At 36.6% G+C, this 72,089-nt stretch overlaps 6 protein-coding genes and 1 pseudogene across 6 annotated transcripts in view; 2 read left to right on the forward strand and 5 right to left on the reverse strand.

The window, feature by feature from the left end:
• LOC109949466 (G-type lectin S-receptor-like serine/threonine-protein kinase RLK1) lies at window positions 5,919-8,611 on the reverse strand. Its single transcript, XM_020565094.1, has one exon. It carries the CDS (start codon window positions 8,606-8,608, stop codon window positions 6,152-6,154), a length of 2,457 nt encoding a protein of 818 aa, XP_020420683.1. The 5' UTR covers window positions 8,609-8,611; the 3' UTR covers window positions 5,919-6,151.
• On the reverse strand, window positions 13,931-19,415 carry LOC109950011 (annotated as a pseudogene).
• On the forward strand, window positions 24,143-26,243 carry LOC109950012. The gene is made up of 4 exons (XM_020567436.1): window positions 24,143-24,785; window positions 24,938-25,377; window positions 25,491-25,707; window positions 25,819-26,243. Exons 1-4 carry the CDS (start codon window positions 24,143-24,145, stop codon window positions 26,241-26,243), a joined length of 1,725 nt encoding a protein of 574 aa, XP_020423025.1.
• LOC109950014 lies at window positions 42,857-51,543 on the reverse strand (the record flags this gene model as incomplete). The annotated part of the gene is given in 3 exon segments (XM_020567437.1): window positions 42,857-45,656; window positions 49,174-50,151; window positions 50,154-51,543. Coding segments are annotated over 3 exon segments (4,947 nt in total), but the record flags the coding sequence as incomplete, so codon positions are not given.
• LOC18775208 (octanoyltransferase) lies at window positions 56,150-58,124 on the reverse strand. The gene is made up of 2 exons (XM_007205755.2): window positions 57,902-58,124; window positions 56,150-57,028 (listed from the first exon to the last, which is right to left on the reverse strand). The coding sequence occupies exon 2, from the start codon at window positions 57,023-57,025 to the stop codon at window positions 56,318-56,320; it is 708 nt and encodes a 235-aa protein (XP_007205817.1). The 5' UTR covers window positions 57,026-57,028; window positions 57,902-58,124; the 3' UTR covers window positions 56,150-56,317.
• LOC18773855 (UPF0061 protein azo1574) lies at window positions 58,833-63,708 on the reverse strand. The gene is made up of 8 exons (XM_007208264.2): window positions 63,249-63,708; window positions 62,751-62,860; window positions 62,107-62,163; window positions 61,715-62,014; window positions 61,075-61,322; window positions 59,848-60,154; window positions 59,485-59,758; window positions 58,833-59,318 (listed from the first exon to the last, which is right to left on the reverse strand). Exons 1-8 carry the CDS (start codon window positions 63,669-63,671, stop codon window positions 59,064-59,066), a joined length of 1,974 nt encoding a protein of 657 aa, XP_007208326.1. The 5' UTR covers window positions 63,672-63,708; the 3' UTR covers window positions 58,833-59,063.
• Window positions 71,643-72,089, forward strand: part of LOC18774145 (protein EMSY-LIKE 3) — a 7,099-nt gene continuing 6,652 nt past the window's right edge. Inside the window, 1 exon segment of the mRNA XM_007207175.2 lies at window positions 71,643-72,089. This exon segment is cut by the window's right edge and continues 226 nt beyond it. The gene's annotated coding sequence lies outside the window, so the exon portion shown is untranslated.

Consider the following 72,089-nt stretch of genomic DNA (forward strand, 5'->3'; position numbering starts at 1 on the left):
CTACTGCACAATCTATTTGGCTGAGGTTTGTATTATCAGACTTTGGGGAGCAGCAAGTAGAACCAACTAAATTGCTATGTGATAATACTTCAGCTATTGCTATATCGAAGAATCCAGTTCATCATCATAAAACCAGACATATCAATCGAAGGTTTCATTTCATTCGAGATGCACTTCAAGATGGTGAGATTGATCTACTATATTGCAAAACTGAAGAGCAACTTGCTGACATTTTCACCAAGCCTTTGGCAAGAGATCGATTTGTATATCTGAGGAAAGCTCTAGGAGTCATTTCAGCACAACACTTAGAAGGTAGTGTTGGTTTATAAGTGTGATTTCTGAAATGTAATTAGAACAAAAGAAGTTTCTATTCTTAGTTTAAAAGGCAGCTTTGGATCACAGTCCAAGTATGCAGCAGAAAAAATGTAATAGTCTTGTGCCACTTGTCTTTATCTCATAGGGTAGTTAAATGAGTGGCTAGGATTGAATGATGTAATAAGGAATATTCCATTCCTAACGGTTTTGTCAGAGCACAATATATGCATGTCATATTGGAGTTGAGCTAATACAATCTTAGCTAGCTTTCTTCTCCAATCTCTCTCTCTCTGAAATTCTCTCCTCTTTCATCTAGCCTATCTCTCTGCATTTCTATAAGCCTTATTACACTGATGATTGAATAAATATACAAGATAATGGTCTGTATATGTTAACATCTGCAACTTGGCCTTCTATCTTCTTTAAGTGTACAAACACTATTATAACCGCATGGCCCTGTTCCGAGTTCTCCAGCTATTTTCACACAAATATTATCTGGTTCAGTGTGGATGACACTCCAGCTTTCACTGGTTGTAGAATTCTTCGGTTGGTAACTTATGATGAAAACCCCATCAAAATGGAGAGTTGCTCTGACATAATACCTCGTATGTGAGAGTGCTTGTCCCGGTGTTGTAATAAAAAATCTCTCTCCACTTCTTCGCAATATGTACAAGTAGCCTGACTGATCAAAGATGACCTTGTAACAGGAATTTGTATCATTTGCTTCGTCACGACTGCTGCTGATATAATACGCGTCATAAGCATATTTACCTGGAACATTTATGGGGTTGAGCACAGCATCACCATTACCAAGCATCTAAAACTGGTATCTTCCCCTTGAGAAGTTAGTTTCTGTTTGTCTAGAATAAAGCAAGCCACCTATCTCCATTGTCTGAGTAGGTAATGATAGGATTTTTAGTACTTGTGCAAACAGTGTTAAAAATCACATAAAATACTTGCAAGAATACAAGGCTATTGTAGTATAGATGCTCATGCAAGGTCGTTTTCCTCAAGGACTAATTAGCAATTTATGTAAAAACAAATTCCAATTACTACTTAAAATAAAAAGTCAAGAAAGATGATTATAAATTTGGTGGATTCTAAAAAACAAATATTAAACAAAACCAAATACGATTGAGAGAAAGAGTTTTGAATATCAATTTATAAAAACACTAGGGTTTCACCATCACCTAGCAATCCTATGAACTTTTACCAATTACTTATGATTTGCACATGCCACTTTGAAGGTTAGGTTTTCCTAATGTATATTCTACTTGGAACCTCCAACACAGAACGTATATCCAACATGCAACCCGTCCGGACGTTCGGATCAAATCTGAACATGAAAGACTCATTAAGTTTTGTGAAAACCCTTTGAAAAACCATGCAACCTTTAAGACGTGGTGTTCATCTTAAGTGAAATTACAATTATTAATCACAAGAAGCTAGCATCAATTTCAGGGAACCTTCCGACCAAAATTGCATCCAATTACTTTTCTAAAGATCCTAATGGTGATCAGGCATTAAGACAATTAGATAGTTTAAAACAGTGATTAACAATTCAAGTAGGCATGCACTCATCATAAGCAATTAAATAAAAATCACATATTCATGCTAAGGTTCAAGGCTTCACCCTAGCAAAAGAAATTTAGTTACGCATACTCATAATTGAAATCCAAGAAAATATCATTAAGAAGAAAAGAACGAAAACACCTGAAAGTTGTGAAAACCCAAAACCCTAGCAATTGCTCTCCACAATGCAAAGTTCAAAAGTGAAAAAAGAAGTCCTTGATTCCTTGTGAGAAAGAGCTTAAATACCCCTTAAAACCTAGCTGCCAATGTACAGCTTTTCTATCCCCACAAGGAAACTAATTAAAGTAAAATAATACTAGGAAATAAAGTCCAAATTGGAATAGGAGAATTTGCCTAAAATCTGCCCAGCCACGTTTTGGCCACAAATCTCCTCCAAATCTGGCCCAAGATAGCTTGTTTTAAAGATAAAAATGTTCTGAACACTTCTCTAGAAGGCCACGAACCCATCCGAGGTCATCTTGGGCTCCAAAAACGCAATAAAAGCCCAACACATCACTATTCCAGCACCGCGCACTGCTCCTTCATTTTGTTGCCAGAAAATAACCGCTTGGAAGAAAAATCTGAAATTTTGATACGATCAAGCTAAGTGACTCAAGAACGTCCTCCAACTGGAATTACTCCAAAATTCCTCAATTTGATTATGTTTTGCTCCAGAGAGAGTCGAAAGTCCTATATTGGAAATATAATTCAAAGTATCAAAATTCTTCCAAAATATTAACCAAAATATACTAAGAATGAGGTTAAATATATAATATAAAATATGTCCATCAGGTAACAAGGTATCAGTTGGATGATTGAAGGTCTCCCAAATGACTCTAAAACTTGTATCAACAATCATAAAGTTTCCCATGTCGTTCATTACACCGTAGGCTATTGCAGCAGCTGGAAATTCTGTCAATAGTTGTTGATCTCCTTGTGGGGGTCTCAGCAGAAGGCCTTGGTCGGTTAGCTCTACTTCTGATTTTCTCAGAGAAGGGTTGCCTTCATTTGCATACCAAACTATGGTTTTCTGAGGTATCTTGTGACACCATATGGCAAGCAAGAAGTGATCATTGTCAAGTTTTTGAAACCCCAATGCAAAATCATTGGAAGGTGAAAGCCACCAAGCAGACTCTTCACCTGCAGTGAGAGTACTACCCACACTAATGTTACCATTAGTTTGAGCAATGACAGAGAAGGGCAGGAGCAGGAAGAGAAGGAAGAGAAGGAAGAGCAGATGAGGGAGAACAAAAGCCATTGCTTTCATTTGTACTTTGGATCTGTCCACTCACAAATACAAATTTATAGAAGAAACAAAATTATTACAATTGGAGATTTTAGAAAAGTAAGGTCCAAGAAGACTAAGTAAAAGCTTATGCAACATAAGAGCATTTCCACCAGTTAGCTCCTTGCCTTGGCAAGGGTAGTCCTAGGGCAGCTACTATTCACGTGAATAGTGGCTGCCCTATCCCCCCTCAGCAAAGTGTGTTTCCAGCAGTTTAGGCTTGCCATGGCAAATACTATTCATTTTTTTGTTTTTTTTCACAACTTTGTTTACTTAAACAATTAATTTGGATAATATTTTCGGATAAGATTTTTGGGTTCCTACGTGTCAATACTATTCATATCGGATAAGATTTTTGGTTTCAAATTTCAGATAAATTTCAAATTTCAGATATATTTCAAAATTCAAATTTCAGATAAATTCAAAATATCAAATTTCAGATACATTTCAAATTTCAAATTTCAGATAAGATTTTCATCCTCTAAGATTGCGCAACGTGTCATATCTATCGGTCTAAATTTTTCTATAAAACCAGAGGTTCAGCTCATACCTCCCACACCAGTTCTTCTCTACATTTCCATTTCTCATATTTTAGATTTCATTCTCCATTCTCAATGGTAGACATGCAAGAGGTTTTGGAGAGGCAAGAGCTAGAAACTAGAGAAATGGAGTGGCGTCTCGTTCAACACTACCGTCAGACCCGTTGGAATAATTTGGAATCTCTTACAATTCTTCACCACCTCCCAACAATGGGTATGGTTGAAACTTTTTTTGCCTTGCCCAGTAGCACCAAACCACATTTGTGCTTGCATAATCTATAAAAAAAATTAAGTGGAAATGCAAGAAACTTTAAAAAATATTGGCAATGCAACATGTAAAAAAAAACTAATGCAAATGCAATAAATTTTAAAAAAATGCAACATGTATAAAAAAAATACAATAAATATTAACAAAATATATAAATTGCAAGAAACATTTAAATAAAAATTAATATGACATAGAAATTAATAGAACGAAAATGACAAATAATTTACCTCACTGCTAAGGTTTTCCCCGCTTCTATGGTTGTCCATCACTTTTGCCAAGGCATTTCTCCATTTTGCCAACTCTTTATTAAGAATTTTCCACCTACTAGATAATGCTATTTCTGTACGTGTCGAACCAATTGCCCTTTCACAAAATGCCTGATGAATTTTTTTTCCACATATGAGAAAATTTAATCTCATTGCTCGTTACGGGACAATGACTAACTTGGACCCAAGCCTCACACACGCTAACATCTTCCATCATGCTCCATGCCCCTCCATTTTCACTAGAAGAACCCATAATATGATAGAGAAAAATACAACTTGAAAGTGAAAAAAATATTGAGTAGAAAGTGAATAATAGTAGAAGGAGAAAAAAATGTAAGAGGATTTGGTGTTAAAAGTGAAGAGTATTGGTTGGTATTTATACAAAAAAAAAAAATTGCAGTAATTTTTGTGTATTTTTAAAAATATTTTTCAATATTTTTTATTTTTTTATTGCAGAAAAATTGGTTGCCGTTGGATTGAAGGAAAAAATCGAATCGGAGAGCCGCCAGGGCGACACGTGTAAGGTAGTCGTTGGCGGCTATTGTAGCGTGTTGTTTCAAATTTTTTTTAATGTTGGCAAGTGCAATGCACGCGCCAACGATAAAAAAAAAAAAAAATGAAAGCTGAAGGGCTGACGCCAGCCTAGCGTCATCCATGACGTCACCGCCCTCGGGCTCTTTCTCGGGCTAAACTCCACCTCGGGCCAGCCCAGTCTCATGGCCCAGACCTCTTGCCCGGGCTGCCTTTTGTTGCTGAAAACCCATTTTTCTGCCAAACCCCTCTCTCCCTCCCCCCGCCAGCCCGAGTCCAGCCTTAGCTGCTGGACTTGCTCTTTAGAAAGCATGGTCATTGTTTTCATAAAGAAAGCAGTGAGGACAAAAAAGACATGACCATTGTTGTCATAGGAAAAAAAAAAGCAATGAAATGAAATTATGAGAGAAATATAGCTGCAATTTCATTTGATAAGACTGCAAGTGTCCAATTTCAATTTGAAATTTTCTTATTGGGACCACTACGAAGAAAAAGACTGCATGAATTAACTGGTTGAATTTTGCAGTGGGAATGGGTCAAGAAAGAGACCTATATATTGACCCAAAAAATCAGAGAGAAATAGAAGAGGTAATGTGGACTAATCTTAAACTATACTGATTAATCTGCAGGTATCTTTCTTGTTCTTTTTCACATCCCCAAATAACATAGGATTTTTCAGGTATAGATATCATTAAGAGAATTTTTTTATACAAGCGATATTTGACTTTAATCTAATCTAAACTACAGGAAAGGTGATTTGAACTCATGTGCAGAGTGGGGAGTACATCCGCTTTAGCCAACTTGGCTAGGCCCATGTCTGCATCATTAAGAGACTTTTGAATGCATCTGCTTGCAGAGCCACAGGTTCTAACCAAAAATATGTGGGAGTTGTGTGCACAACACACAGACTCCATAAACTTAAACGACAAAGTTATCATCTTCATACCAAACTGAGATTTAATTTTGGAAACTAAAAAGAAGGATCTTATAAACAATAATTACAAGCGGAAACGACATCAGAAGGCTGATTTAATACCTTAGGAGTCCTTGACTTGATGTTAATGGAATTTGTGAACAAGTACTTACCAATAGAAAGGACCACAATCCACAACCAATAATGGCCTTGGTTTTTCAGAAACCAGTAAAAATAAATAGGCCACAAACTTCATACTTAGATTAAGCAAACACATAGTTGCACTACGTTTTCTTAACAGAATTTGTCCTTCACAACAAGAACATTACTTACACAAAAATTTACATACACAAAGCCTTCTTTCTTATCAGTATGGCCAAATTAAAGCGATGCAAAACTACAAATAAGTCCACTAAAAACGATTGATAAACAGAAAATAAGCAACTTAGTACCGAAAATGATTTAAACCTGCGATACAAATGCGGATGGGCATGGTGGAACTTTTACTTCCACCACTCCTTCAAGCATCTGAACAACCTTCTTCATATTCGGTCTAACAGAAGGGTCTTCTTGAATACACCAAATAGCAACCATCACAAACTTTTCCAGTGTCGTTTTATCACCCAAGGCCTGAACTTCATAATCTACAACAGCATCTAATTCTCCTTCAAGGTAGCAATCGTAGACCCAGTCCGTTAATATTACTTTCTCTTCGCAGTTATTTTCCACATCAACGCTTCTCCTACAACAAATGATCTCAAGCAGCACAACACCAAAGCTGTACACATCAACTTTGGTAGTGATTGGCATGTTCCTAAACCACTCAGGTGCAACATACCCTTTTGTTCCTCTAATGGCAGTATGAGTCTTGCTCTGATTCATCATCAAAAGCTTTGCCAATCCAAAGTCAGAGATTCGAGCAGTGTAATAATCGTCAAGCAGTATGTTCTGAGGCTTTATATCACAATGGATAATTTGAGTACCGCAGTCTTCATGCGAGTACAGAAGTCCTCTGGAAACTCCATAAGCAATTTCAATTCGTTGTCTCCAACTCGGTTTGATATCAGTAAAAAGGAAGCTTGCTAATGTGCCCTTGCTTAAGAACTCGTATACTAGCAATCGATGTTGCCCTTCGTCACAATACCCAACCAGGCAAACTAGATTCTTGTGATGTGTCTTACCAATTACTCGCAGTTCTGTCTTGAATTCCTTCTCACCATCTTGTATCACACCGTTTAGCTTCTTCACTGCCACTTGGACACCAGAACCAATTTGTATTGTCCCTTTGTAAACAACTCCGAAGGTACCTCTTCCTAATTCTTCTGTGAATCCATTTGTAGCTTCTTGAAGCTCTTGGTAACTAAAAGAATGCAAATTTGAGTCCAAAATATTTTCGACAGACCTTACATGTTTCTTCCGGAAAACAAAGAAAAATCCCCGACAAGCAGCAGCACTAAACATAAAACTAACAAAGATAGAGGCAGCCAGAATTATAGACTCCACGCATATCACAGTGTTACTGCTCTTCTTCTTCGTCTTCTTGTCATCTGGATTTGGCATTGGAGGAAATTGTAGAGTTGAATTGTCCTTTCTGACTTTGATGAAGGCTTGTGAATTAAGATTTACATCCACTCTCCCATTTGAGAGAGGTAACTTCTTTTTCCAACAGGTTTCAGACCGGAAAATAGCAACAGCACACAAACAATCTTGAAAGCAAGATTCATTGCACCTCTCTGCAGTAAAAGGATATACCTTTACATAATCTGAGGTTGGCCAATCTGTATTTGTTAGCACCTCAACATCATATAAATATTTTGTGCCACTAAGCTCATCTTCTTCACAGCCTTGTATGAAATCCGGTTTGCATCCCCGGTATGGATCATTTGGATCAAGTAAAGAGAACCCTTTTGGGCATCCACAGGTTGGCCTCTTATCTTTGAGAGTGCAGATACTGTTGTACCCACAAACACCAACACCTGAATCTTCTCTATTTCTTTGGCAAATATCATCTGGCTCTGACCACCGAAGAGTCCAGCTCACATTTCCAGTGAAATTCTTGGGGTGATAATATTGAGCAAAAATCCCATCAAAGTTGAGAGTTGCTCTAATATAGTTGTCCCTTGCTGAGACTACCTCTTCCCCTGCAAGATTGTACTTTCCACCATTCTCTCTCAGAACATACAAGTAGCCTGAGACATTGAAAACCAATTCTTTACCTTCACTACCTGCCACAGTCCCTGAGGTAGTGTCGGTTGAATAGTAAGGTTCATTGGCAAATTCTGTTGGCAAGTTTATGGTGCTGATTACAAGGTTCCCATCTCCTTGCAGAAGCAGCTGGAACCGTCCTTTCAAATAGTTAGTCTCCGATTGTCGAGACGAAAGCGTCCCACTTCTTTCAATTTTCTGTCCAGGCAACAAGGTATCTGTAGGATTGTTGAAGGTCTCCCATAAGCTTTCTGAATTTCTATCTTGAAGAACAAAGTTGCCTGTATCATTCATGACCCCATTAGCAACAACACCAACACTGATTTCAGATTTCCATAGCTCTTCACCTTGAGGACTTTTAAGCACTAGACCGCTGTTGGCAGTCAAGTTCACAGTTGACCCCTTGGGTGCAACTGCAGCCTCATTATCCCGATCTGCATACCAAACTATGGTTCTGTCTGGTATTTTGGCATACCATATTGAGAGCAGGAAAAGACCATTGCTTCCAAGTGGAAAAAATCCAAAGGCAAAATCACCAGATGGAGAAAGCCATGGTGAGGAGTTAGCTGCAGTTGCAGTTAGGGAATCCCCCACTGCTATGCTGCCGTTAGTTTGAGCAAACACAGAAACTGGTAGCAGAAACAGACAGGAAAACAGAAGCAGCCGTACAGTAAAAGCCATTGCTAATTTTCTAGCACCAATGTGGTTAGGCATACTACAATATCGTAGCCTAGCTATTTTATAATGAAGAATGGGACCATGGCCCTTGCTTCCTTGAAATTTCTTGCTATAAATGCGCGTGCCACATCTTAATGAAGCATGAGACGTGCTCATTTCTAGTTTGTGTATACTAATCTATATTAACCATACACTACGACACGAACTTAAAGACCCTCGCTACCGGTCACACACAAAAATTTCTCAAATGACACATTTTCTCCTTCTAACAGCTTAGTTTGAAAGGCAAATATGTCATTCAATAGCAAGAATTTCTCACAAAATATTCTCTTGTTATTTTATTCTCAAAATTTGTGTTCATGAACCGTTTTATAATTCTACTAATTATGTTCGTATGTGTACTTGGTATGATGTTACGTTGACCTTTCTGTTATATATATATACACACACACACACAAAAAAAAAGCTTCAGTGGAGAATTCCTCAAATAATATTTGAGGGGCACATTTGTAGGACACACCACATATTGTATTTCAATAATCCAAAACTGTCTAGTTTTTAGATATTCTCTTTCAAATATCATCTCCAAAAAATATTTTTTTTTTTCTGCTAAAATTTTGCTTCTTGTCTTTGTTGTTGTACCTTTATGAATATTTCTCTGTTGTGGTGGTAGAAAACATTTAGGCCATGTTTGGTATGCTTCACTATGCCTCACTGGACTGGATTGGATTAAACAATACTTGAAACCCATGTTTGGTAAGGGAGGGGATTATCTTAAATGAGATTATATAGTCCAATAGTTAAAAAAAGCCCGGACTCACACAGCTAATATAGTGAGCCCAAAATTGGGTTCGCAAAATAGGACGCTCGCTATTTTGAACACGCGAGTCCGACTTCCTTATCGCTTGAATCAAAACCCCACCACAGATCCAATCAATGAAACCCAACGCTCATCGCTCTACCCTGGATTTCTTCTCAGAACGATCTCTCTTTGCACCCCAGCAACTAGCAGAACCCAAAACCATCTCTTTTCGCCATCTGAGTCCAATTCGTAGTAGTTCCAAAGAAAAAAAGAAAAGCAAAAAATAATGAAACCAGAAACAGAGAGAAGAAAGAAGGAAAAAGGAAGAAAAGAAAAGAAGAAAAAAATATGGGTCTGTGTAATTATGATACTGCTCCTATTTGGGTAGCTTCCTTACTTACTGATGATGTTTTGGGGATGTCTAGAATCCGCTTGATTTGTGTTGAGTCGGCTTAGATCGTTTTCATTCGAACGCACCATCCATTGAGCGCAGACAATGAAGACGGCAATGCTGGAAAAAATGGAGCCATCTTGCTGTTGTTGCCAAATTGCTCATCTTGGATTACAGGTTTTGATGCGCTGCTTGGTGGAGACCACAAAAAAATGAGGACGGGCTGGGAAGAGAACAGGAGAACAAGAAGAAAGGAAAGGGAAAAAAAAAAAAAGGACGGGCTGGGAAGGAAAGGTAGAAGAAAAGGAGAAAAAAGGAAAAAATGAAGAAAGGATAAGATAGTTTGGCTTTTAAAAAATATTAAAATTTATTTGTTTTATTATTATTTATTTTAAGGTCATCCTTAATTAAAAGTAAATATTAGAATTTTATTTATTTATAATTAAAATTAATTATTAAAATAATTATTTTTTACTCCGACACAACTCCAAACATAGGTCTTCACTATTTTCACAATCCAGCTTCTTAGTCCGACGCAGCACCAAACATAGGTCAGTACTTAATCCAGCTTAGTCCAGTCCGAGCTAATCCAAAACAGTTCCAGGATTTAGTCCAGTCCATGACAGTCCGCCGTACCAAACGACCCCTTACCTCTACTTCTCATCTTTGTTGTAAATTTTCCTTCTTTCCTCCCTTCTAGCTAAAAATATGGAAAGTTGTATAGATAGAAAGAAAAAAAAAAAAAGACGGATACAGCTGGAAAGGAGTCATAAAAGGGGTGCTGTCAAATCTGAGCTTAGAGTTTGTGAGGGTAGGGGGGAAGTAGGACAGAATTGGAAAAAGATGGAAGAAAGACCCCATCAAGTGAAGACTACAAAGTCTTCAAGTGGATGAGATTTTGAATGTGAGATATTTAGGCTCATTTGGTAATGTTTTAAGGGGTTGTTTTTATTTTTAGATAACAAAAATGAGGCAAAAACACGTTCGGTAGCCAAAAAACAGAAAACACGGAAAATGATGTGTACTTGTAGAAAACAGAAAAAAATTGTTTTCATTCTCATGGGAAACGTTGTCATAAAATAAATAAAAGTAAAAAATATCTTCTGCGTCCGTGTCTCTATATTCTTAGTCATATGTTCTTTGCCCCAGCTTACCTCTAACTAAAGTTTCTAGTCTCTGATCTATTATGGTCATGCCCATAAAGTAATCCAAGTTGGGCACGACAAAGAACACGACCCACGGACACGAATTTTCCACCATGGTTCCAAGGGCAGAACAGAGAATACGACCTGCTAACACGAATTTGCCACCCTAGCTCCAAGGACATAAACAAAGAACAAGACCCGCTAACACGAATTTACCACCCTAGCTCCAAGGACACAAACAAAGAACATGATCCACTGCCGCTGACACGAATTTTCCACCATGGTTCCAAGGGCACGACAAAGAACACGACCCGCTAACACGAATTTGCCACCCTAGCTCCAAGGACACGACAAAGAACATGACCCACTGACACGAATTTTCCACCCTTCCAAGCCAAAATATGTAATAAATATGAGCTTGTTAACCATTTAAGTGTAGCAGTCAAAATTCAATAGTAATAAATATGAGCGTTGCTACGTAACTCTAATTTGATTATTTGAAGTTGAAGCCAATTGCCAATGAAATCTACGACGCAATGTTTCTTAACAAAAATTTATCATTTCCATTACATAAATAGAGCATTCTTTCTTAACCCTCAACCCTATCACCTTTGGTACTTTATATTTTTTTTCTTCTAACATTATTGGTCCTTTGTATTTTTTAAAAATAGTTTAACATTTAAAATCTTTTAGAAAAAATTTAATTGAAAAAGATAATTTTTTCAAAAAATAATTTTTTTTTAAATTCAAATCCACTTGGCATGTTATAATTGGACATATAGGCTCTATATACATGTTATGTCAAATTCGTTATGTTATGTTACAATTTCTATTAAATTGATGAAAATTTCAACAGAACCTAACAGATTTGACGTGACATGTATGTAGAGCCTACATGTCCAATAATAACATGCCAAGTGGATTTGAATTATAAAAAAAATATTTTTGGAATGTCTCTCTTTTTAAAAAAAATTTAAAAAAAAATTTAAAATGTTAAACTATTTTTTAAAGGGTTTAGAGTTTTTCAACAAAACATAATGGATTTGACGCGACATGTATATGGAGCCTACATATCCATTAATAACATGCCAAGTGGATTTGAATAAAAAATGTATGTTTTGAAAATTTTCTCTTGTTTAAAAAAAATTTAAAAAAGATTTTAAATGTTAAACTATTTAAATGCTGCTATTTTCACCCCCTTGTCCTATTTTCCCATCCACCTTATTTTCTCACCCACTATATGAATTTGGAAAAACACAATCCTATCTTCCACCAACCATTATCCTTATGCTAGAGAGACCATCTTTTTTGTACCACAATTATATACCATCAGACGTGGCATGCCAAATCATTTAATATAGTTATATATATTTTAAATTTTTATTCTCCCCTAATTAAAGCACAAAAGTCATTAAATATAGCTAAATCTATTTTATTATCCCCTAATGACAGCACAATTACCGATACCGATAGGAGTCTTTCTATCTTCACTCTGTCTTCTTCCTTCTCCCTACACTGTTTTCTCCACAACAATTTTATGATTGCCGGATTTTTCATGGGTGTTAAACACAGAATCAACCCCTTTCCTCATGTTGGCTGCCATTTTTGGTTCTTTGTCTCTTATGGCCTGCAACTAGTGGTCAATTTCGCAGTAAAAAAAAAAAAAAAAAACTAGTTGCTAAAATGTGGTGGAAAAAGCAATTAATCTGATAAAAACTTGGGAGATTCACTATAATACCCAATATATGAGCCCAAATTATAAAAAAACCTATATGAAATGGACTTTAGAAACACACCCAAAGTCCATTTACAACATAACAAAAAGGTTTTTAACTTCTTTTAAATTACAAAATTGTCATTGATTTCTTAAAACAAACCCAACCCAAAAACCTCAAAAAAAAAAAAAAAAAAACCCAAAACACTTAATGGGGCATCAAAGTAATTTAATAATTAAAATTAAATTCAATAGGGCCAGCTGTTATTTTTTGGGTATGTTTATAGAAATTAAATAGTGTAGGGTTTATTTATAGTTTTAGTGCTAAGAATGGATATTTGACTAAATATTTCTAAAAACTTTATATCTTCATGGACTCTCCCTCAAAAATCTAACTATACTGTTCTTGTAAATCTGAAATAATATAATATTTAGAATCAAAACCCAACCACCTTTCCTTGGTGTATGAAATGGGTGAGAGGGAGGAGGAAGACGAGGAAAGATTAAAAATAAATAAATAAATAAATCTTATGGGATCAGTGCATCAATTAGGAGAGAATGAAAATTTAAAATATATGTAATTGTATTAAATGATTTAGCATGCCACATCATCTTCCACATCATATGGTATACAATTGTGGTACAAAAAGATGGTCTCCCTAGCATTACCCTTCTCTTTAACCTTCTCCTTTGAACTTTCTCCCTTCTCCTTATATCATGTGTCACTTTCTTTATACTAAAATAATATCATTAATGCATAGCTTTTGTTTTTCAAAATTACCCTTATTAAATATATTGACTTTCATATTACATTTAATTTATCTAAAATTTTTTATAAATGGAAAAAATAAAAATAGAAATTATTAAAATAATATTTTGTTTTACCCACCAACCCCAGCCATAGACGGGAGCAGATCCGCTGTCCCCAAATTGGTGTCCCCTTCATGTCCTCTCTCTAATTTGCTGACACGTGTCAATTAACATAACGGAGAGTTAACTCCGTTAATTTTTTTATTTGACAATTTTAAAAATTAAAAAAATTATAAACTGCCCAAAATAACCCACCAGCCAGCGAGCGTCCTTTCTTGCTAAACCCAGAGCGTCGTCTTCCTTGGGGTCTTTTATGTGTTTGGCTATCTTTGAAGAATTTGTGAATTAAATGGTTAATTGGAGTTGAATCTACTGCTGTTATGACATAGAGATTTAGTTATTTGGAGTTTAACGATATTCACGAGGTGATGGTTGCTCTGTCGCCAACAACCTTCAAGAGGCAGAGGAGAGGACCCATCACCTTGGATGGTTTTGCTCATGCTCTTCCACGGCTTCCCATACCAACAAGCTTTGATGCCGTCAAAAGCACCAGTTTAATGACTCTGCCTCTTCTTCCGTACCCTCCTCCTCCTCCTCCTCCATCATTAGTTTCTGTTGTGACCAACCAAGCAATGGTGCCAATTGAGTTTGAGTTAATTAAACCTTGTGAAGGAGAAGAGAAGCTGATGGATTTGAAAATTGCGGCTGCAATTCCAAAAGAAAAAGATCTGCTCCAGCAACTACAAGGAAGTGCCCCTACCCCTACACCAATCAATGTCATAGGGTCTGAAGAAGTTGAATGCACAATGTGTTTGACAAAATGTTGCAGCGAGATGTATGCATTTTGCCAGTTTATTGACTTACTGAAGATAAATCTTTTTTCCCCTCATGAGGGAAAGAATGAAATATGCTTAATTTAGGTCCTACCACTTAACAACGAGCAATATTCAGTTATAATTGATTCCACATAGTCGCTGGGTTTAGCAAGGAAGATGACGTTCGCTGGGTTTAGCAAGGAAGACGACGTTTGCAGGGTTTTGCAAGGAAGACGACGCTGGGTTTGGGCAGTTTTTTATTTTTTTAATTTTTAAAATTGTCAAATAAAAAAATTAACGGAGTTAACTTCCCGTTATGTTAGTTGACACGTGTCATCAAATTAGAGAGGGGACATGGAGGGGACACCAATTTGGGGACAGCAGATCCGCTCCCGCCATGGACCCCATTTCCATCTCCCAAAATATATTGCTTCTCTTGCCAGCCATACCACTGTGTAACATCTTCCTTCCGCCCTTGTGGCTGGGTTGTTTTTTCAATGTTTTCATATTTCCTTCTTAATGTTTTAATTATTAATATCCTAAAACTGATTTTTAAAATTTTTTAAATTGCACTTTGTATTTTTTTTAAGAACTGAGGGGGTATTTTATATCAATCAAAATTTGATATGCTACCAAACGACAAAAGGCTTATCCATTAATGTTTCGGAATTTCAGATTCTCAAAATTTTGTGTTTGTTAAATTATTAGATTTTTTTTATTATTATTTTAAATAACATTTATAATTATTTTTTAATAGTAATTCAAAAGAAAGTTAATTCATTCAATAAGGGTAACTTTGGAAAACAAAGGCTATGCATTAATGACATTGTTTTAAGAGCATGTTTACGTATCAGTAATGGAGAAAATAAGGAATCAGAGAATTTAGGAATAGGGGAACTACTGAATCGGTATGGGAAGAATCATTCACATTAAGCTGTTTACTAAATATCTAGAATTAGCAAAGGAATGGGGTTGATTCCCATTGTTATTGTTTACTAATTTTCATGAATTAGAATCGAAATTAATTTGATTACTGAAATGCCCTGCACATTTTCACCACAGCACATATATAATTCTCAAACTGGCTAAAGAAACCAAACTAATCCCGCAGCAAACTAGTAAGGCGGTGTAAGCATGAGGACTCAATATGCTGAACAAGATGAACAGTAAGAGCCCAGTTCAATGATAATGTTAATAACACCTTTGTCTAGAGTCAATTTCTAACGAAAAAATAAACTCCAATAAATATATATATTTCACCTACATAACTAGTAAACAATCAAATAATAATAACCTGCATAATCTTCATATGATTAAATACATAATCTTCATACTACCTAAAAAAAAGAAAGATATAATCTCCATAAAAGTCTTTATCCATGATTGTATTTTGTTTTGTGATGAATGTGAAGACAGAAGATAGAAGAAGAAGAAGAAGAAGATAGATAGATAGATAGATAGAATGGCTTACATAGCACAAGGCATTGTTGCTGCTTCTGGGAGGTTGTGTCTGCAACGCTAACGTGAAAAAGAAGTTGGAGCGTCTTGGAACTTCTTGGTGTGAGTTTTTATTTTTTTTAAAGGTTTAGGGTGTTTTGGAAGTATGGTAAAGTGGTAAGAGTATTTTTGGAAGTTATTAAGAGTAAACAGGAATGAGAATCATATCGACTACTCCCCCCTAGTTGATCTGATACCTAGTTTTGAGGGGATGTGATTACGCATTTTGAGGTGGGGCCTACTTATTTTTTCATTCCTGATTGCAAGTAAACGCAGGCGAAGTCAAGAATGGAAATCATTCACTTTCCTCCCATACCCATTACTGATACGTAAACATGCCTTAAGAGGAAAATAAAAAATATAAAAAGGGGAACTAATGTCGTTAAAATTATTTCTTGAGCATGAAATTGAATGCGCTAGATAAATGGAAAAGCCATGCCACCACTAGACTTGGACTAGGATGGTTTAGAGGATAAGAAAAATGCATACAAGGATGTGAAGAAAATTATAAACATGTAAGTGAATAAATTTTTCTTGATCCAGAAGGATGTAACAGAGCACACGCCATTAAAGCTGTGTACAATGTTTGCAGGATAGCTCCAACCCAATGACATATATCGTTGGCAACATGATCTTGTTCGAAAAAGTCTTATGTGAATTTTTTACGGCTATTTTTTCTTCTTCAAGAAACTAAAGATTAACCATCTCAGGGTGATTTTATAGTTTAGACATGCTCTGGTGGGTTAGAAAGTTCTTCTCTTTCAGTTTTTGAGTTAGAGAAGATAACAAGAGAGTGGAGAGAGAAAGTGCGATTTTAGGGGAGACCAATTTATTTTCCAGAAAAAAGTCAAACAATAGACAAAAATAACATTAATTATTATTTTATAAGTCGATAATATAAACCGTTGATAGTAGATGAATCTAATGGTGTTAAAAGTGTGTTTTATTGGTTGTGAAAATAGAGCATTCTTTCTTATTATCCCCAGTATATTATGGCCAAATAAAAGAGATGCATATATCTAAGAAGCGAAAACAGTGCAGAACCACAAACTAGTGTGATCATAGAATCAAATCCAAAAAAAAAGAACAAGAACAAGATTGAAAAGCAGGAAATAAGCTAGTACTGGCAGTAAAACCTTAGCTGCAATGCAATGCAATACAAACAAAGTTGGTTTCAGCTTGTTCTGGGGGTATATGGAGATGGACATGGAGGAACATGCACTTCCACCACGCCTTCAAGCATCTGCACAACTTTCCTCATAGTTGGTCTAAGAGACGGGTCATCTTGAATACACCAAATAGCAATCATCACAAGCTTTTCCGGCTTCATTCTATCATCTAAGGCCTGAACTTCATTATCTAGAACTAGAACAGCATCTAACATTCCTCCGCGGTAGCAATCATAGACCCAATCCGTTAAAATTGCTCTCTCCTCACGGCTATTGTCCGCATCAACGCTTCTCCTACAGCAAATGATCTCAAGCAGCACAACACCAAAGCTATACACATCAACTTTGGCAGTGATTGGCATGTTCCTGAACCACTCAGGGGCAACATACCCTTTTGTTCCTCTAATGGCAGTATGAGTGTGGCTCTGATTCATCATCAAAAGCTTTGCCAATCCAAAATCAGAGATCCGAGCAGTGTAATAATCGTCAAGCAGTATGTTCTGAGGCTTTATATCACAATGGATGACTTGGGTGCAGCACTCTTCATGCAAGTACAAAAGTCCCTTGGCAACTCCACAAGCAATTTCAATTCGCTGCGTCCAACTGGGTTTTGTATCAGCAAAAAGGAAGCTTGCTAACGTGCCCTTGCTTAAGAACTCGTATACTAGCAATCGATGTTGCCCTTCGTCACAATACCCAACCAGGCAAACTAGATTCTTGTGATGTGTCTTACCAATTACTCGCAGTTCTGTCTTGAATTCCTTCTCACCATCTTGTATCACACCGTTTAGCTTCTTCACTGCCACTTGGACACCGGAACCAATTTGTATTGTCCCTTTGTAGACAACTCCAAAGGCACCTCTTCCTAATTCTTCTGTGAATCCATTTGTTGCTTCTCGAAGCACTTGGTAACTAAAAGAATGCAAATTTGAGTCCAAAATATTGTCGATAGACCTTACATGTTTCTTCCGGAAAACAAAGAAAAATCCCGGACAAGCAGCAGCACTAAACATAAAACTAACAAAGATAGAGGCAGCCAGAATTATAGACTCCACGCGTATCAAAGTGTTACTGCTCTTCTTCTTCGTCTTCTTGTCATCTGGATTTGGCATTGGAGGAAATTGTAGAGTTGAATTATCCTTTCTGACTTTGATGAAGGCTTGTGAATTAAGACTTACATCCACTCTCCCATTTGAGAGAGGTAACTTCTTTTTCCAACAGGTTTCAGACCGGAAAATAGCAACAGCACACAAACAATCTTTAAAGCAAGATTCATTGCACCTCTCTGCAGTAAAAGGCTTTAACTGCACATAATCTGAGGTTGGCCAATCTGTATTTGTTAGCACCTCAACATCATATAAATATTTTGTGCCACTAAGCTCATCTTCTTCACAGCCTTGTATGAAATCCGGTTTGCATCCCCGGTATGGATTATTTGGATCAAGTAAAGAGAACCCTTTTGGGCATCCACAGGTTGGCCTCTTATCTCTTCTGAGAGTACAGATACTGTTGTACCCACAAACACCAACACCTGAATATTCTCTGTTTCTTTGGCAAATATCATCTGGCTCTGACCACAGAATAGTCCAGCTTACATTTCCAGTGAAATTCTTGGGGTGATAATATTGAGCAAAAATCCCATCAAAGGTGAGAGTTGCTCTAATATAGTTGTCCCTTGCTGAGACTGCCTTTCCCACTGCAAGATTGTACTTTCCACCATTCTCTCTCAGAACATACAAGTAGCCTGAGACATTGAAAACCAATTCTTTACCTTCACTACCTGCCACAGTCCCTGTGTCGGTTGCATAGTAAGGTTCATTGGCAAAGTGTGTTACAAAGTTTATGGTGTTGATTACAAGGTTCCCATCTGGTTGCAGAAACAGCTGGAACACTCCTTTCGAATAGTTAGTCACCGATTGTCGAGAAAAAAGCTTCCCACCTCTTTCAAGTGTCTGTCCAGGCAACAGGGTATCAGTGGGATTGTTGAAGGTCTCCCATAAGCTTTCTGAGTTTATATCTTGAAGGACAAAGTTGCCTGTATCATTCATGACCCCTTGGGCAACAATACCAGCACCGGTTTCAGATTTCCATAGCTCGTCACCCTGAGGATTTGTAAGCACTAGACCGCTGTCGTCGATCAAAAACACAGTTGACCCCTCGGGTGCAACTGCAGCCCCATTATACCACACTATGGTTCTGTCTGGTATTTTGGCATACCATATTGAGAGCAGGAAAAGATCATTCCTTCCAAGTGGCGAAAATCCAAAGGCAAAATCACCAGATGGAGAAAGCCATGATGAGGAGCTAGCTGCAGTTGCAGTTAGGGAATCCCCCACTGCTATGCCACCGTTAGTTTGAGCAAACACAGAAACTGGTAGCAGAAACAGAGAGGAAAACAGAAGCAGCCGTACGGTAAAAGCCATTGCTAATTTTCTAGCACCAATGTGTTTAGGCATACTACAATATCATAGCTAGCTATATTTCATAATGAAGAATGGGACCGTGGCCCTTGCTTCCTTGAAATTTCTTGCCACATCTTAATGAAGCATGAGACGCGTTCATTTCTAATTTGTGTATACTAGTCCATGTTAACCATCCACTACGGCACGCACAAAAATTTCTAAGTGTATCTGTCTACATCGTAGTTTTTTGTTTTATACTGTCAAATGACGCATTTTCTCCTTCTAACAGCTTAGTTTGAAAGGCAAATATGTCATTCAACCGCAAAAATTTATCACAAAAATTTATTACAATTGGAGATTTTAGAAAAGTAAGGTCCAAGAAGACTAAGTAAAAGCTAGGGGTGGTTGCGGTTCGGTAACCGCGAATTTTTACTCAAACCGCAAACCGACCGACTATTTGCGGTTTGGTGATTTTTGAAACCGCAAACCGACCGCGTTTTGCGGTTTACCGCATTGCGGTAAACCGCAAAAATGCGGTCGGTTACAGCGAATTTGCGGTTTAAAACCGCAAATTCTCAAGCATTCACAAAAATATAAATTTACAACCTAAATAAATAAATACACAACCTCAATTTCTCAAACATATATAAATTCACAATCGATTCCAATTCTCAAGCATTCACAACCTAAGAAAATTAAAGTTACAATTCCAAACATTCCAATTAAAGTTAAACTTCTCAAGCATTCCAATTTCAAATCCTTTAAAGTTACAAACCAAAAGCAAAATGAATTAAAGTTACAACCAAAAAGAAAAATCCAATTCAAAGTTAATTAAAGTTACAAACTAAAAGGAAAAATGCAATACACCAATGTTACAAACTCAAGTGTTGGTGGTGAGTGGATTTGAAGAACCCCTTTGTGTTGTTTGAGCACCAATGCTATCTACAAATAAAACAACATAGTTTAGTACATTTTATTATAAGAAGAAGCATAAATAACATTAGCATAAATAAACTAATTACTTACAAGTTGTCATATCTTCCATTTCCTTGTAGAATTCAACCTCATCATCCGTTGGTTCCTTGTAAAAGGAAAATTCGTCCGCTCTAAGCCAATCACTAGTACACACTAATGCCTCTACCATTTTAGGATGCAAAGAGCTTCTAAAAGGATCCACAATCCTCTTGCCTAGGCTAAAAGCATTTTCACTAGCAACCGTAGAACTTGGAATTGCAAAGATATCCTTGGCAACTTGTGAAAGAATAGGATATCTTGTTTGGTTCCCTCACGGCTACAGAGAGAGAAGAGAAGGGTTTACAATTTTACTTAATTATTCATAGAGTATAGCCATGCGGCTATACTTTGCGGTTTGCGGTAACCGCAAATTTTGAAAATCAAATACCGCAACCGCAACCGCAAATGCGGTTCGGTTCTTAATACCGCGATTGCGGTTCGGTTTACCGCGATTGCGGTTTTATTGCGGTAAAATATCGGTTGGTTTTTGCAGTTTTTCGGTTTTTCGGTTTAAAATGCCACCCCTAGTAAAAGCTTATGCAACATAAAGAAAGCATGGTCATTGTTTTCATAAAGAAAGCAGTGAGGACAAAAAAGACATGACCATTGTTGTCATAGGAAAAAAAAAAAAGCAATGAAATGAAATTATGAGAGAAATATAGCTGCAATTTCATTTGATGAGACTGCAAGTGTCCAATTTCAATTTGAAAATTTCTTAGTGGGACCACTACGAAGAAAAAGACTGGTTGAATTTTGCAGTGGGAATGGGTCAAGAAAGAGACCTATTGACCCAAAAAATCAGAGAGAAATAGAGGACGTAATAGAGGAGGTAATGTGGACCACTGGGGTTCGAACAACTTAAACTCAACGCACACTGGGGTTCGAACCCCTCTCAACTCCAAATTTTTGCAGCCACTTAACCACTACGCTGTTGATGACTTTGTGATTATAAACTACGGAATCTAGTATATATAATACTTGCAAGAATTTCAAAAATCTTGAACTTTTAAAAATTAAACAACTTAAACTCAACGCACACTGGGGTTCGAACCCCTCTCAACTCCGAATTTTTGCAACCACTTAACCACACACTGCTGATGACTTTGTGATTATAAACTATGGAGTATAGTATACATAATACTTGAGAGACTTTCACAAATGAAACAATTTAAACTCACTCACGCTCTCGCACACAATGGGGTTTGAACCCCTCTCCACTCCGAAATTTGCAGCCACTTCACCACCACGTTGCTAATAACTTTGTGATTATAAACTATGGAATCTAGTATATATAATACTTGCGACACTTTCAAAAATTAAACAATTTAAACTCACTCACGCTCTCGCACACAATTGGGTTCAAACCTCTCTCCACTCCGGAATTTGCAGCCATTTCACCACCACGCTGCTCATAACTTTGTGATTATAAACTATGGAATCTAGTATATATAATACTTGCAAGACTTTCAAAAATTAAACAATTTAAACTCACTCATGCTCTCGCACACAATGGGGTTTGTACCCCTCTTCACTCTGGAATTTACAGCCGCTTCACCACCACGCTGCTCATAACTTTGTGATCATAAACTATGGAATCTAGTATATATAATACTTGCGAGCTGCTTTTCAAGTTTCAACTTTTCATAGGAACTCTATGTGGTACTAAGTCACTTATGTATCTTACCATGCAATGTATAAAATGTAAAATATTGTAGTAAATCATTATATATAAATGATTGTGGTGTGTTTAATCATTTTCCATTAATTACTACATATTTTCTACACTCACGGTGTTTGTCAGCTCGCTATATAATCAAATTAAATTAGTTAAATCCATCATGCAATGCATTTCCTTCCAATTTTTTGTGATAAACTAATAGATAATTGACTAAATAAGCATCCTCCAAAGTTTCAATAAAAATGTCCAAGTTTTTCTTACAATTTTCGTGGTTTTTAGTCAATTTTTATCGATATCGATAATATCCCGATATTTCCATCGAAATTTTCGTGTTTTTGGACTACCGATATTTCCGATATCACCGATATTTTAGACCTTGATGTGGACTAATCTTAAACTATACTGATTAAACTGCAGGTATCTTTCTTGTTCTTTTTCACATCCCCAAATAACAAAGGATTTTCAAGTAGAGATATCATTAAGAGAATTTTTTTATACAAGCGATATTTGACTTTAATCTAATCTAAACTACAGGAAAAGTGATAAGTGTATTATTTCCTATATTTTTATACCTTTTATATATATCGGTTTTGTAGGGAAAGTTAATTAAAAAGAGTATTATTACTTTACTTTCCTTATTTTCAGCTATTCTGCACTCTTGGAAGGATTTCAACTGAAAGTCAACTTTTCGAATGAATTTTAGTGCAAGGCCAATTGTAGAAGAAAGCTAAGACATTGAAGATCGTTGTATCAAAGTTTCATAATTTTCTACCAAGCCAAATGCACCAGACCTGCAAGTCAAGACAGCCTAAGTTGAAATCCCGTTAGAACTGCACTGCTGTGGAAGATTGAAGATTTGAATAGCTTTCCGATTTTTCCTAGTGGCGTGTGATATATGCTTGGAAAGCTTAGAGATAAAGCTACGTTTCTCATATTTTTCCAGAATTTTATAGGAAGTGGAATGACCCAAAACATGCATGCAAGTTGGCTGACGTGTTTCCTAGTCAAAGAAGGATTCTTTCCTAGTTTGTTTCCTTAATTGTTTGAGATTTTGTTTTGCTTTAGGAGAGTTTCTCTAGACCTTTTTAGAGTAGGGTTTAGTTATTTTACACTGTATAAGGTCACCCTAAGGATCTCTTCAGAGGATCATATTTCCTATCATCTTCCCATATACAACTTTCATACACCAACAAATATATCAGAGAGAGAGCCAAGAATTTGTTGTCGCTGTGTTGCTGTGGAGAATCCAGAGATCAATTCCATCTGCCAAATCAGTTTTATGACAACAATTTTCTTGTTTATCTTTTCTTTTGTCATGAACTAATTTTCCTTGCTAGGGCTACGATGTAGCCTAACCATGAATACTTAATTTTTATAGTTATATTAATTTTTCATTACTATTCCATGTTGAGTATTTGTTATTGTTCTTAATGCTTTGAATATCTGGCCAATATTTAATTGATTTGATGATCCAAGCGGAGACCGAGATGAGATGTTTGGTGTTTGCATCTTATAACAGATACCATGTCTTGAATGAGTGCCCGAGAGGGACTAACATGACTCATGCAGTTTTCTTGTAGGTTCTCATAGAACTTAATGGGTTCTTGATTTTCTAAATCCATTGCTCGAGAGAGAATGGGTTGTTAATTAAGAATACATTTGGTTGAGCCCGAAAGGGGATATTGAATGAATTAGGAGAAACCAACTGTCAACATGGGTAGTAATTAGGGTTAATTGGCTATAAGAATTAAGTGGAATTGGTTATGTGAAATCAGATGCTCTAGTGTCTCATCATCTTGATTTTCCAACATTAATTAAAGTGCTATTTTTCATAATTGTTTTAGCTTACTTAAATCAATCAATCTTCTTAATCAACTGTTCAAATAAATTCTAAATTAATCATAATTAGTAGTTAATAGGAAATTGCAATCTTTGTGAGAACGACACTCTACTTATTTCTATATTACTTGTATGAATTGTGCGCTTGCAATAATTTCACAACAAGTTTTTGGCGCCGTTGCTGGGGACTGTTTTATTTTCTATTAATATCAATATATTTTAATTCGGAGTTTAATTTGAATTTATTTTATTTTTTATTTTCAGGTACGTTGAATTTTTCCGACACTGCCACCTATGGCGGACGAAGCAGAAGGAGCAGTGAGGGAATTTGGCCCCTCAGTGGCAACTCCCTCAGCGATCCGACGTCCTACTATTGCAGCCAACAATTTTGATATCAAACCAGCCATGATCACCATGCTGCAGAATTCATCCGTATTTTGTGGTTTGCCGAATGAAGATCCCAATATACATCTTGCGATATTTTTGGAGATTTGTGACACGTCCAAATTCAACGGGGTACCTGACGATGCGATTCGTTTAAGGCTATTCCCCTTCTCCTTGAAAGATAAAGTCAAACTTTGGTTACTGTCACAGCGACAAGACTCCATCCGTACTTGGGATGATTTATCTAAGAAATTCCTGGCTAAATTTTTCCCACCAGCCAAAACTGCAAAATTCCGACGAGATATTATGTCATTCGCTCAATATGAAAAGGAGCCTCTATATGAAGCCTGGGAACGATTCAAAGATTTATTGCGCAAGTGTCCTCACCATGAGCTACCAACCTGGATTCAAGTTCAAACTTTCTACAATGGGTTGAGTCAAACAAGCAGGACATTAGTTGATGCAGCTGCTGGAGAGGCTTTAATGGCAAAAACGGCTACCGAAGCATTTGAATTATTGGAGACCATGCCATCCAACAACTACCAATGGCCGAGTGAAAGAATGAATCCGAAACCAGCAGGGTCTTGGAAGTCGATGCCATGGCCTTGCTAACAGCACAAATTTCTAACCTTACTAAAAAAGTTGATTCTTTAAGTGTTAATGCTATAAACACTAATACTAATTTTGGTTGTGAATTTTGTGCAGGCCCTCATCCAAGTTCAGAGTGCACCACAAGGAACCCATTCGCGTCCGTTGAGCAAGTAAATCAAGTTGTAGAATTTAATCGACAAAGGAATGATCCTTATTCCAACATGTACAACCCCGGTTGGCAAAACCATCCAAATTTTTCATGGAGCAATACTCAGAATGTGCAGAGATCACCACCTGGCTTTCTGGTTCAAGAAAAGAAAATAAATTTGGAAGATGCGCTTACCCAGTTGACTATGTCTACCACCCAATTTATGACGGAAACAAAAATCCAGTTTCAGAATCAAAGCGTTTCTATTCGAAATTTGGAGATGCAAGTAGGCCAACTAGCTAATGTATTGAGTGGAAGAAATCAAGGAGTATTGCCAAGCCAACCCGTAATTAATCTGAAAAATCAAGAACAAGTAATGGCAATCACAATTCGGGAAAAGAAGCAAGTAAATACAGCGGTCAACTTGAAAAAGAAAAATTAGAAAAAGAGAAAGAAGCTGAGAAATCCCAAGAAGAAGAAAATTATGTTGTTATGCCGACTCATTCTCCTCCATTGAAGCCATATGTCCCACCGATCCCTTTTCCGCTGAGGCTGAAGAAAAATAAAATTGATAAGCAATCTTCTAATTTCTTGGAGACGTTCAAAAAGGTGCAAATCAACATTCCATTCGCTTCAGCTTTGGAACAAATGCCAAGTTCTGAAAAATTCATGAAAGACATCCTCTCGAAGAAAAGGAAATTTGGTGATCATGAGAAAATCCAACTGACTGAGGAATGTAGTGCCATCCTACAACAAAAGCTTCCACCAAAGAAAAAAGATAGAGGGAGTTTTAAAATTCCATGCACTATTGGAAATAATTTCTTTGAAAAAGTTTTATGTGATTTAGGTTCTAGCATTAATTTACTACCTTTATATGTTGCTAAAAAGATTGGTATTAGTGAAATTAAACCAACTACTGTCTCTTTGCAAATGGCGGACAAATCAATCACTTATCTTGATGGAATTATTGAAGATGTTCTAGTAAAAGTTGATACACTCATATTTCCGACTGATTTTCTGGTTTTGGATATGGAAGAAGATCCTGAAACACAATTAATTTTGAGCCGTCCATTCCTGATTACTGGACGAACTCTGATTGACGTGGAAGAAGGGCTACTAACTGTCAGAGTTGTGAATGAAAAAGCGACATTCAAAGTTTTTGAACCGATAACATTTCACGGAAAAGCAAAGGAAAATGAGACTCTGAGCCATCCATCTCCAAAGTTGACAAACCAAGGGTTCCCGGATCTACCTTGTACTTGTATGAACTAAAACCATATGACCCAGGAAGGAATGAATTAGAGGAACTTCAAAATAAATCATACGAGAGTGCGAGACTTTTCAAGGACCATACAAAGAAGGGGCATGACAAGCATATTAAGAATGACCACTACTACAAAAAAGCAAAAAGACGACGGTAAATCACCGTCGTGTATTGAGTTTTTCAATGGTCGTGGAATCCACCGTCATCTTTTCTCTCATAAACCACGACGCTAAATAACCGTCGTTGTTAAAATATACAACGTCATCAACAAATACAAAACGACGTCTTTGTACTGCAAAAAGATCTAAAAAAAGCAATCGAGGATGATAATAGACGACCAACTCTCTAAAAAACACGTCGTTAAAAAGGAAAAATATGACACATATTAAGAGAACAAGGCCGCAAGATAGACATACAACGACGAAAATAAAAATACGACGACGTTAAATATAATTTTCACGACAAATAGTTGTCAGTGTCATTATTTACGACAAATGTGTTTATAGATTAGACGTTGAAAAACTAAACAACGTCGGTTCCAAATATATGAGAGTCGTATTACAAAATTTATACGTCCTATTTTCAGAAACAAACAACGACGACAAATATTAGACGTTGTTAAATAAAACCACGTCGGAAAAAAATAAAAACAGACGTGTTTAGTCTGCTAAAGTTCTAGAAAATAGTCGAGGATGAGAATAGATGACCTACTCAAAAAAATCACCGTCGTTAAAAAGGAAAAATATGACACATATTAAAAGAACAAGGCAGCAAGATATACATACAACGACGATAACTAAAATACTATGCCGTTAAATATAATTTACACGACAAGAAAAAATATGACGTCTTTAAATACATGAGAAGACGACGTTATTGAAATCTACTACGTCTCTTATTTACAAAAAACCGTCGTGAAATAAATTTTCCACTTCGATTTTTCTAAAAAAGATGACGTGGAAATAGTTGTCAGAGTCATTATTTACGACGTACACATTTATATAGTCGACGTTGTATTTATATCTATCATCATCACTCACGACGCACTTAATAATATAGACGACGTTGAACTTCTAAACAACGTCGGTTCCAAATAAATGAGCGCCGTATTACAGGACATATAGACGGCGTTGATTATGATGAGAGCCGTATTACAAATAACGTCGTTTAATTGTTATTAGACGGCGGTTATAATGAATTTCCGTCGGAATTCATTTCGTTCCTCTTCGTTTATAAAAGAACTTGCGACGTGGAAAATGTATGATGACGTCGTATTTTTTAACGTTCAGATTATATATCTCATTTTTTAGACGTCGGTATTATGGGATTGGAGTCGTGTTATTTTGAATTACATGGCGGTTCTTAATCCTTCCCCGACGTGATATCCTGAATAATTGCTTCACAATAGCGTCGTGGTTCTTCATTGTTACGTTGCTTTAAGACGTCGGTAAATATGCTGAATAACTGGTTCACAATAACGTCGTGTTTTATTTGAACGTAGAAAGTGAAGAAATCACATTACAATATATTACAAAATTAATGTCATACACTGCCAATTACATAAGCATCATTCAATCCATATATCTTCACACCCATCTCGAATATTTTGACCGCCTAACTCACCCACCAGTTCATCAAATGTGTCAACATTTGGCATCCCTCTAGTAAATGGCTCACACTCAATTATCACATCACCTAAGACTTCATTACCAATAACATCATTATATTCTCTATTAGGCATTGATAACACTACCGACCAACCACGATGCATCGGGTCGTCAACAAAAAATATTTGTTTGACTTGAGAAGCCAAAACAAATTGGTCATTCCTATGTCCAATTTTACTCAAATCTACAAGGGTAAATCCAAGTTCGTCGACTACAAGACCAGAACTATCTATCCAATCACACCTAAAGACTGGGATTGTAAACTTTTGGTAGTCAAGGTCCCAAATTTCTTGAATGACACCATAGAAACCCATATTTGAGAGAATTGGGTTTTTATCCTAGGCACTAGCAACTTGCATGGTATGTGCAAGTAAATAAACTCCACTATTTTGAGTTGTCCGCACATCATCTTGTGCCTTGATATTGAATTTAATACCTTTAATAAGATAGCTCCTATATAATGGCACTGACATGTTTGGACCAGCTGCTAGCCACCTTAAATTTTCTGATACGCCATGATTGTCTTCCTCAAGTTCACTTTGAACCTGCAAATTAATCATATCTTAATTCAATCTAACATATAAATAAGAAGAAAATTAAAAGAGAAATATGTTATTCAACAACATATACCTTGAAGCGTAGCCATTGAATGAAAGTGCTATTGTGCTTATCCTGCAGCCACTTTGTTCTCTTTCTAAATTTTGGATAAGCAATCTTGATGTGGATCATATGTTGCCTACATGACACGAAAAATTCAAGCATTACGGTCCCAAATATAGAAGATAAACATAAGAAATAATTTAAAATGGAAACTTAAAGAATAAAGCTCATACGTACTCGATATAAGGTAGGACTTCCTCCGTATTCTCCAAGACATATAGATGTGCTTGATTCAACAGGTCCTGATCAACTACGCTCATTGTGCAACCTGATAATGGCTTTGAAAGTCCCATCTTTTGGCTTGAAGGCACTCCAACTGTACTAACATCAGATAAATGCTGAGTACAAAACTCTACCGCTTCTTCAGCTATATACCGCTCAGCAATGCAACATTCGGGACGAGTACGATTCTGAACATACCCCTTCAGCACTTTCATATATCTTTCAAACGAATACATCCACCTAAAATATACTGGCCCACATAGACGAACTTCTCTGACAAGATGTACTACTAGATGAACCATGATATCAAAGAATGAAGGGGGAAAGTACTTCTCAAGCAAACACAGAGTAACTACTACATCTTCTTCCAACTTATCTAGCTTGGAAACATCAACAGTCTTTGCACATATAGCATTGAAGAAGAAGCACAAACGAGCTATTGCATACCTTGCAGGCTTCTCCAAAACAGAACGAATTGCCACAGGAAGCAATTGTTGCATTAAGGTATGACAATCATGTGATTTAAGGCCAAGAAGTCTTGAATCTTGTAAAGATACAAGATTTTTAATATTTGAAGAATAACCTTCAGGGACCTTCATACCATAGAATGAATTGCAAACCTCTTTCTTCTCTGCTCTTGACAAATTCCAAGGCCCAGGAGGCAAACGAGTACGTCTTTCTCCATACTCGGGTTGCAAATCAGTTTTGACCCCCATGTTCAATAAATCTAATCGAGCAGCAATCCCATCTTTATTTTTTCCAGGGATCTCCAGCAATGTACCAATGATACTATCGCAAACATTCTTCTCAATGTGCATAACATCTAGGGCATGCCTCACAGGAAGGTATTTCCAATACTCGAGATCAAAGAATATTGATTTCTTCTTCCAACAAACTCTGTCACCATTTTCAACCATATGCAGCACTTCTTCTCCGGTTAATGGCTCGGGAGGTATGCCATATTCAGGTTTCCCATTAAAACCTGCACGTTGCCTCCTATATGGATGATTGATTGGTAACCATTTTCTATGCCCAATGTAACAAATTTTGTGGCCATTTTTCAACCTGTGACTAGGTGTATCATCGCCGCATATTGGACAAGCTTTATATCCTTTAACAACACAACCAGATAAGTTTCCATAGGCGGGGAAATCATTAATTGTCCACATTAATGCAGCTCTGAGTGTAAAGTATTCTCCATTATGTGCATCATACACTCCTCTAATCCCAACCCACAAGGATTTTAAATCATCAATCAAAGGCTCCAAGTAAACGTCTATATCATTTCTGGGTTGTTTAGGACCGGAAATCAATAAGGTTAACATCATGAACTTTCGTTTCATGCACAGCCATGGAGGGAGATTATATGTAACTAAGATAACCGGCCAACAACTATATCTGCTACTTAGAGAACTGTGGGGATTGAATCCATCAGATGAAAGAGCCAATCTCAAGTTTCTCGGCTCATTACCAAACTCAGGCCATTTATCATCAAGAAGTTTCCAAGACGGGGAATCCGCCGGATGAGACATCTGACCGTCAATTGATTTTCTAGCAGCATGCCACCAAGTCAAACTCTTAGCTGTCTCATGTGATTGAAACATCCTTTTAAACCTTGGAATTGGGGGAAAATACCACACCACCTTCGCTGGCACACCCTCTTTCAAGATTGAATCTTTGCCTTCCTTCCACCTTGAGATACCACAAGTAGGACAATTAGTTGAATCCTCATACTCCTTCCTATACAAGATGCAATCATTGGGGCATGCGTGCATTTTCTCATAACTCAGCCCCAATGCACACAAAGTCTTTTTAGCCTCATACATGGAGGTTGGTATTGTATTTCCTTCTGGAAGCAAATCGCCTTGAAGTATCAATAATTCTGTAAAACAGACATCACTCATCCCATGTTTTGCCTTCAAATTATACAACTTCACTAATGCCGATAACTTCGTGTACTTTCTACAACCAGGGTACACTGGTTGATCTCCATCCCCAATCACATTGGCAAACTCATACGGTTCCGAACCAAAATCACCAAAACCATTATCATCCATATCAATTTCTTCAGACACAAAACTGTACCTACTATGGCCATCATCTTCTTCAACATTTCTACTAGCATTAGTAGTTACTTCCCAAGGTTCTCCGTGAAATGTCCAATTCTTATAGCTTTGGTCAATTCCATTAAAGTATAAGTGATCCCTTATAATTCCAACCCCAAACAACTTCAAATTAACACATTTAACACATGGACAACGGATATGTGTTGTAGTTAGAAGATTTTCTACAGCAAAGTTCAAAAATGCTTCCACCCCAAATTCATATGCCTTCGATCTTCTATCCGAGTGCATCCATGACTTATCCATCTCCGACACTATAACCTATTATCTATAATAAAGTGAAAATACAGGCAATGACCATCACTATAGCAGATTATACAATGATCTAATCGCAAGTAATACACAACAGAGACGACGGGTTTTAAACAAAAACAGACGTATTTGGCATATATAGACGACGTATTTTCAACAGACGTCGTCTATTATAAGTAATACAACGACGGTTTATGAAAAAACCGTCGTGTATAAGTAATACAACGACGGTAGTTTAAAAAAACCGTCGTGTAATCGTCGTCGTACGCCTTAAAATTCGTCGTGCCTCAGTTTATTTTCAAGAACACAAAACCCATTAAGAACACAACATATATATGAAACCAAGCAAGAAACCAACATATACATGAAACCAAGCATGAAAACAATAAATCCATTCCCAATTCAACATAACATAGGGTGATTAAAAGATACGACAAAATTAAATCCATTCCCAATTCAACATAACACATAATGTAATCCATGAACCCATTAAACAGAAAATCCATGAACCCATACCTATAAGCACATTATTAACAGATCGCAAAGCATACACATAAAACCCTTTAACAAAACAACCTAATATCATTCAATGAATTTACAAGGGGAAGATAGGGTTTGTACTTACAGGTTGGACGAGCTCACAGATTCGACGGAGCCTGGAGAGTGCAACTTTTAATTAGAGCAGAAGTGAGAGAGCGAAATGTTATGTCGCGCGAAATCTGAAAATTTTAGGTTTCAGGGTTCGAAGTATAAGAATAAGAGCCAAATCTAAAAAATTTAGGTCGCGCGAAAATTTTTAGAGTTCGTGCGTTTTAAAACGTCGAAAGAAAAACCAAGGCGAAAGTTCTACACGTACCGACGTAAATTTAATATTCCACGACGGAAACTTCATTTTTCGGATTAAGAACGTAAGGCCGTTATTTTGAAGCTTCATTTTTCGGATTAATTTTAAATTTATTTTGAATTTTTTATATAACGACGACTGAAAAACCACGTCGGTGTTAAGAAATTAAAGACGTTGTAAATTATATAAACCGACTTACATATTAAAATGACGTCGTTTAAAGCGTAAACCATGTCGTATGTTTTTCTGTACGACGTAAAATATGTATTCCACGACGTAACCACCGTCGTTAAAAATTAATACCCTAAACCCATAAAACTAAATTATACAATTTAAAAAATTAAGTTTATAAAAGGTTTTATGGTTTTAAAGCCTAACATATACCCTAGACTACCCAAAAATTATACTTTAAAAATAAACCCCAATAAATAACAACCCTAATCTCTAAACCCTAGACTCTAAACCCTAAACCATAAAACTAGAAGTGATTTTATGACTCATCAAAACAATTTTGTTTTGGATGGTCATTTTAAATTTTTGTTATTCAAAATGAATTTTTTCAAGGTTTATGTGGAAGAAAATATATCAATGACTTCATAGGAGTTGACTTTTCAATTTTCTGATTTATTTTAAATTTATTTTGAATATTTTGATATAAAAATAATAAAATATTCTTACCAAAACAACAAACCACGTCGGTGTTAATAAATTGTAGACGTTGTAAATTGTAATAGACTACTAAGTCGTTAAAATGACGTCGTTAAAATGAGAAACCATGGCGGCTATTTAACTATACGACGTAAAATATATATTCCACGACTTAACCGCTGTCGTTACATAAACGTCGTCGATGATACCCTGAACCCTTAAGAAATTGAAGATGTTGTAAACCATAAACGACTCAATTGTTCAAAGAACGTCGTCTAACTATATTTTTACGTCGTATTTGTTTAAAACACGAAACAACAAAATACGACGGTTTTTGACTTTATTAGGTCGTTGGAAAAGTATTACACGTCGGTTAAGCAATTTGTATGTTTGTTTTTTTTTTTAATTTAAGAAAACCTCAACAAATTTTTACATTACATATTATAGAGAAAATTTGTACATTATACATAAATATCAAGTGTTCAATAATTGCCCTGTTTAATAATTTGGAAAACAAACTCTGCCCATTCATTCCGGACTTCATCAATGGCTTCTTGGGGGTATGAAGCTTCCTGGTTTCCCTTGGCATACTGCATAAACAATGACTATTAGGGTTTATAAATAAAAAGAAATTCAATCACAGACGACGATATTTTTCATAACCGACGTAGTATATCCATTCAACGACGTTAATTTTACATGACCGTCGTTGATAATACAAAAAACGACGTGAAATGTATGAAGGTAATTTCTTCTTACCTTATTCTCAAACCCCAAGAAAGGATCCATGATGATGTCCCTCATGAAGCGCATCACATAGTACCCGCATTCGACATTGCTGGGTTGCTTTGGTGTGCCTGAGAGAGTTTTCCAAATTACATTTTTACGTCCTGCACGGGCTATGTGGGTATTATATATTTTTAAAGCACTGTTCACGATGTTTTTGGCCTCTTCATCGACCACACGATTTCCTGGCAGAGGATCCAGAAAATAGACGGTTTCTCTCTTTGCTCTTACAATCAGCAAAATCCAATGACGGCTGCACAAAATTAATATAAAAACGACGGTTATTTACAAAAACGACGTATTATAATATTTCACACGACGAAATAAAGTAGCAATCGACGACATTATAGATGTCTCACGACGATAAATAACTACCGACGTGGTTAGTAGTTTCAAACGACTAAATAAAATAAAACACCGACGTGGTTAGTTTATAAGCTGTCATTTATTGAAAATCATAAAAACAAAATCCTAAGGAGACTAACCCTGGATTGTAAGGCATCATGAAAATCTGTTCACCGTCTGTCTTCTGAAGTCGAGCTGCTACGAGTCGTGATCTTTCAGTTATTGTGCCAGAGTTGGCACTAACTGTAGCAGGGTCGATAAAGCCAACCATGCTGCACATATTGGCTTTTTTCAAAACATCGTGTAAGTACCTAAACAAATAAAATAATATAAACAAGTCAGCACACAAAACACGACGGTTATGTATAAAAAAACGACGTATTATAATATTTCACACGACGTACTTAAATAGATGAGGACGTTATAATATATTTATCACGACGGTAGTTAGTTAAGACGACGTGGTTAGTTAGTTCAGACGACGCAATATATAAACCAACGAGATATTATTTTAGAAGTACAAACCTCATATATACAGCCAATACAGTAGCTCCAATTTCTTCCATGCCTGCAAATTGTGTAATATCTTCAGGCAGGAGGAAGGTATCGCGCTCACCACCAAACACCTCCTTATCAATTGTAAATTGGAGTGTCTTATCCTCAGGCAGGAGTGTCGTTTCCACAAAACGACAAAGGGTTTTTAAAGAAGATGGCGCCTCCATATTTGAATAAGCACCAACTTCAATAACCTGTTTAAAGAAATTAAAAAAATGACGTGGTAATTCAATAAAGACGACGGTTTAAGGAATAACACGTCGTCTTAAAAGTATTTAAACGACGGTGGAAAAACTGTCGTGGTAATTCCATCAAGACGACGGTTTTATGAATAAAGCGTCGTCTAAAACCATTTAAACGACGGTGCAAAAACCGTCGTTTAAATATTTTATTACGTCTTAAAAAAATTCCGCCGTCTAAGTTGTAAACAAACGACGGATGAAATAAAAATATCGACGTCTGAAATTTTGAAAAACAAATAAAAGGCAAAGTTATGTGAACATACCTTGTCGTCATGCTTTTCTTCATCTTCTTTCTCCTTTTCTTCTTCCTTCTCTTCATCTCTTTTTTCTTCTTCCTTCTCTTCATCTGGCTGATGTTTCCCCATTTTGGCAGTATCATCCTCCAAATGTAGGGATCTCACATCACCTCCAGAGCAGCTAGCTTTGTCAGACATTGGATTTTTGGGGCTTTGGCTAATTCTTGGTTTAAGCATGCTTGGATCAAAATTGGGAATTAATTGGGAAAGCTGACTCAGGAAATGCTCCCTCTCAGCCTCTACCAATTGTTTTGTCCTAGCCTCCATTCTTAAGGCCTCTTCCCTTGCCTTAGCCTCCATCTTTTTAGTCTCTTCTTGAAGGAGAACTCTTAAACTGTCCTTCAAACGGTCGTCAAAGCTCACCCTCTGTGGTTTGGGCAAATTGAAATGTTGCCTTGGGGAAACACCAGCACCAACTCCCCTCAATCTGCCTGGATGCTCGGGGCCCAAAGCCATGGTCAGCACATCATTGCTGCCATCTACTCTGACTTTGCCTTCCGAGACTTGTTTCTGCAATTCATCCTAAAACAAAGATAAACAAAAAAACACACGACGGTTATTTATGTACAAACGACGTATTATATAATTTCACACGACGCAATAACGTATAAACCGACGTTATGATAACTTATCACGACGGTAGTTATACCGACGTGGTTATTTATTTAAAACGACGAAATGAATAAACAACCGACGTCTTATGCTATAATTAAAGAAAACAGAGTAGTGATTCCTATTTAGACCGTTAACGACGTTTTTAACAAAGTTTCGACGTGGTAATATCATTCACACGACGAACAATATAACACACGACGTAATAAGAATAATTCACAGTTTAATAAAAATTTAAAACAGAGTGATAGTAGGCTTACAATTAATTTAGCTTTCTCTGCCACCTTTGGATCAGGGATGTTACCATGTTTGTCCTGTCTAGCTCTCTTCCATAAGGTAGATCGATCAATTTCTACCCCAGGCATGGTTTCCTCCAATTGATCCTCCAATCCAGCATATCCTTTTCGAGACAATCGATGATTGTACTCGAGTTTCTCCCTAATCTGTGCATGTTGAGAATGCACAGACTCAAAATCTTTGGATAGCCTTGAAGCTACAAAGGCATCCCATTGTGCTTTCTCTATGAATTTATATGTTTCAGGGGGTTGGCTTAATTTCTCCCTGTCATTGGTGTATGGAAGGATATAATGCCTCGTTAGTGTAGACTTGAAATCCTTCCATTTCTTGGAAGCAGAAGCTAAAACAGAGGTCTTGCCCCCTTGGCCTACGACAAAAGCCATGTCAACTGCTTCCCAAATCTGCTCCTTTATATCCTTGGGGATTTGGGACCATTTCTTGTCCACAAGTGGGATCCTGGAGCGTGCCAACACACCAATATACGACTGCATCTCAATATGTGCTTGGCCAACACCTTTCCCCCTTTTATTGTACTCAACAATTGGCCTCAGTTTCTGAAGCTTTCTCTTCACAACACGAGGCATTGTGCTCATACCTCGACCAGTCTTTGAATCATCAGAGATTGTTGTCTGGCTGGTTGGTTCTGTCTCAGCAGATGATGAAGCAAACTTCATCTTCTTCGAAGACTTCATCTCCTTCGAAGACTTGTCTTGAGGAGCTACCATTCCAAGCTTCTTGGAGCCAGAATCCTTAGTTTGTTGTTGAGAAACCATTTTAACAGACAAAACTGCAAGTGAAAATATTTCAGGAAAACATTAAGAACACAAACGACGGTATTAAAAAATACGACGTATGATATGATTTTAGACGACGCAATGAAATAATCTCAGACGTAATAAATGTTTAAAAGCATTATTTATATAACGTCGTGGTATATATGTTCACACGACGTCAATAGTAATACACCGTCGTGGTAAACTATTATTTATATAACGTCGTGGTATTTATGTTCATACGACGTCAATAGTAATACACCGTCGTGGTATTAACATTTACACGACATAAAACAATAAGATATTTTGTCGTCTATATTAGATACCAACCCTAGTTTCTTTTTCTTTATATTTTATCAAATAAGGGAAAAACAAAAACCATTGTTCAGAGAAATCAAACCTGCAATTAAACAAGCATATAAAAAAAGACTATTATTTTAAAAACAACTTTGTCAATTTTCAGACGACGCTAGAACAACTTACGAACCGTCGTGGTCTACCGTCGTCTTATTTAGTTGAGGTAGTTGTCTTCAAAGTTGGAAACTTTCCCTCTTTGTCTGTATATTTTATCAAACTTGGAAAGAAGTAAAATGATTTTGGCCAGAAAAAAGGTAAAAAGATTTTTCAAACAAAAAACGTATGAGCATGCAAAACAGTAACCAAAATAGTGAAAATGAAAGCTTACCTTTTGCGTGCAATGAAAGCAAGAGGAAGATGATCGATGTTTAAGTTCAAGGACGACGAAGAAGACGAGAGGAAGACGATGAGAAACTCTGACAATGCTCTGACAAGGAAAAGAGACGAAAAGGTTTCTCTGGAGATTGAAATTTTTAATCGGGTTTGGAAACAGTGCATGTGTAAGTCCAAAAGTTGCTTACATATAAAACCATTTCAAAAAAATAATACGGTGGTTACATTTAACTACGTCGTTTTTAACTAACACGACGCAATATTTTTCGTTCGACGTGGAATCATTTCATTTAACGTCGTTAGGTTTAATATAACCGACGTGGATTTTAATTTTTAAATTATGAATAGAATTTTTTTTTTCCCGTGACCTTTCAGTTTATTTTTCAATTACAGTGCGTTATAAATAGAGTTTTTTTTCCGGAGGAAATTTAAAACGAAGGAAATTAATATTCTGCAATATGTAAAGTTTCTTTTTTGGATGACAGATTTAAATAAAATAAGAATATAAAAACAACTAATGTGTAAGTCAAGTAGACGAAAAGTTGCTTACATATAAAACCATTTCAAAAAAATAATACGGCGTGGAGTTCTGTAATGTACGTCAGTAATACCGACGTTGATTTTACAATTTAAACGGCGGTTTTTTGGTAAGGACCGCCGTTGGTTTTAAAAATTTATTCTATAAATTTGTCGCTTTCATTCATTTTCGCGGTTTACATTTAGGGTTCCAAGTTCTTCCTCTCTCAGAGACACTGTCTCTCACATCTCAAAGACAATAATTTGGAGGTCTTTCTCAAAGAGAAATTGAGCTTACATTTAGGCTAGTTGACAAGAAGAAGCTTGTCAACTAGCCTTCTCACTTCCTTGATCAAGCCTGATAGGACACTTAGTGCTTCTGAATACTCCTTGCTTTCCATCAAAAGAGATGCAAGCCTGACCTCCACTCGCTGTCGAAGGAAAGTTCGCTTCTCAGGGAAATCTGAAGATCAGATGTGCCTGATCCTCTGCTTGATTTTTTTGACTAAGAAGATCCGTCAGATTTGTGATAGCCTCTTCCTTTACGTAGAGCTTCAGAAGAAGAAGATGGGTTTCAAGAATGCGATAGAGAATAGAAATGGCTTCAGATGGCCTCTAAAGCATGAGCAATCGAATCAGTAGTTGCTGGGAGATATGATGAAGACATTGTCAATGCTTTGAACTATACAAGTCCTGCAGAAAGATAAAGGACCAAACTGTTAAAGAAACTGAAACAATGGCGGTTTTCTGTTCTACCGTCGTCTTTTCTCGTCGTCTATATAAAGGTAAGATGGCGGTATATTTATAATTACCGACGTAGATTATTTTGTTAAACGTCGTTAAGTGTACTACAACCGACGTGGATTTTATTTTTAAATTATAAATAGAGTGTTTTTTTCCCGAATTCTTTCAGTTTTAGTTTTCAATTACAAAGCGTGATAAATAGATTTTTCTTTCCCGAGGAAATTTCAAATGAGGGAAATTAATGTTCTAGAATTTGTAAACTAACACGACGCAATATTACTAACCCGAGGAAATTATAAATAGATTTTGCTTTCCCGAAGAAATTTTAAATTAATTCAGTTTGAAACAACGACGGGTTTTTGTTATGACGTCGTTTTTAACTAAAACGACGCAATATTTGTTTTGCGACGTGGAATATTTTCATTTAACGTCGTTAGTTTTAATATAACCGACGTGGATTTGAAATTTTAAATTATGAATAGAATTTTTTTTCCCGTGACCTTTCAGTTTATTTTTCAATTACAGTGCGTTATAAATAGAGTTTTTTTTCCGGAGAAAATTTAAAATGAAGGAAATTAATGTTCTGGAATATGTAAAGTTTCTTTTTTGGATGACAGATTTAAATAAAATAAGAATATAAAAACAACGACTGTTTTTGTATTACTGTCGTCGTTTTTCGTCGTCTTAAGTAAGACTAAGACGACGTAATATATTTGTTTAGCGACGTTGATTTGTTTTTTAAACGTCGTTAGGTATAATATAACCGTCGTTGAAAATTGTCTTTCTGATTGCAAATTTGCAACGACGTTAGGTATAATATTTGTAGATACACAAACGCACACACATCATCAACTTCCAAAAAATTGTCTCTCTGATTGCAAATCTGTGTCATCTGTTAAGATTATGATGTGGAACAGAGTTCCATCTGGTAAGATTTCGTAACCCTTGGGATCTCAGAAAAATCTGCTTATGTCGGCGGTTTTCTATATAAACCGTCGTGGTTATTTCAATTCTTGTCATTAAGTAGATCTACCGACGTAGGATAAGAAAATCAAAGAAAAAAATTGTTAACAAAAATTCTTATTAAGACGACGTATAAAATGAATAAATACGACGTTGAATTTTATAGTACGATTTAAAGATAACGTCGTAGAACTATACGAGAATGACGTCGATATATTTATATTTTTCGTCGTTGTACATTAATTTAATACGGCGATATTTTGTATTTTAAAGCCTTGGATTTGTTTGTAATTATACGGCGTCTTATACGAAAACCTCGTCGTGTTATTTTATGAGTAAAAACGGCGGCTTTTATTGAAATCGTCGTCTTTACTTTCTACGTCGGTCGATTCATAACTTCTGCCGTTCTTTGTTGGTTTTGATTTTACACTGCCGAAATCTGTTTCAAATAGACGTCGGTTGTTTAATTAGGTACGTCGTTGTTTTTGAACAGCCATTTGAATCTCCATTTTTAGTTGTCTAAGGTGGTATTACACGACGGTGTTTTTAGAACCGTCGTCTTTTTAAAAACCACGACGGTTTTCACCTAGACCGTCGTTGTTTTCTGGTCGTCTTTTTCACTTTTTGTAGTAGTGGACTGTGACGGTACAACCTTCAAAGTCAAAAGCCATCGCTTAAAACCACATGGGGCAGCCGCATTTCTTAAGGATGAGACCAACATCCTTCTCAATGACCCCAAGTAAACGCATCCAAAAGTCGGGCTATTGACTATAAATTAAGCGCTTGTTGGGAGGCAACCCAACTAGGTACCTTCATTCCTTATCTTTTTAATTTTTGTTTGTGTGTTTCCCGCGTTCATTTATTTTACTATTCTTTGTCCTTGCATTTATTTACTTTTTAAACATTGAGGACAATGTTTCATTTAGGTTTGAGGTAGGTAACATTCGTTTTATTTTTAATTTTTTTGTTTTTAGTCTTTTTCGAGTCATGCAAAACATTGGTGTTTATGTTTCGATAATACTGTTTTAATCTGTGATGGATTGAAGATTTGGCCCAAGTTTCCTTCTTTAATTTTTTGTGCTGAGTCCAGCCATATAAGGCTCGTATTTCTCTGACTTTTAATTTGGAAGTTACAGCTGTTTTTCTAAACAGGGATCTGGAACTCGAATTTTTCTGCGATTCTGTACGGTGTTCTGTATTTAACGTCAGTTTTCATGCTGTTCTATTCTGTTTTCTGTATTTGGTCTAAATAAAAGTTGTGCCTTTCTTGTCTATTTTCTGAGAATATAAGGCTTCTCAAAATCCATGCAGTACTTTAAGAGATAATTGTTGAAAACTGATCTGAGGTCGAAATTGAAAAGAAGCAGTTTTTCCGAAATGTAAATTCTAGTTAAATTATTGCAAGCGCACAATTCGTACAAGTAATATAGAAATAAGTAGAGTGACGTTCCCACGAAGACTGTAATTTCCTATTAACTACCAATTATGATTAATTTAGAATTTATTTGAACAGTTGATTAAGAAGATTGATTGATTTAAGTAAGCTAAAACAATTATAAAAAATAGCAATTTAATTAATGTTGGAAAATCAAGATGATGAGACACTAGAGCATCCGATTTCACCATAACCAATTCCACTTAATTCTTATAGCCAATTAACCCTAATTACTACCCATGTTGACAGTTGGTTTCTCCTAATTCATTCGATATTCCAACTCGGGCTCAACCAAAAGTATTCTTAATTAACAACACATTCTCTCTCGAGCAATGGATTTAGAAAATCAAGAACCCATTAAGTTCTATGAGAACCTGCAAGAAAACTGCATGAGTCATGTTAGTCCCTCTCGGGCACTCATTCAAGACATGGTATCTGTTATAAGAAGCAAACACCAAACATCTCCTCTCGGTCTCCTCCTGGATCATCAAATCAATTAGATATTGGCCAGATATTCAAAGCATTAAGAACAATAACAAATACTCAACATGAAATAGTAATCAAAAATTAATAGAACTACAAAAATTAAGTATTCATGGTTAGACTACATCGTAGCCCTAGCAAGGAAAATTAGTTCATGACAAAAGAAAAGATAAACAAGAGAATTGTTGTCATAAAACCGATTTGGCAGATGGACTTGATCTCTGGATTCTCCACAGCAACACAGCGACAACAAATTCTTGGCTCTCTCTCTGATATATTTGTGGGTGTATGAAAGTTGTATATGGGAAGATGATAGAAAATATGATCCTCTGAACAGATCCTTAGGGTGACCTTATATAGTGTAAAATAACTAAACCCTACTCTAAAAAAGTCTAGAAAAACTCTCCTAAAGCCAAACAAAATCTCAAACAATTAAGGAAACAAACTAGGAAAGAATCCTTCTTTGACTAGGAAACACGTCATCCAACTTGCATGCATGTTTTTGGGGTCGTTCCACTTCCTATAAAATTCTGGAAAAATATGAGAAACGTAGCTTTATCTCTAAGCTTTCCAAGCATATATTACACGCCACTAGGAAAAATCGCAAAGCTATTCAAATCTTCAATCTTCCACAGCAATGCAGTTCTAATGGGATTTCAACTTAGGCTGTCTTGACTTGCAGGTCTGGAGCATTTGACTTGGTAGAAAATTATGAAACTTTGACACAATGATCTTAAATATCTTAGCTTTCTTCTACAATTGGCCTTGCACTAAAATTCATTCGAAAAGTCGACTTTCAGTTGAAATCCGTCCAAGAGTGCAGAATAGCTGAAAATAAGAAAAGTAAAGTAATAATACTCATTTTAATTAACTTTCCCTACAAAACCTATATATAAAAGGTATAAAAATATAGGAAATAATACTCTTTCTTGTTCTTTTTCACATCCCCAAATAACAGAGGATTTTTCAGGTAGAGATATCATTAAGAGAATTTTTTTTTATACAAGCGATATTTGACTTTAATCTAATCTAAACTACAGGAAAGGTGATTTGAACTCACGTGCAGAGTGGGGAGTACATCCGCTTTAGCCAACTTGGCTAGACCCATGTCTTCGTCATTAAGAGACTTTTGAATGCATCTGCTTGCAGAGCCACAGGTTCTAACCAAAAACATGCGGGAGTTGTGTGCACAACACACAGACTCCACAAACTTAAACGACAAAGTTATCACCTTCATACCAAACTGAGATTTAATTTTGGAAACTGAAAAGAATGATCTTATAAACAATAATTGCAAGCGGAAACGATATCAGAAGGCTGATTTAATACCTTAAGAGTCCTTGACTTGATGTTAATGGAATTTGTGGCACAGAAGAAAACTAATGTGCACAAGTACTTACCAATAGAAAGGACCACAATCCACAACCAATAATGGCCTTGGTTTTTCAGAAACCAGTAAAAATAAATAGGCCACAAACTTCATACTGTGATTAATCAAACACATAGTTGCACTACGTTTTCTTAACAGAATTTGTCCTTCCCAACAAAAACATAACTTACACAAAAATTTACATACATATAGCCTTCTTTCTTATCAGTATGGCCAAATTAAAGCGATGCAAAACTACAAATAAGTCCACTAAAAACGATTGATAAACAGAAAATATGCAACTTAGTACCGAAAATGATTTAAACCTGCGATACAAATGACTCCTTCAAGCATGCTCTGGAAAATGGGGAAGGGCATGGTGGAACTTGTACTTCCACCACTCCTTCAAGCATCTGAACAACCTTCCTCATATTGGGTCTAAGAGAAGGGTCTTCTTGAATACACCAAATAGCAACCATCACAAAATTTTCCAGTGTCGTTTTATCACCCAGGGCCTGAACTTCATAATCTACAATAGCATCTAATGCTCCTCCAAGGAAGCAATCATAGACCCAATCCGTTAATATTGCTTTCTCTTCGCAGTTATTTTCCACATCAACGCTTCTCCTACAACAAATGATCTCAAGCAGCACAACACCAAAGCTGTACACATCAACTTTGGTAGTGATTGGCATGTTCCTAAACCACTCAGGTGCAACATACCCTTTTGTTCCTCTAATGGCAGTATGAGTCTTGCTCTGATCCATCTTCAAAAGCTTTGCCAATCCAAAGTCAGAGATTCGAGCAGTGTAATAATCGTCAAGCAGTATGTTCTGAGGCTTTATATCACAATGGATAATTTGAGTACTGCACTCTTCATGCAAGTACAGAAGTCCTCTGGCAACTCCATAAGCAATTTCAATTCGTTGTCTCCAACTCGGTTTGATATCAGTAAAAAGGTAGCTTGCTAATGTGCCATTGCTCAACAATTCATACACTAGCAACCGCTGTTGCCCCTCATCACAATATCCGAAAAGGCGAACCAGATTCTTGTGATGTGTCTGACCAATTACATTCAGTTCTGTTTTGAATTCCTTCTCAATTTCTTGCATCACATAGTTTAGCTTCTTCACTGCCACTTGGACACCAGAACCAATTTGTAGTACCCCTTTGTAAACAGTTCCAAAAGCACCTTTGCCTAATTCTTCCTTGAAATCATTTGTAGCTTCTCGAAGCTGTTCATAACTAAAAGAACGCAAATTCGAGTCCAAAACAATTTCGGCAGACCTTACATGTTTCTTCCTGAAAATCAAGACAAATCCCAGACAAAGACAAGCACCTAAGATAAAATTAACAAAGATAGAGGTACCCAAAAGCACTGATTCTGCACGTATCACAGTGGTCTGGCTCTTCTTCTTCTTATCATCTGGACATGGATGTTGAGGAGCTGGTATTGGTAGAGTTGAATTGTCCTTTCTGACTTTGATGAAGGCTTGTGAATTAAGACCTGTATCCACTCTCCCATTTGAGAGAGGTAACTTCTTTTTCCAGCAGGTTTCAGACCGAAAAATAGCAACAGCACACAAACAGTCTTGAAAGCAAGATTCATTGCACTTCTCTGCAGTAAAAGGTTTTAACTGCACATAATCTGAGGTTGGCCAATCTGTATTTGTTAGCGCCTCAACATCATATAAATCGTTTGTGCGACTAAGCTCATCTTCTTCACAGCCTTGTATGAAATCCGGTTTGCATCCCCGATATGGATCATTTGGATCAAGTAAAGAGAACCCTTTTGGGCATCCACAGGTTGGCCTCTTATCTTTGAGAGTGCAGATACTGTTGTACCCACAAACACCAACACCTGAATCTTCTCTATTTCTTTGGCAAATATCATCTGGCTCTGACCACCGAAGAGTCCAGCTCACATTTCCAGTGAAATTCTTGGGGTGATAATATTGAGCAAAAATCCCATCAAAGTTGAGAGTTGCTCTAATATAGTTGTCCCTTGCTGAGACTGCCTCTCCCACTTCAAGATTGTACTTTCCACCATTCTCTCTCACAACATACAAGTAGCCTGAGACATTGAAAACCAATTCTTTACCTTCACTACCTGCCACAGTCCCTGAGGTCGTGTCGGTTGCATAGTAAGGTGCATTGGCTAAGTTTGTTGGCAAGTTTATGGTGCTGATTACAAGGTTCCCATCATCTTGCAGAAGCAGCTGGAACCGTCCTTTCGAATAGTTAGTCTCCGATTGTCGAGACGAAAGCTTCCTACTTCTTTCAAATGTCTGTCCAGGCAACATGGTATCAGTGGGATTGTTGAAGGTCTCCCATAAGCTTTCTAAATTTCTATCTTGAAGAACAAAGTTGCCTGTATCATTCATGACCCCTTTGGCAACAACACCAGCACTGGTTCCAGATTCCCATAGCTCATCACCCTGAGGACTTCTAAGCACTAGACCGCTGTTGGCAGTCAAGTTCACAGTTGACCCCTTGGGTGCAACTGCAGCCTCATTATCCCGATTTGCATTCCAAACTATGGTTCTGTCTGGTATTTTGGCATACCATATTGAGAGCAGGAAAAGATCATTGCTTCCAAGTGGAAAAAATCCAAAGGCAAAATCACCAGATGGAGAAAGCCATGGTGAGGAGTTAGCTGCAGTTGCAGTTAGGAAATCCCCCACTGCTATGCCACCATTAGTTTGAGCAAACACAGAAACTGGTAGCAGAAACAGAGAGGAAAACAGAAGCAGCCGTACAGTAAAAGCCATTGCTAATTTTCTAGCACCAATGTGGTTAGGCATACTACAATAGCCTAGCTGGCTATATTTCATAATGAAGAATGGGGCCGTGGACCTTGTTTCCTTGAAATTTCTTGCTATAAATGCGTGTGCCACATCTTAATGAAGCATGAGACGCGCTCATTTCTAATTTGTGTATACTAGTCTATATTAACCATCCACTACGGCACGAACTTAAGGTCATCTCCATTCATAAGGCTAAATGTAGTCCGGAACTAAAAATTTAGTCCTTCAAAATATTAATTTTTTAAAGAATAGTGCAGGGCTATATTTTTTGGGAAATGCTAGCAACCTTCTCTCTAACCTTCTCCTTTGGACCTTCTCTCTTTTTCTTATGACATGTGTTATTCTCATTACACTAAAAACAATGTCATTAATGCATTATACAAGCTAACTTTTGCTTTCCAAGTTTACCCTATTCAATTGATCTAAATTTTTTTTTTGACAACTTTCTTACCATCTTAATAAAAAGTTTTAAAAATAAAAAAATAAAAATTTAACGTCAGATATTTTTGGGTTTGCTTTTTTTTTTTTTTAATACAGGTTTTGGCTCTCCTCTAAGCCTTTTGCCTTGGGTTGTTGTAAATGTTTGTCTTCATGACCATTAAAAATAGAGTAGAGCAACATATTATAGCCGTTTGTATAATATAGATGCAAACCACTCTTTTGTTTTTCTTTTGTTAATCTAAACTGTAATTTATTTATTTATTTTCATATTGAATTCGATTTTGATGATTTTCTTTCTATATATTTTATCTCAAGCCTACGTTGTTAGGGGATATTTTGGTTTATTTAGTAGTATAAAAAAAATGCAATCAAGCAATTTCCTTTATAAAAAAAAAAAAAAAAAAAAAAGTTAGTCTGAAAACTCTGTACCATTGGGTGCTTACAAATGTGAATGACGTCTTTTTTATATATAAAATAGAAAATAGAAATTTCTTTTGTGTTAAAAAAGAGAGGAAAGCAGACATTTTCTTTCAAAAAAATAACTTACGTTATAAATAAAAATAAAAAAACTTTTTATTAAGATGGTAAGAGAGTTGTTTTATAAATAAATAAAAATTAATTGAATAGGGTAAACTTGGGAAGCAAAAGTTAGCTTGTATAATGCATTAATGACATTGTTTTAAGTGTAATGAGAATAACACATGTCATGAGGAAAAGAGAGAATGTCCAAATGAGAAGGTTAGAGAAAAAGTTGCTAGCATTTCCCTTTAGCTAAACTATGGAAAGTTATATAGAAAAAAAAATATAAAAAAAAAGGACGGATACAGCTGGAAATGAGTAATAAAAGGGGTGCTGTCAAATCTGAGCTTTTCGGGTAGGAGTAAGACAGAATTGGAAAAAGATGGAAGAAAGACCCCATCGACTGAAGACTACAAAGTCTTCCGATTTTCAAGGATACTTGATCTTCCCTTTCTTTGGTCCTCAAAAATATGATTTCTACTATCCAATGCAAGATGTGTTATTTCTCCTATAAACCTGTGCAGGCTAACTTGACTGTTGCTCACAACTGGATCATACCTCTTACTAGTGATAGTTAGAGCAACTCCACCCATTTGCCCTTAGCCATGGCAAGGGTGGAGTTAGGGCAAGCACTATTTACGTGAATAGTGGCTGTCCTTGCAAATAGTAAATTGTGTCTCCACCCGTTGCCCTTAGCCATGGCAATTACTATTCATTTTTTTGTTTTTTCCTCCTATTTTTTAATGAAAATAATTAATTTGGGTAATATTTTCAGATAATATTTTTGGGTTCGTACATATCAATATTTATTATAAAATTCATATCTCAATCGGAAATTTTTTTGGTATTTATAGAAAAAAAAAAAGAGAGTATTTTTTTGGTATTTTTTTTTAAAAAATTCAATTTTTTTTCATTTTTTTATTGCACAAAAATTGGCTGCCGTTGGATTGGAGAAAAAAATCTGATCGGAGAGCTCAGAGTGCGACACGTGGACTTTTAGTGGCACTGTAGCGCCAGACACTGTAGCATCACTGTAGCACTGCGGTACTGTAGCGGCACTGTAGCTATACTGTAGCGATACTGTAGCACCAAAACGAGGGTTGGAGCTCGGGCCAACCTTGCCTTCGGGCCAGCCCAGGTTGCTGGGTCCCACCTTGCCCTCGGGCCTGGGCTGTCCGTTGGAACACCTTTTTTTTTTTTCCTCCCCTAGCCTCGGGCTGGGCTGTGCCGCTGGAGAAGCTCTTAGGTGTTGTCCCTTGGTTGGGTTGTTGTTCCTTCCTTTCTGAGTTTTTTGCTCAGTTTGTTGTTTCTTTGTTCCCATGAATCTCCTCCTCGTTGTTTTTATTAGGCTTTTGCCTCATTTTTTGTTATATATTATTCACTAATCCAAAAAAAAAAAAGTCAAAAATATCTTCTGCGTCCATGTCTGTATATTCAGGCAATCTCCAACTATGGGCTATATCCTAAATATAGCCCTAAAATAATGCAAAACTCATCTTCAGTTATGGGCTAAACAAAATTTTGGCCAAATTTGGAGGAACACTTTTGGCCCTTTAGCCCTTCAACTGGGTTACATGTAGCCTAGCTTTGGCCTAATCCAAAATTTTTGTGAGCCCTATGCATGTGCTTTTAAATGTTTTCAATTCATGTTGTTTAAGAAAAAAAGTATAAAAAAATATTGGTTATGACCGTTGCAGGTCAGACCATTGAAAACCAATCCTTTTTTTTTTTTTTTAAATGTGATCACCTTTTTAAATGTCAATTCATGTAATTAAGAAAAAATTACAAAAAATTATTGGTCATGGCCGTTGGAGACTCATCTTTTTTTTCTTTTTCTTTTTTAATTTACATGTGGTCACCTTTTTAAATGTTTTCAAGTGTTGTTTCAAAAAAAATTATAATTAAATTAAACAATATATAGTTGTAGAATATATGAGCATTGTATCATAGTTTTTCTCAAAATAATAAAATATAAATGACCCTAAAATATAGCCTGCATGACTGGATATGGAAAAATTTAGCCATGCACTATTCTTTGAAAAATTAATATTTTAGAGGGCTAAATTTTTAGCCATGGACTACATTTAGCTCTATGACTGAAGATGGCCTCATGGTCATATGTTCTTTGCCCCAGCTTACCTCTAACTAAAGTTTCTAGTCTCTGATCTATTATGGTCATGCCCATCAAGTAATCTAAGTTGGGCACGACAAAGAACACGACCCGCTAACACAAATTTGCCACCCTAGCTCCAAGGACAAGACAAAGAACACGACCCACTGACACGAATTTTCCACCCTTACAAGCCAAAAGATGTAATAAATATGAACGTTGCTATTTACGTAATTCTAATTTGATTATTTGAAGTTGAAGCCAATTGCTAATGAAATCTATCACACAATGTTTCTTTTAAAAAAAATTTATCATTTCCATTACATAAATAGAGCATTCTTTCTTATTATCGCCAGTATACTATGGCCAAATAAAATTGATACATATATCTAAGACGCGATCACAATGCAGAACTACAAACTAGTGTGATCACAGAATCAAATCCAAAAAAAAGAACATTGACAAGCAGGAAATAAGCTAGTACTGGCAGTAAAACCTTAGCTGCAATGCAATGCAATACAAACAAAGCTGGTTTCAGCCTGTTCTGGTGGTATATGGGGATGGACATGGAGGAACATGCACTTCCACCACGCCTTCAAGCATCTGCACAACTTTCCTCATAGTTGGTCTAAGAGACGGGTCATCTTGAATACACCAAATAGCAATCATCACAAGCTTTTCCGGCTTCATTCTATCATCTAAGGCCTGAACTTCATTATCTAGAACTAGAACAGCATCTAACATTCCTCCGCGGTAGCAATCATAGACCCAATCCATTAAAATTGCTCTCTCCTCACTGCTATTGTCCACATCAACGCTTCTCCTACAGCAAATGATCTCAAGCAGCACAACACCAAAGCTATACACATCAACTTTGGCAGTGATTGGCATGTTCCTGAACCACTCAGGGGCAACATACCCTTTTGTTCCTCTAATGGCAGTATGTGTGTGGCTCTGATTCATCATCAAAAGCTTTGCCAATCCAAAATCAGAGATCCAAGCAGTGTAATAATCGTCAAGCAGTATGTTCTGAGGCTTTATATCACAATGGATGATTTGGGTGCTGCACTCTTCATGCAAGTACAAAAGTCCCTTGGCAACTCCACAAGCAATTTCAATTCGCTGCGTCCAACTGGGTTTTGTATCAGCAAAAAGGAAGCTTGCTAACGTGCCATTGCTTAAGAACTCATATACTAGCAATCGATGTTGCCCTTCGTCACAATACCCAACCAGGCAAACTAGATTCTTGTGATGTGTCTTACCAATTACGCTCAGTTCTGTCTTGAATTCCTTCTCACCATCTTGTATCACACAGTTTAGCTTCTTCACTGCCACTTGGACACCAGAACCAATTTGTATTGTCCCTTTGTAAACAACTCCAAACGCACCCCTTCCTAATTCTTCTGTTAATCCATTTGTAGCTTCTTGAAGCTCTCGGTAACTAAAAGAACACAAATTTGAGTCCAACATATTTTTGATAGACCTTACTTGTTTCTTCTGGAAAACGAAGAAAATCCCAGACAAACAGCAGCACTAAACATAAAACTAACAAAGATAGGGGTAGCCAGAATTACGGATTCCATGGGTATCAAAGTGTTACTGCTCTTCTTCTTCGTATCATCTGGATTTGGCATTGGAGAAAATTGTAGAGTTGTGTTATCCTTTCTGACTTTGAAGAAAGCCTTTGAATTAAGACTAACATCCACTCTCCCATTTGAGAGAGGTAATTTCTTTTTCCAGCAGGTTTCATTCCTGAAAACAGCAACAGCACACAAACAATCTTGAAAGCAAGATTCATTGCACTTTTCTGCAGTAAAAGGTCTGAACTCCGCATAATCTGAGATTGGCCAATCAATATTTGTCATCACGATTACATCATATGGATCTTTTGTGGTAGTAAGCTCATCTTCTTCACAGCCTTGTATGAAATCCGGTTTGCAGCTCCCAAATGGTTCCTTTGGATCAAGTAAAGAGAATCCTCTTGGGCATTGACAGGTTGGCCTATTATCAGCGTTGAGCTTGCAGATACTGTTGTACCCACAAATACCAAAACCTGAATCTTCTGTAATTCTTCGGCAAATATCATCTGGCTCTGACCACAGAAGAGTCCAGCTTACATTTCCAGTGAAATTCTTTGGGTGATAATATTGAGCGAAAATCCCATCAAAGTTGAGAGTTGCTCTAATATAGTTGTCCCTTGCTGAGACTACCTTTTCCCCTGCAAGATTGTACTTTCCACCATTCTCTCTCAGAACATACAAGTAGCCTGAGACATTGAAAACCAATTCTTTACCTTCGCTACCTGCCACAGTCCCTGAGGTAGTGTCGGTTTCATAGTAAGGTTCATTGGCAAATTCTGTTGGCAAGTTTATGGAGCTGAGCACAAGTTTCCCATCTTCTTGCAGAAGCAGCTGGAACCGTCCCTTTGAATAGTCAGTCTCCGAATATCGAGATGAAAGCGTCCCACTTCTTTCAATTTTCTGTCCAGGCAACAAGGTATCTGTAGGATTGTTGAAGGTCTCCCATAAATTTCCTGATTTGCCATCTTGAAGAACAAAGTTGCCAGTATTATTCATGACCCCATTGGCAACAACACCAACAATGGTTTCAGATTTCCATAGCTCTTCACCCTGAGGACTTGTAAGCTCTAGTCCACTGTTAGCCAAGTTCACAGTTGATCCATTAGGCGCAAGCGCAGGCTTATTATCCCTATTTGCATACCAAACTATGGTTCCGTTTGGTATTTTGGCATACCATATTGAGAGCAGGAAAAGATCATTGTTTCCAAGTGGCAGAAATCCAAAGGCAAAATCACCAGATGGAGAAAAACATGGTGAGGAGTTACCTGCAGTTGCAGTAATAGAAGCACCGACTGCTATGCTAAACTTCACACAGAGAAGCGCCGACTGTCAAATTGCAATACTCAGAGCAACCTGTTTCACTGTTGAAAGTTTGGGACCTGGAAACCAAACTTCACACAGGAGAATTTTTCAAATTTAGTACATGGTTGCAAGCATGACAAGTACAGCCGTTTTAAAATAGTGGGAGCAATAATTCAGCAATAAAGGAAGTGTACTACAAATGAATAAACAAGCATTAACGAGAAAGGTAAGAACATAAAACAATATCAGGTAAAATAAGATAATCACATTTTCCTGTTCATAGTAAAAAGGAAGTATTTTGTGCACATAAAAAAAACATTCAAGATAAAACCAAGTGCCCACCTTTGACCACAATAAGACATTAATTTTTTCTTTGAAAATTAGAGCTATTAATTAACTATCATGAAAACCAATTCCGAAATTTTTTCAATGCTTTAGAGAAGAGCATTCTTTAGTACCAAAACAACAAAAGTACAGCACCTCAGCCAAACAATTGACATCAACAGGTAATTTAGTCCAAGTTCATTGTTATTTATAGGTGAAGTTGTAGAGCATACACAACTGGCTCCATGATCATTGTTGAACTACAGAACCAGGCTGCCAGGAAAGATCTTTGAAAGTACTACTATGTCAATGTGTAGATAAAATGGCATATTGAGACATTTTTTCTGGCCAAATGAAGAAAGTCAGGTTCAAGAACAGAACTTGCACACATTAGACATTGAGGATTTCATGATTGGTTAACAATCTAGTTTAAATACTCACCGTGTTTGTAGGTCAAGTGCACAGTAATTCAAAATTCCAGATTCGGCCTTCAACCCTGCATAAATTAATAAGTACTGCAATGTGCTGCAACTACAATCATTGAGTTCTTATGCTAACTGCTGTCAATTATTCAGTCTGACTCCACCACTGGTAAAAAGGGTCCACAATCATACCTGTAATTTGAAATTAAAGAAGGAATAGCCTTGGTTTTAAAATAAAACATGTCCATGTGGCAAACATAAGATAGCTATAGTAACTGGTGTAAATTAGTTTTCCATGTGCATTATCTTTCCTTAAAATACAGGTCTGATATCGGAACAAGAAACTTAACAGTTCCACATGAAAATTCAGCTGGAGGCTCTTGGGATAGTAACTGATCCAATCAATAAAACGTGGACATACAGAATTTCTTTCTAGGAGATATACAAGATTTCTAGGGAGACAATATAAATTGAGTGTATGAATTAATGTCTCTACAAACTTGATTGGAAGACTAATTATGAATAAGATTTACATCCACAATTTATTCAGTTTCCAATTTATAGCATCTGCAAATGGTTTAAAATTCAAAGCTCTGAAGTAAGCGATATCATCAATATTGAGATATTAACAGAAGTCGACTTTCATGACCACTGAAGGGGGAAAAAACTGCTACAAAGGAAAGATTATCAGCTGGACTGAATGATTCTTAAATCTACCACAGTGTGGTTTAAATTCTACATAATGCAGATCAAAGGCTTCCTGTCCTGAGATGCAGATAGCAGACCAGAAAAAAGTCACTCCACTTAAAACATGTACAAGGATTTTGACCAATTATAAGTCCTTGATTCAATTCTCATTTTTAGTCTTTTCATTTTAAAGAGTTGTGTGAAACATCATTAAAGGTTAGAATTGCTAGAAACATTAGGAACTTTAAGTACACGAAATTGCTCATCACAAGGCCGCATGTTCAAATATTCAGAAACATCACACAGAAAATGGCTCATAGACACATTTCAAGAACTTGCAGTCAGCAAGAAGTTAAATTGAAGGAAGATCAATTGTATTCATGGGTTACATAAACAGTAGAAAAATGATTGAAATGTATAAACTTCCATTCCACCAACTGCCAAAAGTAAAGTGGCTATCTTCTAGAACAAATAAATACTCTTTCTAACAATTTCTTACAGGGTTCTGTACATAAAGTTTTCTCTCATCTCCTAAATCTAATACTCAAACCAACAATTGCAACAAACAAAAAAATAACAATAATAAACGAATGAACAACTAGAAGGACAACAAAAGAAAAATTATGTATAAAGATCTCATCTTCTTACCTATATAACAGAGTGAAAATAAGGAAACTGCAAAAATGTGGAAACAGAATGAGATTTGTATTCTCTTTCTTCTCTGGGATCCCTAGTCTCGGTTACCGGTTCTGGGTAGGATTTGATTTGCTGGGCGGGGCCTTTCTGAAACTTGTCTCTACAGATTTCTTGGGATCTTCCATTGCTTTGCTGGACTTGTTCGGATTTGCAGAAAATGAGGCCACTGAAGCTAGCAATCTTCTGGGTTGATTTCTGTATCTCCCTGGAACTTGGGTCTCTTGGTGCAGTGACAGTGAAGAACATGTCACACTCACAGCGTGCATGAGAATCAAGGCAAAGAAGGCAAGCAAGATTCTCTGACTGGTTTTCATGGCGTTGTTTGGTTTGATTTGATCTGATGAAAAGAAATCGAATGTGGGTAAAAAGATGAAAGGACAGGGTATGATGCCTATACATATGAAGATTTTCTTCTTTAATCTCTAATAAAAGAAGGCAAAAAGCGGCAGTGCATGCTTTGTTATGCGTAATTTGGTTAACGAGTGTGAATGTAATGTAATATATAGATAACTAGTGTACATTCTCTCCCTCTCCTAGGAACCTATATGCTGGGCAAGTACTTATTTTGGTGTATAAAAACAAGAATTAAAATTTTTTTGTTCAAGTCCAATTGATGAATACACTAATACATGAAAAATTATAAGTCAAATTACAAAAAAAAAAAAAAACATAGACTTGCTCAGATGTTTTTGGTTCAATTGTAATTTAAATTTTTTTGTTCAAGTCCAATTGATGAATACACTAATACATGAAAAATTATAAGTCGAATTACAAAAAAAAAACATAGACTTGCTCAGATGTTTTTGGTTCAATTGTATTTACCTGAAGTTAGTGCAATTGTATAATGATCTTTTTTCTTAATATTGAAAGAGGTTCTAAGTTTCGGATCTCTCGGTCCTCGCATATCAAGCAAAAAACACCATGTGCTCGGTGTGAATTTAATTTGCCATACATTGTGGGTGTTATGGGTTGGTTAGATAATTAGCAAGCAGAAAAATCCTTGTGCCCATTCCTTTGTTTTGTTGTGTAACAGGTTACAACTCGGAAGCAGCTGATCATGTGATGCTGAGTTTAATTGTCATACTTCTATGACTTTTCTCTGCAAACTTGAATATTTTACAAAATAATCTCATGTGACTTATCACATGAGACCAAATCAGACGCCTCATTTCTCTGTCCATCCTTTTGCTTTGTTTAATAACCGATCACTATTCTATATTAAGTGGTACAAAACAAACACAGCTAAACTTGGCTGGGTAAGCTTGCTTTCCAAACGTGAAATACCCTTTTAATCTTCTACGAAACCGTCACATATGCCAAGCTCCTGTATCAAGAAATAGCTCTGATGTGTGCCATCTCGAAAAGCAAGGTTTCTAACGAGGAACTTTAGCATACGCGTGTCGGTTATGTATAACTTTCTTCTCATTGCATACATGTAAGAAAAAAGTTAAATACAACCGAACCGGCTCATACAACGATTTTCAGGCTTCCATGCTTCAAAGAAGGCTCTCATTTTCAGACTTGCATTATATTTGAGTTTTTGTTCATTTCCCATGAACCCACATGTTTTCTCCAGGTTGAGAAATGGGTTGAAAAGAGAACATGGATTTGAGCAGCAAGAAGATATTTAAATACCAAGTATGATTATCAACTTGGCCATCAAGCCATCACGCATGCTGATCATTTGCTAATACAGCATGATTTTCTCTATGAAATTATGTGATTCGGATCAATCCCACAGTGAGCTCTGATTAGTCCACTTGGGATCAGCAAGCTTTTTAATCTACACACAATTTATAAGAGTTGTGTGGTATTATTGAGCATGTGTCACTTTTTTTTTAATTATCGTCTTTTTTTTGCCGTGGATGTCATGGTTGACGTCGACAGTTCACAATATGAACTCATCTCTATTGATAGAAGTCAATTGGTCAAGGAGATTAAAGAAGGAAATTATAGTTTTTTGTACCACAAGATCTGGTCAAGGAACTCCTGAAAGTTGTATTTGCAATAAATTTTGTGAAATTTTGTTGAGAGGAGAGGATTTTCCATTTGGTTGACATAAGTACATGTGGATCAAAGAATCTTTCTGCAGAGAAAAGCATGTGGTCTATGTCAGCAGGACTATGATAGAACACAGTGCTCACACACCTGACCTCTATGATTAAGAGACCAAATGATGTTACTGTGTGTAGACCGAACCCAGAAGCAGTTTTCCTTCTTTTAAAAAAAATAAAAATAAAAATGGAAAAAAGCAAATTTATATCATATTCCCCTTAGCAATTTTACAGAAGCAAGCTACTGTCCTATGTTTTACAGAAAAATGTTAGGAGAGCAGTATACCAGCTTAATTTCCAAAGAACCCTTTAGAAATGTGTTTTTCTTGTATGACCCGCCCACAATGCTTTTGTTGTGTTTTCTTTACATTTTAGGCAACTTTTGCAGGTTTTCAGTCCCATTTAGGAAAACCAATTTTAGAACTGGATTCATCCAATATACATAGGTAGGATTTCTAAACTGGATTGAACTATATAGAATCACCAGTTTTCCACATTACATTACTTATCATACAAGATATACAAATTCAGCAATTTCCATCAATTGTTCTGACAAATAAAATGAATGAAAGAGCGTAAGGCTTACATCGTTTATTCGTTTGGCATACAATTGTTATCTCATTCGGTTTCCCCATTGTCTGACAATATTGAGGCAGCATCCTTCCATACAAGATTACTATAACCAAATTGTCTAGCAAAACAAGAAATCAACTGGTCCTGAATTACTTCTTCTGTAGGAAGCACCAAGTCTGTCTCCCTTCTCAATGATGTAACTTCTTTATCTGCAATGCCACAAGGTACGATATGCTTAAAATAGTCCAAATCTGGATCAATGTTAAATGCCAATCCATGAGAAGTGATTCCATATGAAATCCGTACACCAATTGCACCAATTTTTCTGTCTCCAACCCAAACCCCCGTTTCACATTTTTTTCCAGGAGAAGCTTTCACACCATACAGAGACGCCAATTCAATCATGCTTGACTCAAGATTCTCCACGTATTTACGAGCACCAAGCCCAATATCCCGAAGAGAAATAATGGGATATAAGATGGCTTGATGTGGACCATGAAATGTAATGTCTCCTCCTCTTTGTGTGTAGTGCAGTTCAGCTCCTATTCTTTTAAGTTCAGACTCGGGAATCAACAGATTGTGATCAGTTCGCCGTTTGCCAAGGGTGTACGTAGGTGGATGTTGCAGGGACAGGAGAGTATCTGGAATCTTATGAATTTTTCTATTGGAGGCCAGCTTTTCCTGCAGCTTAAGTGCATCCAGATAGCTGATTGCGCCCATTTTCAAGACCTCGAGATTTCTTGGAACTCTCATTCTCTGTAAACCACAGTACAACTAATTATGTATTTTTCTTTCGTCACATAGAATTAACACAACACATCGTGTTCAGCCTTCAGATCATACGATGTCTACAGCCTTTTATAAACTATAAAGAAATGATTAGCAAGTTACAAATTCATAGATAAAAAATCCATGAGAAGGGTGGAGGTCACTTGATTCCAAGTTACAAATTTTACAGTTAAAAGCATGATATAAGTTGAACAGAATTTCAATTTCAAGGTATGAATTGATAAAGCATGATATAAGTTGCCCAAAGAAAACTGAAAAGAGAATAACTTTACAGTATATTGAAGACACAGTATATCAATTTGATCTGCACATTGTAATATACTGGAGAATTAAATGTGAATTTCTTGAATTCTTGAAGATATGGGCAAGCAGAGAAACAAACCAATAACCTCTACCACCGCAGCTACAACTTGTATTCTCTTGGTTTCTTGAGATTACAAGTTATACCATTTAAAAATCAAACATAAGCTCTCTAAACAGACAGACCAAAGTTTGTTTCTTGGGCATGCCATGGCAGCTCTGTTAGGATAGGGCTACAATCAAAATGGAAATTGGCATATAGACCCACTGAGCTTCAAAGACTATCATGTAAGCATTTGACCAAACAGTTAATGGGCATCAAATGTTAAGCATGAATTCACAGATTCAAACAAGCCAAATGACAAAGATACAATGCTAATGGAAACCAAAAAAAACAAAAAAACAGTCATCAAATGTTAATCGTGGATTCAAACCACCAAAAGGTTCAAAAATAAGCTACTGATAATACCACATTTCCGGGAAAGAAAACAAATTTACAAAATAAAGAGTCTTAAGAAAGCAGAACCAGTGACTGTTTACCCGTACAAACCAAACCACCGAAGATGAGAGAGAGAGAGAGAGAGAGAGAGATGGTTTTGTCCAATCTTAATCTTTTACGGTTGAACGCACCGTTTCGGCTCTCCACTCGTTTCCCTTCTCTCTCTCCTAAACGAATCGCCAAGCACTTGGTTCGTTTGAAGCGGCCTAATCCTGTTCACGGCTGCAAACTGAAACCTTATTTGCTTAAGCTAAATTTTCACCTAATCATGTAGGGTTTTTTTTTAAATAATTTGAACTCCTAAATTGGGCATAATAGTATAACTCCCTAAATTAAATTCAACATTTTGCATCAGATAAAAGACTGGATTAGGGAAGTTTTTATCCTTGCACAAAGCACTTTGTAGCGTTCCGCAAAGCATTTGAACTTGTAATAAACATTTTGACATGTTTCTAAACTACTTTTAACAAATGCGCAACACTTTTTAGTGGAAGTAGCACTATCGTTTTTTATACAAATGACATTAAGAAAGGGGTTAAGAAATGGGGAATCAAATTTAGAACTTTTATACATGGATAATTGCTCCTAACCACTTGAGCTACAAGTCACTTGCACAGAAGTATCACTATAACCATGTTGAACACATACAATGATGCAATCAATGACATAGACAGCTTGAACCAATCAATGACAGAATCATAGCCCATCCTTCTGCAACATATACAAAATGTGCAACCATCCTCCATGACATGTCCTCTTCTTTGCCAGCATGAGCAGAAAAATTTGTATAAAACGGAAATAGCATTGTTTTGCTATCCCCAACCAATTACAGTCTTCCAGGTGAAAAAATTATCATGAGTGACATACTGTGATTGGCCGGAAATAGCAAAATAGTGATATTCCCATTTCATGTAAGTGTTTCTCCTGCATGAGACATACTTCAAGACAGCACGCATCAACCCTTTCTTTAAGTTGCTGTTTCTATAATGAATTTCTTTAAGCTGTTTTCAATTGAATAGAAAACAACAATCATACAACATTGCCACTTTATTTCATTGTCAGAGGAAAAAGAAAAGAGAAAAGAGAAAAAACTGAATTTGACTATTATATACGACAACTTACTATGCCCAAAGACAAACTGTCAAGGAAACAAAAATCTCTTTTTGCCATCTATATAACATTATGTTTGTTTGCATAAACAAATCATGAAGAGCAAGAAAGCATGCAAACTCCAGGCCTATAAGCCCACGCTGGGGGCAAGCGAGCATATTTTTCCATTCCCGGTTGCTCATCATATGGCCGTTCCATTACGTTAAGCACCCTCTGAACCTCTCCAAAATCACCTTGTTCGGCTGCATCAATGGCACTCTGGCATAAATAGTTTCTGAGAATATACTTAGGGTTCACTGCATTCATTGATGCCTTCCTTTCCTCATCTGGGATGCCGCTAGCAGCCAGCTGCACAAGCAAAAGACATCATGTGAGAAAATTAAATACAACAGAATCTTTGCTTTTGACAGGACATGAAGCAACTGAATCAGTTTTAATTCTTCGAGTGAAGTGGGAATCAAAATGATAAACTTTTCGAAGATAGGAGTCATATGAAAACCAGAGCTCAACGTACCTCCTCTATGTAGATTTTCACCCAGCTGATCCATGCCTCCTTCCGCTCCTGCCCAATATCTAATAGAACGGCCTTTAGTGGGTTCAACAACTCCTCTTCTGGAATGCTGGGATCAGCTTTGATATTGGATAGCAACCGGAAAAAATTTGTGTAATCCACTTTGTCGACAGCCATATTATTTAAAAGTTTACTGATCAGCTGTTTGATGTACTTGGGAAGACCAAGTTTCTTGGTCATTATAGCTTGATAGTCATCCATGAATCTGGTTCCATATCTGTAACAAATCCACACAAAAAGAGGTTCAATTAACTGCCACTGGAAGATACAATTTAATTAGGAGAAGGGTGTATGAATCACAACTACCTTTCCATTGCATAATTTGCTTCCTTATCATCTATCAACTGGGCAGCTGACAGAGTTCTAGTGAATTGTGCAATATTCCATAAGCCAATATCAGGCTGATTTGCAAAACAATACCTCCTCCCAGGAAGATCCGTGGTATTCGGAGTGTAACTTGGATCAAATGCATCCAGAAAACCAAAAGGACCGTAATCTATGGTAAGACCCAAAATGCTCATATTGTCAGTGTTCAACACACCATGAGTAAAACCAACCCCCTGCCATTTGGCAACCAAGGAAGCAGTGCGCTCAGCAACCTCTACTGCCCAAGCTGTTAAAAACCCAATCATGGGAGTAAAAGCACAGAAAAACAGTTAATTAAGTATGCCTGAATGAAACTTTTCTATCATAGACTCTTTTGGAGTAGCAGTAAAGAGTAGAGAGAAAATACCAAGTTTGGCATAAAGGAAGATTGCCAATCTCAATATTAGTAACAACATTGGACACAAAAGGTATGCCTGAATCAAGTCCTTTCTTTTGTTTTCTTTTTCTTTATTTTGTGATACGTAATGACTTCTGCAGTTCTATTAAAATAATATGAGGGTTCCTGAATAATGTGGTGCAACATGTACCACAGTATCAACACCAGACACCTTATTTGACTGGCATACATGAAGAAAATATATAGATGCAACTTTGGAACGAGATATTGCATCCCTAATAAAATTAGTTTTTAACAGAAGATGAAGAAGCCAGTAGCATCTTAATTAGTCCGAAGTGCACATTACACACAAGAGAGAAGCCCATCTTAACTACTTTCCATGCCCAATATGGGAGGTCACCACACTACTAACTCAGCTAGGAACACAAAACTGCAGTACCACTAAACAGTTGTCTGAATCCTAAATCAATCCAAATTGTCTTTCTACGGAAGAAAAAAAGAGAACTCATATAATTGCCATGGGATAAGACAACAGGCATACATGAAGAAGATGTATGACTTTAAATCAATCCAAATGGTTTTTCTAGCAAAGAAAAATAAAAGTGAACTCCTATAATGTCCATGGGATAAGACCATATGAAAGCATACAAGATGAGAAATTTATGGCTAGTTAACTTAGACTGCACTTGTTGATTGAACTTCCCATTCATTTAGCTTCCACAATATGACAAAATGTATCCCAAGTCTTAATGAACATTATTTAAGCCACCATCAGCAACACATTTTGCTCTAAAAGGATAAATGAGTACCTGCATACTTGTTAGATGTCAGATCAACAATGGAATGTTCTTCGTTTCCTGTGTTGAAAGATAAACTCTCACTTCTACTCATGTTCTCTATGTGAGGAAAGTGATGCCTAATGGCATAGTCTGCAAGAGTACGAACAATTGCGAGGTCCTCTTTTTCTCTGGAGGCATGTATTTGGTATGATCCAAAACGCAGAAAGGATGGAGAAACCCTGCAAACAATTGCACCAGGTTCCTCTTTCGGATTGCCACTGCAAATGAAGAAATAAACAATTTATTTTTAACAAGAAAATATGAAAAACATATATTCCTATAATTAATGATAAGAAAATTTAGGAGGTCCAAACACCGTGATTACAGTCTCAGTAAGCAACATACATCCTGGTAAAGTTCAATTCCTTTCAGGATGAACAAGATATTGATATTTTAGCATAAGACCCAACCAAGAATGTAAAGATAGTTGAAAAATAAAACAAAGAGAAATGATCTTAATAAGGGAACAAAAGGAATTATCAATACATGAAACCTTGAACTTATGCACTGGCTTCAAAAACAAGAAATTCATAGTTACGATATATATCTTAGAGATATCTAGGACAATACTGTTAGCTAAGAAAATTAATTAGAGTTCTGCTGAACATACTCATAGAACATGTCGCGTGTGACAAGTTTTCCTGTTGTCACAAGACAGAGAGCTCGAGTTGTTGGAATTCCAAGATTATGCATCGCTTCACTGCAAAGGAATTCCCGAATGCTACTACGAAGCACAGCAAGGCCATCTGCAAACCGACTGTAAGGAGTCTTCCCAGCACCTTTAAGCTGCAGTTCCCACCTTTCAGATTTAGAATTAAGAACCTCCCCAAGAGTAATAGCCCGACCATCTCCCAACTGTCCAGCCCACATTCCGAATTGATGTCCACCATAGCATTGAGCGTAGGGCAACCTGCATAAATGAAACGTACATCCTGGCTGCATGAAATTTGACAACAGTGCCTAATGTGAGCCTCATAATTTAATATTCAGAGAAACACTTACGATCCCACTAGAGGAGATGCCCCAGAGAATAAAAGAGGGAAATCTGGCCTTCCAAATCTGTAACTCCAAATAAGGTGCCAAATTAGTCCTATGAAACATGAAATACCACATGTGCAAAACATGTATATTAATAGTACTATGGTATGTCAGTCAATGGTTCGGGGTACAGCAAGTCAGAAACCAAAGCATTAATCCGAACAATACAAGATGGAAAACACATTTACATAGGAAACAATAGCCTCCAATACTCGGCTAGATATCAGAACTCCTAGAATAAGGAAATTTCAATCAATAAGAGGAATCTTGACAAAGCATGTGACAACTTATCAACTCTGAAAATATAAATATCTGGGGGCCTAATCTACCATACTTACAGATAGGAGTTTTCATAGCTGTGTCATGTTATTTACACACAGAACTAATTTCCTAAACCACAAGGCCTTGTGTAGAGGTGAAGAAGAGATCCAGAATCAGACTTCCAAGGACCATCAAAAACATTATCCATAACAGATGCTGTCAAACACAATTTTGTTTCTTTCTGATTCTATCAAACAGACTCTCTGAGTTCATGCTTATTTTCTCATCCATGTTAAAACGCATTAACACTTGATTTTCCAGGGAGCACAAGAAACAAGAATACTCACTCTTCAGGATCCAATTCAAGCAACTTGGACACTGATTCTGACCAGGCAACGAGCTGAGGATTCTCAACTTCAGCTGACGGGGATACTTTCGTATAACAAGCATGCAACACCTGATAATCAAAACCCAGAAAGCATAGCACAAAGTTACAACATAACACCCCCTCAGCTAGTAAAAATTAAAGTGTAGCTCAAAGCAAGAGATCATATCACAATCAACCCTATTAATGGCACAGTTCCGTAGCTAAATTAAGCGAACCCAACTAACAACACACGAACCGTAAGTCACTTGGCCATTTCCCCATTAATTCACTACGATTTTCTAAGTAGTTGTGTTTAAATTTAACAACTTTTCCGATTTTGGGACGAAACAACAGCTCAAGTGTAAGCCTTTCAACTAATACACAAACACACAAAACATGCGCTAAACTTTCCTTCACTTTCTCAGCAACCAAACAGAACATAAGCCAAAATATGAAAATAGGGCAAAAACAAGCTAACCTCTCGTGGAATCGTATCAGTCCGGGGATCACCAGGCAACTCTCTTACAAACGAGTTGTCCCAATTCAGATCTTCAAGCTTCAACCTAACCGCGTGAGTGTTATTTACACCATTATTTTCACTTTTATTATTCATTTGATCGTGGCCGTCGGAGGTCAATTTCTGATTCTGCAAATCGTGCGTTAGGGAGTCGACCGACAAGGTAGCCTCCGATGGGGGTGAGTCCATGGGAACTTGCTGGCTGGTGCCGGAGCTGAGGTTGCATACGAGGAGGGGCAGCCTGGGAAATTGAAAGTGCTTGGAGGGGCAAAATTGAAATTTTGAAGGGCGACGGCGGAAGTAGAGGGCGGTGGAGAGAGAGAGGCGAGGAAGGGGAAGTAAAGATAGTGAGGCCTTGGAGGAGAAATGCGAAAGGATTTGCATTATTTCTGTCGGACTTTTGGTCTATCTAAATAATATTTCTGGGTTTTGCTTAAAAGTACGTTTTTGTCAAAATAACAATAAAATAATAAAATAATTACATTTTGTCATTTTTCCTGCAGCATTGTTGAAATTAAGCAAAAATTAAGGTTTGATTTGCATAGTTTTAAAATTCTTAGAGAATTTCATTGAATTTTTTCTTTTTCTTTTTATAAATCAAAACTGATTATAATAAATACATATATGTGTATTTTGTATGAAGAACTATATTTCTCTTGATAAAAATAATCATAATTAATAGCTTTTGAAAGAATTAATAATATTCTGACAGAAAAAAAAAAACAATATTTAAAAACTAAAAATTAATTAAAACTAAATCTCCTTCCAAGAATTTCTTGTTGACGATGGCAATAGTACTTAGCAAGATGAGGAGGCAATAGTACTTAGAATTTCTCATTTGCAATAAGATTACAGATGATGAAGAAAGAAAAAACAACATTGCTAAACTTACTGTAAGTAACATGATCAGGATGATCATGTCATATACTGGACAAAAAAAGCAAGTGACAAGTTGAAATGCCCCTATACAAAGTTAATCATCAATCTTAGAACCAAAAACGGGATTTTGAAGGCAACCAAGATAATAACAAGTTTATCCATTGCGATTATACTTCTTAAAAAACGGAAAGACAAGAAAATTTAATTAAATGAAACATTAAATTTTAAAAATAATTGTACATCAAACCCTGAAGAGAGAGAGAGAGAGAGAGAGAAAGATGTTGTAGTTTTGATGATTGAGGTTGAAAACGTTGTTGTTGAAGAGACTTTTGATGATGTGGCTCACCTATTTTAGAATTCCAAAGTTGTTGAAGATGTTGTTGGAGATGCTCAAACACTCAGAGCATCTACACAATCATGCTCCTTATTTTTTAGTTAAACTTGAGCTAAAAACGCACAAAAGCTATTTTAAGAGTTCTCTATAAAATTTGAACTTTAATCATACTCCCTATTTAGCAAGTCATAAATATTATAATTATTTTTTTAATTCAATATAATTGGTCCGTCTCTGTAAAAAATAGTTAGCATTAAAATACACATAATATGTTTCATTTGAGCAATAAAGCTTCATATGTTACTTATGACTTTGAAAAACAAATATTTTGTGTTATCACTTATCACTCGTTCCAACCAAACAACAATAGTCATTGTTGTTGTTATTGTTGTTTTTTTTTTTTTTGGTGGAGGACCTTTCTTATTGAAAGGGGCGATAGCATATTAAACTCACATACACAACACGAATGCTAAGATTCGAACTCAGGACCTTGACAAAGGGAGTAAATACTCCAAACTACTTTAGCTATAAAACATGTTACAATTATGATTTTCATTTGATAGTAAAGATGGCAATGTTTACTGATAAACTGTGAGCAACTTAGTTTTAAGATCTACTATAATATTTACTTATGTTTAGTCACACTAAATATTAATTATTGATTGTTGTCCAGAATCATGGCGAATTTTATCTTTTCAATGAGATATTGGAGGGTATTAAATAGGTATTTCATCGCATTTCATGATTATTTGTGTATAAGCACTTAAACTTCAATGCAAAAAAATGAAGGATAGTCACGCTTGGAAAAAGACATGTTTTTCCTAGTCCACTTAGAAGAAATAATATATCATCCTTTTGGGAGGAGGAGATCATGATGAACTTTTTCATTGTTCATTATAGTCTTGAAAAGATGTACATATGAAATGAGATCCGCTTTATCTAAAATGACATTTGTTGTTGGATTGTTCATGTTTGGGAAATGGGGAACCAAAAATTTCACGAGTAACCTTCATATTTATTCAATTATTCATCTGTTTTTGGTTTGTTTATGTTTTGAGAACCACAAAATTTTGTGAGTAACCTTTAGAATTGTAATGGAGGGTGGTGGTGATTGGTGTGCTTTCCAGGGAGTACGGTAGTGGGTTTGCGGAATATTTTATTTTTGCAAAATATTATGTTCGGGGCAAATGACAGATTCTATTGACATAAGGTTTTGGTTAAAAAAATGTTTGAATTCCAATAAAGGCACCCATTAGATCACCCTAAATACGAATGATCTTTGAATAATGACTTCTTCTTTTTTCTTTTGTGAAAGAGGAAATTATTGATAATAATTAAGTGGATACAACAATATCATCTTGTACAATTGGCTCCAGTCAGAGGGAAACCTCTCAATTCAAATTACTATAGTATTACAATTAAGTGCATGCCTTGCTAGACGATGAACTACTTGATTGCTCCCCCTTGGACTGAAAGAAACAGTAACATCATCAAATTGTTGCAAACTCTTCTTAATATCATCAGTGAGATGCCCATGACTCTTCTTCATCCTTCTTTAAGTCACTAACCACTCCTTGTGAATCAGACTCAATTAGAATAGAAGAAAAGCCAACATCCCAAGCAAACTTCATCCCGAATTGAAGTGCCATGATCTTTGCATATTTAGGTGAGGTGACAGTGACAAGTGGAAGGGCCATAGCCGCGATCACTTCCCCTTTGTCATTTTTAACAACAACACCAATTCCACCAACACCTGTTTTGGGAATATAAGCAGCATCTACATTCAATTTATATTTACCTGCAAGAGGAGGAGACTATTTGGTTAGCTTGTCAACATCTATTTTAGGTTCACCTTTCACAAGATTTCCATATTCGGCGATTTACGTCTTCCTGAATTGGGAGAGCAAGCACAAGTCTCTCTTCTTCTTTTTTTTCTTTTTCTTTTACCCTTTATTGGAACTTTAAAAATTCATCGGCCAAGTAAAGAGCTCTTTTGAAAATCGCCCCCTTTGCACAAGACCAACCTTCAACAACTACTTTATTTATGTTTTGCCATAAGCTCCAGCAGATATATAAAAACAAGCGCATTTCATACTTCGAAAAATAAATAGTGGCAACTTCAAATAAATCCTCATAGTTGAAAAAGTGCACACCTGTAAAAACCTCCATGAACTGCACTTTTTTTCAAACTTTTTGGGCACTAGGACAACTCCACAGTGCATGTATTACACTCTTAGAATTCACAAACTCAACAATTGGGATCTTTAGAATGCTGCTAATCTCATTCATTAAATGCACGAGTGTTTGGACTGAAAGCAATTGCTGACTTCTCCAAATTTATTTTTTGCCCTGTTGCTGCCTCATAAATCTCAAACACCCTTCTAAGGGTTCTACATGTGTGAGGTGTTGCTTCAAGAAAAAGTAGGCTGTCAGCTGCAACAAAACAAACGAGAAATTGGAGGAGGGCCCCCTTGCAACTTCAAGCCCTTTAATTTCACTAGAAAGCTTTGCCTGTTTCAGAAGCGAAGAAGAACACCCTACACAAATGAGGAAAAGATAGGGAGATAAGGATCTCCTTGTCTAATCCCCCTTTGTGGGATAATATTACCTTCAACAGCTCCATGCCTTATCAATGAATATGATACAGTAGATATACACTCAAAGACCAGCTTAATAATGTCCTCAGGGAAACCCAATTTCTCCATCATTTTACAAATGAAATTCCAATCAACCCTATCATACGCTTTTGCCATGTCTAACTTCAAGGCAATCTTTGGAACTTTTTTTCCCCTTCTACTTCTCATGGCGTGGATTGTTTCAAAAGCCAGAATGACATTATCTGAAATTTGCCTCTTTGGAACAAAAGCGCTCTGGCTTTCATATATGACCATTGGGAGAACACACTTTAATCCATTGGCTATGGTCTTAGAAATAATTTTATAGATCACATTGCAAAGGGATATTGGCCTGCACTAGGTCACAAATTCTGGCTTTTCAACTTTGGGGATGAGAGCTATCAAAGTCTTGTTTAGGCTCTTCAAACTTTCCTGACCATTGAGAATTTTTAAGCATACATCAGCAACTTCGTCCCCAAGAATTGCCAATACTTCTGGAAAAAAACAGCGGGCATTCCATCAATTCCAGGAGCCTTTGAAAGGGGGCATTTGCTTCAAAGCAATCTCTACCTCATCTCTGTTGTAAGGCTTAACAAGGAAATACTTCATTTGATCGGGCACTTTTGGACTAACCATGTCAGTGATCACCTCAATGTTATAACCCCATGTTTTCGCAAATAGAGACTGAAAGTAGTAAATGAAATTTTTTGTTACCAATCTTCTATCCGTACACCATTTCCCTTTTATATTATACATCCCAGCTATGAAATTATTCTTTGTTCTCTCCCTTGCCTTTTCATGGAAATAACTAGTATTTTTATCTCCTTTTTTCCACCACTCCACTCTTGAACGTTGTTGCCACATAATTTCTTGTTTTTCCAACAAGTTTTCAATCTTTCTTTCAAGAAAAGCCTTCCTTTGACTTTGTTGTTTCAAGAAAAGCCTTCTTCTGACTTTCTTTCAATCTTTCTTTATTTGAGTCATGACACCACCAAAGATATCTTTTTCCCAATTTTTAAAAGAAATAGCACACCTTTTGAGCTTTTCTTTCACAGAGAGGTGTTCATCTACATTTTACTCCCAGGCTCCCATCACAACATCTTCAAATCCGTCTTCTTTCATCCACATCGTTTCAAAATGAAATATGCGCTTTCTTGCTGAAATTAGTGCATCACTAATATTTTGGGAAATAAAAGTTAAAGGAATTGGCTTGTGATCAGAAACTATACTATTAAGATGATGAACCTTTGTCTGGTGCCACAAGTGTCTGAACTCTGTATTTGCAACTACTCGATCAAGTCTTTCCCACATAACACTCCCATTACCATTTTTCCCACTCCAAGTGAAAGAAAAGCCTTCAAAACTGATATCACTCAGATTACTGTCATCTAGAAACTTTTGGAAGTTTTCCATTTGGTATATTGGTCTCCTTCTAAACCCATTTGAATCTCTTTCAGAGAGCAACTCATTAAAATCACCTAAGCATACCTAAGGGCTTATACAAGAACCTGCCAACCTTCTAAGCAATTCCCAAGAGAAAATTCGCAAGGATGTTTCAAGGTTGCCATAAAATCCAGTTACTATGAATGGTTGTATGAGATGAGTATTCGCCCAGCAGTCTATATGGCCAGTTTGATGCAGACAACACACTCACTTGTATTTCTTTCCTCCACAACATTGCAAAAACCCCACCCTTTCCAATTCTCTCTATTTCAAAATAATTATAATTTCCCCATTTCTCCGCCTTTTCTTTCAATTGCACACTAGTACATTTAGTCTCCATAAGGAAAATTACATGGGGATTTTTCTCTCTCAATAAATCATTGAGAGCTCTGAATGTCCGAGGATTTCCCAAACCTCTGACATTCCAACTTAAGATATTCAATGCCTTTGTGCCCAACATCTTTGTGTCCACCACGGATTCATACATGACAATCTCAGTATTTTTTCCATCATCAACTTTTCTGTGCTTTGAAGCTTCCCCTTCCATAATTGGTTCCTCTCTCCGTTTCTCACCAATTAGCATATTGGAAGTTATCTGATCATGGGAGGACTTACTTGAACCACCCTCTCTTGCTAACCTTTTCCAGCTTCTCCCTGTTTTGGCCTGCACACGCTTTGGCTCTTTGCCAACCTGGTTGTCTCTTTGTGAATCAAGATCAAATCCAGACTGAACTACCACCTCAAAATCGCCAAATAATGCTTTATCAACTTCAGAGTCGGATATGGCACAAATCTCTTTCTTTTTCTCTCCCGCTTGACAATTGGGTTCTCCGCTTTTTGTGGAAACAGAGGAGGCTGAATAATCCCGCTCACTAGTTTTGTTTGCCTCCGTCAAAGCATTGTTTTCCTTTTCCTCCTTGTTTTCCTAATTTCTATCCCTTTGTTCCGACCCTCTGGAAATTCGTTCGAAACTCAATGAGTTTGAGGTCAAGTGTCCCATTTATTTTCCTTTGGAACATTCTTTGGACAATTCTTTCACTCGTAATCTTCTTGCATTCATTGACTGTAATTGTGAAGAAATAGCCTGAACTTTGTTACTAACTTCAAGGCTACTCATCTGTTTTTTCTTCGTTGGAGAGTTGACAATATTTGATAACTCTTTTGGGACATTTTTCTACTTTCCGTCATCAAAATTTCTTTTATTTCCTATATTTTCTTCCTCATCTTCTGAATTGGAATCATAAGACTGGTTATTTGAGAATTGGGCATGACCATAGCCTTTTGGAGTAAGGAATCTTCCATATGGTTGTTCTTTAGCCCTTTTTTGTTGTTCTGGCACATGATTGCAATCCTGAAGTATATGACCAATTCTTCCATATCCAAAGCAAAATTTAGGTAAAACAAATTCAATTAGATCAGTACTACCCCCAAGAAAGGTTATTCTCAGTCCCTCCATAAAGGTTTAGTAATATCTATTTGAACTCTAATCCTCATAAAGCCTCCCACCAGCTTACCCCATTCACATCGAGATATGTCTATACATTTTTCAATTCTATCTCCAATTGACCTAGCAAGCTTCTCAGTCATTTTTAAAAGAGGAACATTTCATATTTGAACCCAGAAATTAGCAAATTTTAAATTCATCTTAGAGGGTGCCACCGTACCATCTGGCTCCTCTAACAAAACAAGCTTTTTTTAATCAAATTTCTAAGGGTCAAACTTTATAATATTTTGTTTATCCTCGATATGTCCAAATGTAAATAAGAAGTGGTTACCTAAGAGTTCTTTGGTATTTACTTCACCACCTGGGTCCCAAATCTCCAACATCCTATTCTTAAAGGACTTCTTGTGAACCGGTTTTGGTGAGTATAGCTTTGCCACTAAGCTTCTCTCTAGGATATCTTGAGATACACCATCATCTTCTTCTTCAATCACCAATGGATCAGCTTCCTCCGCTGTCAAAGTAAGTATTTTGTCAAAGCTTGTTTGAACTTCCCTCATTTGAAAATGCACCTATTCCTGAAGCTTTGAGTTTTCCACCTTGGAGAAGAATGATTGATTATGCACCTTGGTTTGTCCCTAGTTAATAAACTAGGATCAGATCTTGTGAAAAACACAAGAATAGACTGGATATTGTGAAGAAACACAAGGGAAAGATCAAATCCTAGCAGCCACCAGGTAAACTAGCTCTCACTTCAATCGGGAGAGAGAGAAAACTCTCGGCTGAATGCTTTTTTATCTTTGAATAATGACTTGAAAATTAAAAAGTTTGAATTATGAAATTATAATGTGCAGACATTTTACCATAATTCAATTTTAAAAAGCACACAAACCTTGCACCATGTCTATTAAAAAAACATAATTTACCTTAATTTAAGTTTACTTTTGGTAATTGTGTACTTGTAGTTTATATACACTTGCAATTGGAGAACAACGGTAGTGGTCTCAGACCCACATGACACCTTGATATAGTGTGCATGAGTAAGGATGGCAAAAATCCTCGTTAAGGATGGCAAAAATCCCCGTAAGGTCGGGTCCCCGACCCTAACGGGGGGAGATTTCAGGGCTAAATGGGTATCGGGTACGGGAATTCCCAAATTTGAAAAATCCCTGACAAGTATGGGGAGGGGATGGTATTGGCGTCCCCATCCTTGAACCCGACCTGAAAATATATATGTTTATATTTAAATAAATAAATAAATAAATATATAATTATAATATTTATGTTTAACCCTAAGTTAACTTCCTCTCCTAATTCTTCCTAATTTTCTATGGAATTTCATATTGATGTGATTTTGAATAGTTGAGTTGAACTTTATAGTTAATTTGGATGTGTTGAATGATAATTTAATATAAACTTAATGTTAAAATGTATGATAAATATTTTTTTATGCAAAAAAATCGGGGATTCGGAGCGGGTATGGGGGATAGTTCCCTAACGGGAACTGGGACGGGAATTCTCCGAAACCTAATAAACGGAGATGGGTTCGGGGACGGGGGCGGGGATGGGGATGGTATTGTTGTCATACACTGCTCCTATCCGACCCGTTGCCATCCCTATGCATGACAAAGTCCCAATCCCTTTTAATTTAGACTATTGCTAATATATATTAAATGTAATTTTTTTTTAAAAACATAATATTCTGAAGGAAAAAAAAAAGGGAAAAGAAGAAGAAAGGATATAGCATACATAAAACATTTCCTTTTCATTAAAAAAAAAACATGAAATTTCCTAAACCATCAGCCAATAGGAAACACGGAACTCAAAGTGAATCATTAACTGAAAACATTAGGGCGCCACAAAAACTAGTTTGAAGTCCGCGACTTCCCTCCCGACCTCTCTCCAATGTTCAATGTCCAATCTCTCTGCTCAAATCCAATTTCTTCAAATTCACACTCCAATCCCCACTCTTTTCAGCCCAAAACTTTTCGAAATTCTAATTACGCCCACAATTAGAAGAAGTATTCCAATCCCCAATCCGCTACCATTGACACCAATCGATCGCCTTCTCCATCACTATTTGAACCTCA

This window comes from Prunus persica, chromosome G6 (genome assembly GCF_000346465.2).
Source record: "Prunus persica cultivar Lovell chromosome G6, Prunus_persica_NCBIv2, whole genome shotgun sequence".
In the NCBI taxonomy this organism is placed as follows: domain Eukaryota; kingdom Viridiplantae; phylum Streptophyta; class Magnoliopsida; order Rosales; family Rosaceae; genus Prunus; species Prunus persica.

Bases quoted from the DNA above. Each gene is read 5' to 3' on its own strand.
- LOC18773855 (XM_007208264.2), bottom strand. From the start codon at position 63,671: ATGCAAATCCTTTCGCATTTCTCCTCCAAGGCCTCACTATCTTTACTT. The intron at 62,015-62,106 runs GTAAGTGTTTCT...TCATTTATGCAG, and splicing joins GCATCTCCTCTAGTGGGATC to GTTGCCCTACGCTCAATGCT. The intron at 60,155-61,074 runs GTACTCATTTAT...GGTTTTTAACAG, and splicing joins GACATCTAACAAGTATGCAG to CTTGGGCAGTAGAGGTTGCT.
- LOC109949466 (XM_020565094.1), bottom strand. From the start codon at position 8,608: ATGCCTAACCACATTGGTGCTAGAAAATTAGCAATGGCTTTTACTGTA.
- LOC109950012 (XM_020567436.1), top strand. From the start codon at position 24,143: ATGGCGGACGAAGCAGAAGGAGCAGTGAGGGAATTTGGCCCCTCAGTG. The intron at 24,786-24,937 runs GTGAAAGAATGA...AATTTTGTGCAG, and splicing joins CAACAACTACCAATGGCCGA to GCCCTCATCCAAGTTCAGAG. The intron at 25,708-25,818 runs GTAGTGCCATCC...TATGTGATTTAG, and splicing joins AATCCAACTGACTGAGGAAT to GTTCTAGCATTAATTTACTA.
- LOC18775208 (XM_007205755.2), bottom strand. From the start codon at position 57,025: ATGAGAGTTCCAAGAAATCTCGAGGTCTTGAAAATGGGCGCAATCAGC.